The sequence below is a fragment of the Bos grunniens genome, chromosome X, assembly GCF_055505025.1.
Source record: "Bos grunniens cultivar Pamir isolate PY7600 chromosome X, Bosgru_T2T1.0, whole genome shotgun sequence".
Classification (NCBI taxonomy): domain Eukaryota; kingdom Metazoa; phylum Chordata; class Mammalia; order Artiodactyla; family Bovidae; genus Bos; species Bos grunniens.
This window is the reverse complement of record NC_141194.1, coordinates 57,805,651-57,877,739: the sequence shown is the minus strand read 5'-3', so window position 1 is coordinate 57,877,739 and position 72,089 is coordinate 57,805,651. Positions and strand designations below refer to the sequence as shown.

At 43.7% G+C, this 72,089-nt stretch overlaps 2 protein-coding genes and 2 pseudogenes across 2 annotated transcripts; all 4 read right to left on the bottom strand.

Annotated features, from left to right (window-relative positions):
• Window positions 1-9,086: 9,086 nt before the first annotated feature.
• LOC147340500 (germ cell-less protein-like 1 pseudogene) lies at window positions 9,087-10,707 on the bottom strand (annotated as a pseudogene).
• A 14,708-nt stretch (window positions 10,708-25,415) lies between these two features.
• LOC147340499 (germ cell-less protein-like 1) lies at window positions 25,416-28,140 on the bottom strand. Its single transcript, XM_086387600.1, has one exon. The coding sequence runs from the start codon at window positions 27,347-27,349 to the stop codon at window positions 25,844-25,846; it is 1,506 nt and encodes a 501-aa protein (XP_086243726.1). The 5' UTR covers window positions 27,350-28,140; the 3' UTR covers window positions 25,416-25,843.
• A 13,546-nt stretch (window positions 28,141-41,686) lies between these two features.
• LOC147340498 (germ cell-less protein-like 1) lies at window positions 41,687-43,749 on the bottom strand. The gene has a single exon (XM_086387598.1). It carries the CDS (start codon window positions 43,618-43,620, stop codon window positions 42,115-42,117), a length of 1,506 nt encoding a protein of 501 aa, XP_086243724.1. The 5' UTR covers window positions 43,621-43,749; the 3' UTR covers window positions 41,687-42,114.
• A 14,131-nt stretch (window positions 43,750-57,880) lies between these two features.
• On the bottom strand, window positions 57,881-59,501 carry LOC147340497 (germ cell-less protein-like 1 pseudogene; annotated as a pseudogene).
• Between the last annotated feature and the right edge of the window lie 12,588 nt (window positions 59,502-72,089).

The following is a 72,089-nucleotide window of genomic DNA, read 5'->3' as shown; positions in this document are numbered from 1 at the left end:
TCAGGCACTCTTATCTATCAGATCTAGGCCCTTAAATCTGTTTCTCACTTCCACTGTATAATCATAAGGGATTTGATTTAGGTCATACCTGAATGGTCTAGAGGTTTTCCCTACTTTCTTCAATTAAAGTCTGATTTTGGCAATAAGGAGTTCATGATCTGAGCCACAGTCAGCTCCTGGTCTTGTTTTTGCTGACTGTGTAGAGCTTCTCCACCTTTGGCTGCAAAGAATATAATCAGTCTGATTTTGGTGTGGACCATCTGTTGATGTCCATGTGTAGAGTCTTCTCTTGTGTTATTGGAAGAGGGTATTTGTTATGACCAGTGCATTTTCTTGGCAAAACTCTATTAGTCTTTGTCCTGCTTCATTCCGTATTCCAAGGCCAAATTTGCCTGTTACTCCAGGTGTTTCTTGATTTCCTACTTTTGCATTCAGTCCCCTATAATGAAAAGGACATCTTTTTTGGGTGTTAGTTCTAAAAGGCCTGGTAGGTCTTCATAGAACCGTTCAACTTCAGCTTCTTCAGCCTTACTGGTTGGGCCATAGACTTGGATTACTGAGATGTTGAATGGTTTGCCTTGGAAACGAACAGAGATCATTCTGTCATTTTTGAGATTGCATCCAAGTACTGCATTTCAGACTCTTTTGTTGACCATGACGGCTACTCCATTTCTTCTGAGGGATTCCTGCCCACAGTAGTAGATATAATGGTCACCTGAGTTAAATTCACCCATTCCAGTCCATTTGAGTTCGCTGATTCCAAGAATGTTGACATTCACTCTTGCCATCTCTTGTTTGACTACGTCCAATTTGCCTTGATTCACGGACCTGACATTCCAGGTTCCTATGCAATATTGCTCTTTACAGCATCGGACCTTGCTTCTATCACCAGTCACATCCACAGCTGGGTATTGTTTTTGCTTTGGCTCCATTCCTTCATTCTTTCTGGAGTTATTTCTCCACTGATCTCCAGTAGCATATTGGGCACCTACTGACCTGGGGAGTTCCTCTTTCAGTATCCTCTCCTTTTGCCTTTTCATACTGCTCATGGGGTTGTCAAGGCAAGAATACTGAAGTGGTTTGCCATTCCCTTCTCCAGTGGACCACATTCTGTCAGACCTCTCCACCATGACCCACCCGTCTTGGGTTGTCCCATGGGCATGGCTTAGTTTCATTGAGTTAGACAAGGCTGTTGTCCTAGTGTGATTAGATTGACTAGTTTTCTGTGAGTACAGTTTCAGTGCGTCTGCCCTCTGATGCCCTCTTGCACCACCTACCGTCTTACTTGGGCTTCTCTTACCTTGGGCGTGGGTTATCTCTTCACGGCTGCTCCAGCAAAGCCCAGCCGCCGTTCCTTACCTTGGACAAGGGGTATCTCCTCACCGCCGCCCTTCCTGACCTTCAACGTGGGATAGCTCCTCTAGGCCTCCTGCGCCCAGGCAGCCACGGCTCCTTGGATGTGGGGTCGGTCCTCCCGGCCGCCGCCCCTGGCCTCGGGCTTGGGATTGCTCCTCCCGGCCACCGCCCCTTACCTGAGACGCGGGGTAGCTCCTCTCGGCCATTCCTGCGCCCTGTCGGTGAGTCCCACTCAGTCAAGAGTAGGCTCCATTATTGGAGCCACCCTGACCCTGAGAGTCAAATTTGCTCAAGATATTCCATTTGTTCATGATAGTCAGCCTGCTTGGTGAAACTGGTTGAAAGTGAAAGTCACTCAGTCGTGTTCGACTGTTTGCGGCCCCATGGACTATACAGTCCGTGGAATTCTCCAGGTCGGAATACTGGACTGGGTAGCCTTTCCCTTCTCCAGGGGATCTTCCCAACCCAGGGATCGAACCCAGGTCTCCTCCACCGCACGTGGATTCTTTACCAGCTGAGCCACACGAGGGAAATCCTGCTAAGTACATCACTTACCTTGGGGAACACAAAATCGGCTGTGTCTAGTTGTAACAAATGATGCTTATTCTCCTGATAGAGGCCGTGCCACAATGAGGTACTATTTGTTATGTAACATCTTATATAACACCCATATGGCATACGCTAACTTATCTTGTGTGTTCAGGATAATTGTTGAGACTCCGTGATATGTTAAACTACACATTCCAGCAGATCTTGTTTCCCAGAAACGGGTGGGGGAGGGGGGAGGGGTTAGAGAGAGGGGATTATCCAGTAACAGTCAAACCAATTTCTTTTAAAAACTCACCAGGAAGGGCTTCTCTGGTGGCTCAGATGGTAAAGAATCTGCCTGCAATGCAGGAGACCCGGGTTCGGTCCCTGGGTCGGGAAGATCCCCTGGAGAAGGGAATGGCAACCCACTCCAGTATTCTTGCCTGAAGAATACCATGGACAGAGGAGCCTCCTGGGCTATAGTCCATGGGGTTGCAAAGAGTCAGACATGACTGAGCGACTCTCTCTCTCTCTCTCTCTCTCTCACACACACACACACACACGAAGAATAACTGACTCCCTATTCATATAGGCTTTGTGACTTGCTATTCTCACATTAGGGAAAATGATAACTAGCAAGGGTGGTCCAAAACTTGTCTTTGATTCTAACAAAAGTCATGTGGTGCTCAAAGGTGAACCCAGCTGGATTCATTGCCTGGTTTTTATAATCCAAGCCCTTGACTTCAAGTCCTGTTTCAAGGACTAATAATCATTGTGTTTCGTTTGATTACTTGTTTTGCAGTTGGCCAATGCATCCTGTCTGGAGTCTTAAATGCTATTGCACAGCCCGTGTCACACCAGAGTATTCAATGATGCATTCTACTGCAAAAGGAGCAGGAGAGACCAATCCATGTCCTACTACAGACTACATTCTCTAAACAAATTCCTGATCATCAAAATCAGAGCAATGTTGATAATCTAGATAACATGGGTTAATGGCTTGTGGCCAGAAGGGGGTACTAAAAAGTATCTCTTGACATCCAGGCTAGGACATGTTATTCTCCCATTAGACATTGAAAAAAATCTCAGGGAATGCCAACTTCAGGTGAGATCATGAGATCTTGGCACTCTGAGATCATGATAAAGTGAGACAAAACAAAGGCCACTTCATGATTTTTTTGTTCCTTAGCACAGACAAAAGCAAAATCACTGTACAAATCACCGTATATCCCTCTCCTAGCTAGTATGAGTGACTGCTAGTTTGGGGGTTTTGTTTTCCCCTTTGCTTTGTTTCTTTGTTTGTTTTCAGCAATTGTAGCTTTAACCTCACTCTAATCTATTCTCTCTATAGAAAAGGTTTATTAAGATACTGTCATAGGAATTCCCTGTCTTTCTGACAGTATCCAATCCAGATCAGAGCTCTGCTTCTTTAAAAATTCACCCAAATCACCTAAAACAAGCCCACCTCTTTTTTTCTTTAATTTTTTTTTGAGGTGGTCCCTTTATTTAGTCTTTATTCAATTTGTTACCATATTGCTTCTGTTTTTGTTTGTTTGTTTGTTTTCTTTTATGTTTTGGTTTTTGGCCACAAGACATGTGGGACCTTAGTTTCCCCAACCAGGGAGCGAACCCACACCACCTACTTTGGAAGGCAAAGGCTCATCCACCGGACCAGCAGGGAAGTCCCAAGCCCAAATCTCTTAACATCCCTTTTCTATCACCCACGTACTTGTGTGGCCCACAGTTCCTTCACTGTGTATGTTCTCCTTCACTGCAAAGAATAATAAACTCAAATTGTTCAACTACAAATGTGTTCCTGCTGGTCTTAAGCTGGGAGGCATCGAAATATCATATCACGTTAAACCTGATGGCAAAGCAAAGCAGAAGACTCAAATGTATTTGATTTATGTATTTACGTATTTGTATCTAAATGTATTTACAATAACCCCACATGCTATTATTTCTAATGTAAGTTTCAGTTTACAAAGACATTTATTTTGTATCCTTTCAACCAGCGATTTCAAGGCCTAGCGACTGAGAAGAGGGCTAGTATACTGGTGGAGATATTAACAATATGAACAGTAAAAGACCAACCATAAAATATATTGAAAATAGATATTCGTGATCGTGGAATGGGAGAAAGAAAGCAAAGGTTGAGTTTTGGACAATGAGTTTGAGATGATGGCCTGACCACCAGGTCAGATGCTGTATGGGCCACAGAAGATTAGACCCAAATTCTTCACATTCCAAAGCACAGGGTTCCAGAACAAACGGTTCCTTTGGGTGGCTACCAACCTTCCTCAAGCCCTGTCCCCAGCCTCCATAACATCTCAGTAAGCACAGTGAGACAAATAAGACCCTGATGAGACCCTGTAAATCCAAATGTGACCATTCTGTATGTCCGTTTTTCTAACTCCTCCCCATCCCCACAAACATCACCCACCCCCACATAGGTTATCCAGGCGACCTATGTATTCAGAAGCAGAAAGAAATGTAAATTTTACTTGGAATGACTGATTATAGAACAGCACTATCTCACAGAATTCTCTGCGCTGATAGAGATGTTCCATATCTGCGCTGCGCACAGTATAGTAGCCACGGGTTTACATGTAGCCATCGAGCACTTCAAATGCTGCGAGTGAGACTGAGAGACTGAATTTTCCATTTTATTTAATTTTAATCAATTTAAATAATCACATACGACTAGGGGCTACCATCTTTAAGAATATACCTCTACAGCAAGTCTCCTCACCTGTGGTGGACCATACTCAGCCACTTGCCTTCACCCAAAACATGCTCTTCGTGACCGCTTGGATGATTTTAATTCACTTAGAGTCACCACTCTTCATAAAATCCCATGCACAGCAAACACGCTAATCAAAACCATCAGCTGCTTGTAGATTCCTATTTTTGCCATCACCATGTACTATTTTTATTTTTTAAAATAATTGACAGACATCACCAATGTAATGCAGTGTGTTTATGTGATGAATACTGCTCAGAGAATTAAGGATCTTTTGGGTATTCAAATCTTACCTCGAATCTGCCCAGATAGTTTTTGTTCCTTCCACTGCATCTTATTACCCTACTAGTCTTTAAACCAAGTTTGATAGTTGAAGTTTGCTACCATGTGGAGTGAAATTTATCCTTTGGTGTCTGATCTCAGAATCTAATCATAGCAACTGACATGGAAAACGTGTTCACAGACTAAACCAAACTTTCATCTGCACTGTTAGAACAAATCATTCCCGAAGACTGTTCATATATCAATTGGCTATTGTCTAAATAAATGAGGTAAATTTCAATTCTCTTACTACTAGAAAAAAAAAATTGCCACCTTTCTTTAGAATGTCATGAATAGACAAATTTTACTTCTGAAACACAAGCACTTGAAGAAGTATAAGTTTCAGCTAACATCCTGGTTATTTTCTCCTTACCAGAATCAGTGTCTTTCTATTTATTTACTCAAATGAGGAAGGAATCTACATTTAGATTAAAATTGGTTGCCTGGACTATACGTTCTATTTTGTTCCTTTGTAGATCGCACCACCTTTGAGATTTCCAAGTGGTGGGGCAGACTGCTGGCTATAGGTCTGGATTCAAAGAAGAGGTCTGTGCATGGGCTATGAATTTGAGAGTCTATGACATATAGATGGTGCCTGGAGTCAAGCAAGTAAACCTTAGAACAGGGGGCAGATGACACACCCCTTTCAAGAGATTTATCTTGAATAAAGGGAAGGGCATCAAGGCCCAGGTAGCTGAGTGGACAAGGAAAGGGTGGAACCTCATGAGGGCTCATAAAATATAAATGTGTGTGTGTGTGTATGAATGTCTTAGAAGTCATGTTACTAGCTGAACAGGTGATGACATAAAAACCTTGGATTCTGCTTCAATCCACTTATTTCCGTGTGTGTGTGTGTGTGTGTGTGTGTGTTTGCTGACCCCAATTCAAAAGTTTAAGTTTAATCGCATGATTAAACTGATGTGATGTGCTTATATAAAATAGGTGAATTTTGCTATTTTAACTCTCACCAGGCAGTTTCATGTCCAAATTCTGTGGCTGAGACTTGGCAAGTACCTTCCTGTAGACCTTGTGGCTGGACACTCCCTCTTCTTTTTATTTTCCTCTTAAAAAGATGGTTTTCTTTTTCCAGCACATGATTTATCTTTCATCGAAATTTCAGTGTCATCTTTGTGCTGTTTATATATAGACCCTTTCCACAGTAGCATAATTTACACTGGTCTGCTGTCTGTGTCCATCCCACTTCCATCCCTGGGGCACTGCTTTCTCCTTCATAAGTCATTGTTTATTTAAGTCTCTTGTGTCTTTGAACACGAATGCTAAGCTTTATCTTCTTACAGCATCTATCTCTAGGACACCACTGGAAGGGAAGATGACAGAAGAGGGTTTGTCTACCGAATTGTAATAACATTTCATTCCTGTCTCCTTAAGACAGGCAGAAGCAGAGATGGACTATCAAAAGATGCAACAGAACCAGATGTAGAAACAGCCAGAGACAGGACAGCCTGACAGAAAAACAGAGATAGCTGGTCAGGCAGGCTGAGAAAGCCCAACAGATGGACAGACTCAGAAATTGTACCTCCTCCCCCAAAAGAGACAGGTAGAAAGGCATACACAGAAAGGGGCAGACAGAGACAGGTAAAAATAGATGGAGACAGAGACAGGGAGGCAGAGGAAGCCAGGCACAGACAGGGACAAACAGACACCCATTCAAACTAAGGCAAAGAATGATGGTTGCAGACAGAGACAGGGAGACAGGCAGAGGCTGATTGACACAGATAGAAAGACAGAGACAGACAGACTGAGAGACAGAGAAAGACAGACGCACACTGAAAGAGAGCCAACAGACATAGAGATAGTGACGGGGAGAGAGAGAGTCAGAGAGAAACAAGGTTGGGGGTGGGGAGAAAGACAGAGACAGATCGGGACAGAAAGGGAAAGACAAAGACAGACGGATGGAGAAAGAGACACAGAGAGATGCAGAAACAGACGGATACAGAAGCACTGGAGAAATACAGAGACAGAGACAGAAACATAGAGACCCAGACACAAACAGATTGTCAGAAACAGAGAGAAACAGAAAGATACGGACAGTAAGACAGAGACAGAGAGTGACGAAGATAGGCAGTCTGAGACAGAGACTGAGGAAGACAAAGACAGAGGTAGATAGAAATTAGACAGGGATGCAGACAGACATCATGGAGACAGAGATAGGGGATGACAGAGAGAGCGGCAGACATACAGAGAGGGAAAAACAGAGACAGGGATAAATCCTCATCATTGTCAAGGACCACGTGGTATCCCATAGGGGTACATCTCCTTTAGTGTGGCGTTTACTTTGCTGTTATTTAGCTTGATGGTTTCCTATAGCGTTACCATGACTGTACTTCGCCCTGCCTCCCCATTTCCCCATGCCTTACGAAGAGGCTAACAAAATGAGTATCAACATGGGAAAAGGTTTCTTCCTCATCCTGAGCAGTCAAAAAGAAAAGAAAAAAAAAAAGAGAAAAAATAGAGACAGGTATTGGATAAATTGCCCAAACTGGCAAATGGCAACAGTCAGGGTTTGTGAGAGTTTAAATGTTTAAATGAGTGTATTTCAGCTGTCACTCTTTGTACATTATTGAACATCTTTCTATTGTAAGCGGCAACAAGCAATTTAAGGATTTAAAGCTCGTTGGGTAGGAAAACAAAAGCAGATCTTTCAGTCAAGGTACACTTGTAGCTAAGTAGTCTCTGAATTTCCCAACTGACGATACCTCTGTTTAGATGAAATGGCATCTTGGCATTCAGCTCAAGAAAAAGTGATTTCAAATTGCTTAGAGAGTTTATATAAAGAAAGTGAAATTCTTACCGAAAAAAAAAAAAATAACAATAATTTTTACGTTTCAACTGAATCATGACTTACTCTTCTCCCCAGTTATTTTTAAACACAAATAAAATGAAGTCTATTGTTTGTAGTTGGTTAGGTATATGGAATATAAGGGAACACGAGAAAGGGTAGGGGGCTGCAAAATTAAGGGCAAACATCGAAGGATGCAACAGCAGCTACCTGGTTGAACCATTTCATATAAGTAACTGTCACGTAAATATTACTCTAATACTAGTATGTGGGTTTGGGATAAGGAAGCCTTTCAAATCTCCTTAAAGAGTAAAAGGAATGAATGAATGGATAAAGTCAAAAGTAATTTGTTCACTGAATGACAATGGATAAAATCTGGGAAGAGAAACATAAACCACCAGTAAGGAAAATTCTGATTTCAACTAAGTAAAGCCTTAAATCTGGTGACTGTTTTTTTTTTTTTTTAATTTAAATGTACATTTATTTATTTTAATTGGAGGCTAATTACTTTACAATATTGTATTGGTTTTGCCATACATCAACATGAATCTGCCAAACACCAATAGAGTATACTATTTTTTTAATTTGTTCATCTTGTATTAATTTATCACACTCTTTCCAAGCATGTATTTATTATTTATATGGATTCTTAAATAGAGTTTTCCATTCTTTGACCTCAAAATGACTCAATGGAGGGAATGGGATGGTGACAATTTGTAAGTTAACAGTAATCAGAAACTAACAAATTCAAATCGTGACTAGTGTGCTTCTCCTTTTGTGACAAAAACACTTTTTATCTTACCCTTTTGATTACTAGTGTGGACTTCTCGTGATGCCACTTCCAGATGCCAAATAATTCCCATTATAATTCAAAAGCGTTCCTTTCCAGAGGTTACCAGACCTGTTTTTAAGTGGGAAAGAGTCTTTCCACGTACAATTCCAACGTCAAATGTTTCTGAAGGGCAAAGGCCATCAGCGTGCTTAGAGAGTGCATTCTGGTGCATAAATAATTCATGGCTGTATGCCACAGAAAAAGTCTGTCTAGTACCGAGATGTCCTCATAGCATCAATCTGCCGCCTTCCACTCCACCCCCAATATAGGGTTGTATAAGATTTGAGGCGTCTTTCTAGGGTTAAAATGCTAGGAAAGTCAAAATAAAGCCAAAGTAACATCAAGATACGATATGAAGTCAACTAACCTAAGAATGTTGAGGAACAACCAATAAAGAGAAGATCATCAGTGTAGCCTGGGTGCGTTCACAGAGTGAGAGATCATGGGAACCAAGTACTACACGCTCAGTGGCAGGGAATGGGGAAAGGGAAGCAATCCAAAGGAAGCTAGCGGTAGTAGTGGTAATGAGTGGGGCAGAGTGGCTCTAAACACGCAAACTGAAAGAGAAACCAAACGGTTTCTTTAACATTCCTTTAATCAAGCTAAAGGAAATGCATATTTTAAAAGAGTTTCCCCAACAGTAGTAGAGTAGGTAGGTTCACAGGTTCTCTCTAAAGTCAACTGGTCTTTGACTTTGCAGAAATGATGGGAGGGGGCATTGATGGATGGTAAACCAGGAGGACAGGTTGCCACTTTAACAGCACAAATGAGGTCTAAAGGTGTTGGGGGAGCAGGGCTTTAAAATTTCTCCTCTTCATAGGCTCAGGTAAACAATCTCAAGTATTATGAGCTACAGTTCAACAAAGACTCTGACAGAGGTGGGCCACCAGAGGTGGGCAAGTCCGGTTGGTCCCGCAGAAGGAGCTGGCATCTGGACAAAGCTGGTCGTCCCTGACCCCAGGAAAAGAGCTGCTCACCTCTCTGAGATTTTGTTTTCAGGAGTCCTCACTCAGGAAAACGCCCCTCTCTGGGGAGGTACAGGAAATTACAGGTCACATATATGGGGAAAACCACATCTTCGTTCTCCAGATTCACCACCTCTAGCTCTTCATCCTTTCCCAGGGAAAGCACCTGGAGTTCTGTCTCCTTCCGGAAAATGGCTCTTCCAGCCCTGTCCAAGGAGGCCAGGCGCAAGCGGAACGCGACCTTTCTCTGCCAGAGTAAGCTGACCCCGAGACCGCAGGACTTGTTCAGCGCGCTGCGCTTGAAAATGATGCGCCGGTTGGCATAGCACACCACCAAGTCCCAGCCGACGTTGAAGCCTGCCCACCGCCAGCTGCACTGCTTATCCCTGAGGAGCTGGCCCCCGCACCGCATGCTGGTCCTCTGGAGGTCGGACACGAAGACATCCACGGGCCCGAGGTCTCTGGTCTGCTCAGCCCGGAGGAGGGCAAGCCACTGCTCTTTGTACACTGGGGTCAGCCACGTGGCAGGGATCAGTGCATCCTGGTCGATGATGCGTGCTGACGGCAGGTCGCAGATCATGTAGGCAAGCCGCAGCTGCTGGAACGCTGGCACGAAGGCTCTGCCCTGCTCGGTCTCCAGGAAAGGGGTGCCCTCTGACTCCTGCCTGGACCTGGCAAACCACGAGTCGGCGTCAGGCAGCAGGTCTCTGCGGGGGCCTCTCCATGTCGGCTGCAGCTGCAGGAACACCCACTTTTTCAGCGTCGTGTACACATCCATCTCTACCTCCATCACGAAGAGCTCTGAAGAGGCAATGACCTCTTTCATGAGATCCAGGCTAACTTCTCTCAATAACTCCTCACTATGCTGGGTCATCAGGTTGTCCAGCAGCCACTGAAGACACATGGCCCTGATGTTCTGGAGTCCGAAGCTCTCAGCAGAGCAGTAGTAGCTGCACACGGTCTGATCACTGACCGTCTCCTTCATTATCTCTCCGCACTGCTGAATCAGCTTGTCCAGCTGCAGCATGCTGGCTGTGGCCAGCATGGGGACCACTCGACCGGGTGGGATGAGCACAGAGTTTCGGTACAGGGAACCTAAAGCCTCGTGCAGTGCCTCACAATCAATGTTCTCGTCAGGCATCTGCAACTCTACAGTATCCATGGTTGTCTCACGCCACGCACCACTGAACATGCTAGCAAAGTATCCTGACCGGCACAAGTAGACCTTGTGCAAGTTCCACTCCTTCCCCAGGGCACGGATCTGCACGTCACTCCCTTCTCCTCTCAGAAAAAGTGTCTTATAAACGGACTCTAAACTGTCTTTTGCTCGCTTCCTGTGAGGCGCTTTTGTGAGCTGCCCTTCTGGGCCTGTCTTCCGCTTGTGGCGCCCTTGGCTAGTGGTGGGTCTGGCCTCTTCGCTCTCCTCCCCTTCCTCTATCACTGCCACTGCTACCTCCTCGGCCTCCTCCTCCCCCTCAGGGGCACCTGGCTCCTCTGGGGCATGCCCCACTCTGTTCGAGGGCATCTGACTGTTTACTGCTCCCATGGCTTTTACCTCAGGGGTACAGAGGGCAAGCTTCCTCACCAGACGCAGCCGCCACTGGCACTAGCTCAGCCCACGGTGTCGTTGGATACGGCTGATGTTTGTGACGTCATCTTGGACGCCACGCAAAGCCACACCCACGAGGCTTTCCCCTACCCCTCCCACTCCCCATCACAGGATAAGTGCACTCTGTACCAGGAATTCCACTCTGTGTATCTTTCCCTCCAGGGATGATTTCTCTGCGGCTCCCTTCGTAGGATAATGGTGGAACAGAGGACTTTGTGTATGAATTTTCCCCATGAATCTTAAGAACATCATTTCCTCTTCCCCATTTGAAATAATTACTGATCACTCCTGTTTTTGGATAATTACGTCTTGGTTCCAGCTCTGTGCTCTATGCACCTTAATTTCTGTAATTATTTTCTTAGGTTATCCCATCATTTGCGGCTGTCAAAACATTTTCTGTGATAAAAGTGGCAATGTGTGCCCAGTCTTTGCTTTTGTCTCTATTTTAGACACCAGCTAAGCATGTAACAAACTTAAACACTGAAAGAAATGAGGAATGAATGAGATGGAGTTTGATTTTTGAGGAAATTAATAATATTAAATACTGACAAGTGTTATATGCTAAACAAAGTATACGGTGTAGAGAGAGTGTGGACCTTTCAATGACAAGGAAAGTACAATGCAAGGGAAGAAACTTTGAAAACGGTAAGTCTCTCAGGTCATTTGACCTTGCCTGAGTAGAATGTTTGGGGCTTCCCAAACATTCCCAGTGGTAAACAATCCACCTGCCAATGCAGGAGATGCATGAGGCATGGGTTGGGAAGACTTCCTCGAGGAGGAAACGACAACCCACTCCAGTATTCATGCCTGAAAAATTCCATGACTAGCAGAGACTTGCAAACTAGTGTCCATGGGGTCGCAAAGATTCTGCCCTATTCAAATCATGTGAGTAGAATGTTTACACACTTTGAATAGGACAGGATAACCTTAAATCACATTTTAAATATTCTCTGTTAGATGGCTATAGAAAGTTGATAAGAAGGTCTATATAATGCTTCAGGTTGAGTGGTGCTTGGCATGAGACAAACATGAATACTGACTCTAGAGTTGTGACAGCTAATGGTGAATGGTGAACAGTGCCGCCAGATTCATGGTCTCCGAAGGAGAAGATTTAACTCGGGACCAAAGACAGTCTCAGTCACTTGGAGCATTGTGTAGATTTTATCTAAAGTGAAAGTGACAGAAAAAGCTTCAGACATAGACGTCAGAAGGGAGCAGGAGAGAACCCACCTCACTACTTTAAGCAAGGCGTTATACACTTCTCAACTAGCTGCTGAGACTAGATAAAAGATACCTCAAGACTTCGAGAATTTTTCCAGACCCTTTCCTGTAACATACCTCCTGGGATGACATCAGCACGAGATTAGCCAGAAGGAACAGGTTAACCCAGAGCTACAGCTGTGGAAGTTTTTACCCAGACCTTCTCCCATAACATATATCCAAAGCTTAAAAAAAAAAAAAAAAAAAGACATGTCCTTGAATAAGAGATACTGCTGCCTACGAGGCCTACATATCTATAGCAAAGAATGTGAAAAAGAAAGAATGTTTATCTCCTCCTTAAAGGGGCCTTAGGCTTTGACTCCTTATCAACCTGCCTAAGTTAACTCTCTCATTTCCCCCTTTTTATTTTAGGAGAATATTGTTGCTGAGGGGAAAGGGGCAGAGAAATCTGTCAGTAACTGCTTCCTGCAGGTGAGGGGCACTGACCCTAAATGGTTGAAGCAACATATTCTCCTTACCCTTTTACTTAGGGTTTCTGATCCAAGGGCCCCAAGTAGTAAATACACAGTTATATATGTAAGGAGCAAACAGCAAAAAACAGAATGATTACAATGATTGTAGTCAAGATAGTTTTTCACAAAGGAGAGCTTGTAAACCAAGATTGTATCTGTAACCATGGTGGAACATCAGGGGAGTCCATTTTGAAGAGTGGCCAGAATCTCTGCATCACTGTTACTTTGTCTGGGAAGCCATTGTATCCTTTAGAAAGAACAAACTAGATAAGTAGATTAAAAGGCAGAGACCAAATATCAGTAGATGAATTACTGTAATCAGCAGTCCAAGAATAACCTGCAAGAATCAGGTTACATTTGATAGTAACTTTGATCCTGGTCTGGATAGAGTCAACACTTGGGCTGCCCTATTTATAAGAATGGAGCCATCTGGCATATTCATATACATTTTGAATGTAGGTATAAAAAACCCAGTTAGAAGTAGTTGAAAGAATGAAAACCTGAAATTTAACAGACAAAATAAATCTTATAATTTCTTTTCTGGTGAATGAGTCTGTAACCCAGCGTAGACAGGTGCTTGAGGTAGCCAGTTGTCAAAGTTTGTCCAGGTAGGCCTTGGCTTCTTACTGTGGTATTACTGTAAAAGCCAAAATAGTTGTCCCCATTAACAATTTAGGTGCTTTTCTAGGTATGAGAAGATGCAAGAATTTGGGCTCAAGAAAATCTTTACCTGAAAATCTCTAACTATCCAAAGGCCTGTTTTGTCCATTTTTCCAGAACACAGAGCGAGTGCCTAATTTCTGATTTTCACCCTGAACTCCTTTCAGGGGACGTTGAAGGTCAGCAGCTATAGTGTCCATGAGTTAATCTTTGTAGAGGCAGATAGCAAGTGCCAGTTGCCAGAGCAGGGCCCTTTTATGGCCATGAGTTTGACCATGGTTTGCAGAGCATTTCATTACCATCTTGTTCCATGGTGCTGGGAGGGTTCATTCGCAGGTCTGCCAAAGATCTCACTGATAGGCCACTCAGTGTGTTATTACTGGACTAGGCCCTGTGAGTAACAAAAGTCTCTGGACCACACCTGTCTTACTAGTCTCTTGGTCCAGGAAAATATTCTGTCTTGTTGCTTCTTATATACAGAGTCACACCATTATACTTATGGATTTCATATGGAGCTGCACACCATCATTATATCAGTGGCTCAGTCACACACTTGATAATGTAAGGAACAACACTTCTTGAAGCAGGCAGTATAGAAAACAATATCGTTAGAAGTAATAGTAGAATCATCAGGAAGAACTTCAATCAAGAACTTCTATTAAGTATAGCCCAGTGACATATCCATGTCATCTGATTTCGTTTGCTAAATGACTTTCAGATCAGATCAGATCAGATCAATCGCTCAGTCGTGTCCAACTCTTTGCAACCCCACGAATCGCAGCACGCCAGGCCTCCCTGTCCATCACCAACTCCCGGAGTTCACCCAGACTCACGTCCATCGAGTCAGTGATGCCATCCAGCCATCTCATCCTCTGTCGTCCCCTTCTCCTCCTGCCCCCAATCCCTCCCAGCCTCAGAGTCTTTTCCAATGAGTCAACTCTTCGCATGAGGTGGCCAAAGTACTGGAGTTTCAGCTTTAGCATCATTCCTTCCAAAGAAATCCCAGGGCTGATCTCCTTCAGAATGGACTGGTTGGATCTCCTTGCAGTCCAAGGGACTCTCAAGAGGCTTCTCCAACACCACAGTTCAAAAGCATCAATTCTTCGGCACTCAGCCTTCTTCACAGTCCAACTCTCACATCCATACATGACCACAGGAAAAACTATAGCCTTGACTAGACGAACCTCTGTTGGCAAAGTAGTGTCTCTGCTTTTGAATCTGCTATCTAGGTTGGTCATAGCTTTCCTGTCAAGGAGCAAGCGTCTTTTAGTTTCATGGCTTCAGTCACCATCTGCAGTGATTTTCGAGCCCAAAAAGATAAAGTCTGACACTGTTCCACTGTTTCCCCATCGATTTCCCATGAAGCGATGGGACCGGACGCCATGATCTTCGTTTTCTGAATGTTGAGCTTTAAGCCAACTTTTTCACTCTCCACTTTCTCTTTCATCAAGAGGCTTTTTAGTTCCTCTTCACTGTCTGCCATAAGGGTGGTGTCATCTACATATCTGAGGTTATTGATATTTCTCCCAGCAATCTTGATTCCAGCTTGTGTTCTTCCAGTCCAGCGTTTCTCATGATGTACTCTGCATAGAAGGTAAATAAGCAGGGTGGCAATAAACAGCCTTGACGTACTCCTTTTCATCTTTGGAACCAGTCTGTTGTTCCATGTCCAGTTCGAACTGTTGCTTCCTGACCTGCATACAGATTTCTCCAGAGGCAGGTCAGGTGGTCTGCTATTCCCATCTCTTTCAGAATTTTCCACAGTTTATTGTGATCCACACAGTCAAAGGCTTTGGCATAGTCAATAAAGCAGAAATAGATGTTTTTCTGGAACTCTCTTGCTTTTTCCATGATCCAGCGGATGTTGGCAATTTGATCTCTGGTTCCTCTGCCTTTTCTAAAACCAGCTTGAACATCTGGAAGTTCACGGTTTACGTATTGCTGAAGCCTGGCTTGGAGAGTGTTGAGCATTACTTTACTAGCATGTGAGATGAGTGCACTTGTGTGGTAGTTTGAGCATTCTTTGGCATTGTCTTTCTTTGGGATTGGAATGAAAACTGACCTTTTCCAGTCCTGTGGCCACTGCTGAGTTTTCCAAATCTGCTGGCATATTGAGCCCAGCACTTTCACAGCATCATCTTTCAGGATTTGAGATAGCTCCACTGGAGTTCCATCACCTCCACTAGCTTTGTTCGTAGTGATGCTTTCTAAGGCCCACTTGGCTTCACATTCCAGGATGTCTGGCTCTAGGTCAGTGATCACACCATCGTGATTATCTGGCTCGTGAAGATCTTTTTTGTACAGTTCTTCCGTGTATACTTGCCACCTCTCCTGAATATCTTCTGCTTCTGTTAGGCCCATACCATTTCTGTCCTTTCTCGAGCCCATCTTTGCATGAAATGTTCCCTTGGTATCTCTTGTTTTCTTGAAGAGATCTCTACTCTTTCCCATTCTGTTGTTTTCCTCTATTTCTTTGCATTGATCGCTGAGGAAGGCTTTCTTATCTCTTCTTGCTATTCTTTGGAACTCTGCATTCAGATGCTTATATCTTTCCTTTTCTCCTTTGCTTTTCCCTTCTCTTCTTTTCACAGCTATTTGTAAGGCCTCCCCAGACAGCCAGTTTGCTTTTGTGCATTTCTTTTCCATGGGGATGGTTTGATCCCTGTCTCCCGTACAATGTCACGAACCTCATTCCATAGTTCATCAGGCACTCTTATCTATCAGATCTAGGCCCTTAAATCTGTTTCTCACTTCCACTGTATAATCATAAGGGATTTGATTTAGGTCATACCTGAATGGTCTAGAGGTTTTCCCTACTTTCTTCAATTAAAGTCTGATTTTGGCAATAAGGAGTTCATGATCTGAGCCACAGTCAGCTCCTGGTCTTGTTTTTGCTGACTGTGTAGAGCTTCTCCACCTTTGGCTGCAAAGAATATAATCAGTCTGATTTTGGTGTGGACCATCTGTTGATGTCCATGTGTAGAGTCTTCTCTTGTGTTATTGGAAGAGGGTATTTGTTATGACCAGTGCATTTTCTTGGCAAAACTCTATTAGTCTTAGTCCTGCTTCATTCCGTATTCCAAGGCCAAATTTGCCTGTTACTCCAGGTGTTTCTTGATTTCCTACTTTTGCATTCAGTCCCCTATAATGAAAAGGACATCTTTTTTGGGTGTTAGTTCTAAAAGGCCTGGTAGGTCTTCATAGAACCGTTCAACTTCAGCTTCTTCAGCCTTACTGGTTGGGCCATAGACTTGGATTACTGAGATATTGAATGGTTTGCCTTGGAAACGAACAGAGATCATTCTGTCATTTTTGAGATTGCATCCAAGTACTGCATTTCAGACTCTTTTGTTGACCATGACGGCTACTCCATTTCTTCTGAGGGATTCCTGCCCACAGTAGTAGATATAATGGTCACCTGAGTTAAATTCACCCATTCCAGTCCATTTGAGTTCGCTGATTCCAAGAATGTCGACATTCACTCTTGCCATCTCTTGTTTGACTACGTCCAATTTGCCTTGATTCACGGACCTGACATTCCAGGTTCCTATGCAATATTGCTCTTTACAGCATCGGACCTTGCTTCTATCACCAGTCACATCCACAGCTGGGTATTGTTTTTGCTTTGGCTCCATTCCTTCATTCTTTCTGGAGTTATTTCTCCACTGATCTCCAGTAGCATATTGGGCACCTACTGACCTGGGGAGTTCCTCTTTCAGTATCCTCTCCTTTTGCCTTTTCATACTGCTCATGGGGTTGTCAAGGCAAGAATACTGAAGTGGTTTGCCATTCCCTTCTCCAGTGGACCACATTCTGTCAGACCTCTCCACCATGACCCACCCGTCTTGGGTTGTCCCATGGGCATGGCTTAGTTTCATTGAGTTAGACAAGGCTGTTGTCCTAGTGTGATTAGATTGACTAGTTTTCTGTGAGTACAGTTTCAGTGCGTCTGCCCTCTGATGCCCTCTTGCACCACCTACCGTCTTACTTGGGCTTCTCTTACCTTGGGCGTGGGTTATCTCTTCACGGCTGCTCCAGCAAAGCCCAGCCGCCGTTCCTTACCTTGGACGAGGGGTATCTCCTCACCGCCGCCCTTCCTGACCTTCAACGTGGGATAGCTCCTCTAGGCCTCCTGCGCCCAGGCAGCCACGGCTCCTTGGATGTGGGGTCGGTCCTCCCGGCCGCCGCCCCTGGCCTCGGGCTTGGGATTGCTCCTCCCGGCCACCGCCCCTTACCTGAGACGCGGGGTAGCTCCTCTCGGCCATTCCTGCGCCCTGTCGGTGAGTCCCACTCAGTCAAGAGTAGGCTCCATTATTGGAGCCACCCTGACCCTGAGAGTCAAATTTGCTCAAGATATTCCATTTGTTCATGATAGTCAGCCTGCTTGGTGAAACTGGTTGAAAGTGAAAGTCACTCAGTCGTGTTCGACTGTTTGCGGCCCCATGGACTATACAGTCCGTGGAATTCTCCAGGTCGGAATACTGGACTGGGTAGCCTTTCCCTTCTCCAGGGGATCTTCCCAACCCAGGGATCGAACCCAGGTCTCCTCCACCGCACGTGGATTCTTTACCAGCTGAGCCACACGAGGGAAGTCCTGCTAAGTACATCACTTACCTTGGGGAACACAAAATCGGCTGTGTCTAGTTGTAACAAATGATGCTTATTCTCCTGATAGAGGCCGTGCCACAATGAGGTACTATTTGTTATGTAACATCTTATATAACACCCATATGGCATACGCTAACTTATCTTGTGTGTTCAGGATAATTGTTGAGACTCCGTGATATGTTAAACTACACATTCCAGCAGATCTTGTTTCCCAGAAACGGGTGGGGGAGGGGGGAGGGGTTAGAGAGAGGGGATTATCCAGTAACAGTCAAACCAATTTCTTTTAAAAACTCACCAGGAAGGGCTTCTCTGGTGGCTCAGATGGTAAAGAATCTGCCTGCAATGCAGGAGACCCGGGTTCGGTCCCTGGGTCGGGAAGATCCCCTGGAGAAGGGAATGGCAACCCACTCCAGTATTCTTGCCTGAAGAATACCATGGACAGAGGAGCCTCCTGGGCTATAGTCCATGGGGTTGCAAAGAGTCAGACATGACTGAGCGACTCTCTCTCTCTCTCTCTCTCTCACACACACACACACGAAGAATAACTGACTCCCTATTCATATAGGCTTTGTGACTTGCTATTCTCACATTAGGGAAAATCATAACTAGCAAGGGTGGTCCAAAACTTGTCTTTGATTCTAACAAAAGTCATGTGGTGCTCAAAGGTGAACCCAGCTGGATTCATTGCCTGGTTTTTATAATCCAAGCCCTTGACTTCAAGTCCTGTTTCAAGGACTAATAATCATTGTGTTTCGTTTGATTACTTGTTTTGCAGTTGGCCAATGCATCCTGTCTGGAGTCTTAAATGCTATTGCACAGCTCGTGTCACACCAGAGTATTCAATGATGCATTCTACTGCAAAAGGAGCAGGAGAGACCAATCCATGTCCTACTACAGACTACATTCTCTAAACAAATTCCTGATCATCAAAATCAGAGCAATGTTGATAATCTAGATAACATGGGTTAATGGCTTGTGGCCAGAAGGGGGTACTAAAAAGTATCTCTTGACATCCAGGCTAGGACATGTTATTCTCCCATTAGACATTGAAAAAAATCTCAGGGAATGCCAACTTCAGGTGAGATCATGAGATCTTGTCACTCTGAGATCATGATAAAGTGAGACAAAACAAAGGCCACTTCATGATTTTTTTGTTCCTTAGCACAGACAAAAGCAAAATCACTGTACAAATCACCGTATATCCCTCTCCTAGCTAGTATGAGTGACTGCTAGTTTGGGGGTTTTGTTTTCCCCTTTGCTTTGTTTCTTTGCTTGTTTTCAGCAATTGTAGCTTTAACCTCACTCTAATCTATTCTCTCTATAGAAAAGGTTTATTAAGATACTGTCATAGGAATTCCCTGTCTTTCTGACAGTATCCAATCCAGATCAGAGCTCTGCTTCTTTAAAAATTCACCCAAATCACCTAAAACAAGCCCACCTCTTTTTTTCTTTAATTTTTTTTGAGGTGGTCCCTTTATTTAGTCTTTATTCAATTTGTTACCATATTGCTTCTGTTTTTGTTTGTTTGTTTGTTTGTTTGTTTTCTTTTATGTTTTGGTTTTTGGCCACAAGACATGTGGGACCTTAGTTTCCCCAACCAGGGAGCGAACCCACACCACCTACTTTGGAAGGCAAAGGCTCATCCACCGGACCAGCAGGGAAGTCCCAAGCCCAAATCTCTTAACATCCCTTTTCTATCACCCACGTACTTGTGTGGCCCACAGTTCCTTCACTGTGTATGTTCTCCTTCACTGCAAAGAATAATAAACTCAAATTGTTCAACTACAAATGTGTTCCTGCTGGTCTTAAGCTGGGAGGCATCGAAATATCATATCACGTTAAACCTGATGGCAAAGCAAAGCAGAAGACTCAAATGTATTTGATTTATGTATTTACGTATTTGTATCTAAATGTATTTACAATAACCCCACATGCTATTATTTCTAATGTAAGTTTCAGTTTACAAAGACATTTATTTTGTATCCTTTCAACCAGCGATTTCAAGGCCTAGCGACTGAGAAGAGGGCTAGTATACTGGTGGAGATATTAACAATATGAACAGTAAAAGACCAACCATAAAATATATTGAAAATAGATATTCATGATCGTGGAATGGGAGAAAGAAAGCAAAGGTTGAGTTTTGGACAATGAGTTTGAGATGATGGCCTGACCACCAGGTCAGATGCTGTATGGGCCACAGAAGATTAGACCCAAATTCTTCACATTCCAAAGCACAGGGTTCCAGAACAAACGGTTCCTTTGGGTGGCTGCCAACCTTCCTCAAGCCCTGTCCCCAGCCTCCATAACATCTCAGTAAGCACAGTGAGACAAATAAGACCCTGATGAGACCCTGTAAATCCAAATGTGACCATTCTGTATGTCCGTTTTTCTAACTCCTCCCCATCCCCACAAACATCACCCACCCCCACATAGGTTATCCAGGCGACCTATGTATTCAGAAGCAGAAAGAAATGTAAATTTTACTTGGAATGACTGATTATAGAACAGCACTATCTCACAGAATTCTCTGCGCTGATAGAGATGTTCCATATCTGCGCTGCGCACAGTATAGTAGCCACGGGTTTACATGTAGCCATCGAGCACTTCAAATGCTGCGAGTGAGACTGAGAGACTGAATTTTCCATTTTATTTAATTTTAATCAATTTAAATAATCACATACGACTAGGGGCTACCATCTTTAAGAATATACCTCTACAGCAAGTCTCCTCACCTGTGGTGGACCATACTCAGCCACTTGCCTTCACCCAAAACATGCTCTTCGTGACCGCTTGGATGATTTTAATTCACTTAGAGTCACCACTCTTCATAAAATCCCATGTACAGCAAACACGCTAATCAAAACCATCAGCTGCTTGTAGATTCCTATTTTTGCCATCACCATGTACTATTTTTATTTTTTAAAATAATTGACAGACATCACCAATGTAATGCAGTGTGTTTATGTGATGAATACTGCTCAGAGAATTAAGGATCTTTTGGGTATTCAAATCTTACCTTGAATCTGCCCAGATAGTTTTTGTTCCTTCCACTGCATCTTATTACCCTGCTAGTCTTTAAACCAAGTTTGATAGTTGAAGTTTGCTACAATGTGGAGTGAAATTTATCCTTTGGTGTCTGATCTCAGAATCTAATCATAGCAACTGACATGGAAAACGTGTTCACAGACTAAACCAAACTTTCATCTGCACTGTTAGAACAAATCATTCCCGAAGACTGTTCATATATCAATTGGCTATTGTCTAAATAAATGAGGTAAATTTCAATTCTCTTACTACTAGAAAAAAAAAATTGCCACCTTTCTTTAGAATGTCATGAATAGACAAATTTTACTTCTGAAACACAAGCACTTGAAGAAGTATAAGTTTCAGCTAACATCCTGGTTATTTTCTCCTTACCAGAATCAGTGTCTTTCTATTTATTTACTCAAATGAGGAAGGAATCTACATTTAGATTAAAATTGGTTGCCTGGACTATACGTTCTATTTTGTTCCTTTGTAGATCGCACCACCTTTGAGATTTCCAAGTGGTGGGGCAGACTGCTGGCTATAGGTCTGGATTCAAAGAAGAGGTCTGTGCATGGGCTATGAATTTGAGAGTCTATGACATATAGATGGTGCCTGGAGTCAAGCAAGTAAACCTTAGAACAGGGGGCAGATGACACACCCCTTTCAAGAGATTTATCTTGAATAAAGGGAAGGGCATCAAGGCCCAGGTAGCTGAGTGGACAAGGAAAGGGTGGAACCTCATGAGGGCTCATAAAATATAAATGTGTGTGTGTGTGTATGAATGTCTTAGAAGTCATGTTACTAGCTGAACAGGTGATGACATAAAAACCTTGGATTCTGCTTCAATCCACTTATTTCCGTGTGTGTGTGTGTGTGTGTGTGTGTGTGTGTTTGCTGACCCCAATTCAAAAGTTTAAGTTTAATCGCATGATTAAACTGATGTGATGTGCTTATATAAAATAGGTGAATTTTGCTATTTTAACTCTCACCAGGCAGTTTCATGTCCAAATTCTGTGGCTGAGACTTGGCAAGTACCTTCCTGTAGACCTTGTGGCTGGACACTCCCTCTTCTTTTTATTTTCCTCTTAAAAAGATGGTTTTCTTTTTCCAGCACATGATTTATCTTTCATCGAAATTTCAGTGTCATCTTTGTGCTGTTTATATATAGACCCTTTCCACAGTAGCATAATTTACACTGGTCTGCTGTCTGTGTCCATCCCACTTCCATCCCTGGGGCACTGCTTTCTCCTTCATAAGTCATTGTTTATTTAAGTCTCTTGTGTCTTTGAATACGAATGCTAAGCTTTATCTTCTTACAGCATCTATCTCTAGGACACCACTGGAAGGGAAGATGACAGAAGAGGGTTTGTCTACCGAATTGTAATAACATTTCATTCCTGTCTCCTTAAGACAGGCAGAAGCAGAGATGGACTATCAAAAGATGCAACAGAACCAGATGTAGAAACAGCCAGAGACAGGACAGCCTGACAGAAAAACAGAGATAGCTGGTCAGGCAGGCTGAGAAAGCCCAACAGATGGACAGACTCAGAAATTGTACCTCCTCCCCCAAAAGAGACAGGTAGAAAGGCATACACAGAAAGGGGCAGACAGAGACAGGTAGAAATAGATGGAGACAGAGACAGGGAGGCAGAGGAAGCCAGGCACAGACAGGGACAAACAGACACCCATTCAAACTAAGGCAAAGAATGATGGTTGCAGACAGAGACAGGGTGACAGGCAGAGGCTGATTGACACAGATAGAAAGACAGAGACAGACAGACCGAGAGACAGAGAAAGACAGACGCACACTGAAAGAGAGCCAACAGACATAGAGATAGTGATGGGGAGAGAGAGAGTCAGAGAGAAACAAGGTTGGGGGTGGGGAGAAAGACAGAGACAGATCGGGACAGAAAGGGAAAGACAAAGACAGACGGATGGAGAAAGAGACACAGAGAGATGCAGAAACAGACGGATACAGAAGCACTGGAGAAATACAGAGACAGAGACAGAAACATAGAGACCCAGACACAAACAGATTGTCAGAAACAGAGAGAAACAGAAAGATACGGACAGTAAGACAGAGACAGAGAGTGACGAAGATAGGCAGTCTGAGACAGAGACTGAGGAAGACAAAGACAGAGGTAGATAGAAATTAGACAGGGATGCAGACAGACATCATGGAGACAGAGATAGGGGATGACAGAGAGAGCGGCAGACATACAGAGAGGGAAAAACAGAGACAGGGATAAATCCTCATCATTGTCAAGGACCACGTGGTATCCCATAGGGGTACATCTCCTTTAGTGTGGCGTTTACTTTGCTGTTATTTAGCTTGATGGTTTCCTATAGCGTTACCATGACTGTACTTCGCCCTGCCTCCCCATTTCCCCATGCCTTACGAAGAGGCTAACAAAATGAGTATCAACATGGGAAAAGGTTTCTTCCTCATCCTGAGCAGTCAAAAAGAAAAGAAAAAAAAAAAGAGAAAAAATAGAGACAGGTATTGGATAAATTGCCCAAACTGGCAAATGGCAACAGTCAGGGTTTGTGAGAGTTTAAATGTTTAAATGAGTGTATTTCAGCTGTCACTCTTTGTACATTATTGAACATCTTTCTATTGTAAGCGGCAACAAGCAATTTAAGGATTTGAAGCTCGTTGGGTAGGAAAACAAAAGCAGATCTTTCAGTCAAGGTACACTTGTAGCTAAGTAGTCTCTGAATTTCCCAACTGACGATACCTCTGTTTAGATGAAATGGCATCTTGGCATTCAGCTCAAGAAAAAGTGATTTCAAATTGCTTAGAGAGTTTATATAAAGAAAGTGAAATTCTTACCGAAAAAAAAAAATAACAATAATTTTTACGTTTCAACTGAATCATGACTTACTCTTCTCCCCAGTTATTTTTAAACACAAATAAAATGAAGTCTATTGTTTGTAGTTGGTTAGGTATATGGAATATAAGGGAACACGAGAAAGGGTAGGGGGCTGCAAAATTAAGGGCAAACATCGAAGGATGCAACAGCAGCTTCCTGGTTGAACCATTTCATATAAGTAACTGTCACGTAAATATTACTCTAATACTAGTATGTGGGTTTGGGATAAGGAAGCCTTTCGAATCTCCTTAAAGAGTAAAAGGAATGAATGAATGGATAAAGTCAAAAGTAATTTGTTCACTGAATGACAATGGATAAAATCTAATTGGGAAGAGAAACATAAACCACCAGTAAGGAAAATTCTGATTTCAACTAAGTAAAGCCTTAAATCTGGTGACTGTTTTTTTTTTTTTTTTAATTTAAATGTACATTTATTTATTTTAATTGGAGGCTAATTACTTTACAATATTGTATTGGTTTTGCCATACATCAACATGAATCTGCCAAACACCAATAGAGTATACTATTTTTTTAATTTGTTCATCTTGTATTAATTTATCACACTCTTTCCAAGCATGTATTTATTATTTATATGGATTCTTAAATAGAGTTTTCCATTCTTTGACCTCAAAATGACTCAATGGAGGGAATGGGATGGTGACAATTTGTAAGTTAACAGTAATCAGAAACTAACAAATTCAAATCGTGACTAGTGTGCTTCTCCTTTTGTGACAAAAACACTTTTTATCTTACCCTTTTGATTACTAGTGTAGACTTCTCGTGATGCCACTTCCAGATGCCAAATAATTCCCATTATAATTCAAAAGCGTTCCTTTCCAGAGGTTACCAGACCTGTTTTTAAGCGGGAAAGAGTCTTTCCACGTACAATTCCAACGTCAAATGTTTCTGAAGGGCAAAGGCCATCAGCGTGCTTAGAGAGTGCATTCTGGTGCATAAATAATTCATGGCTGTATGCCACAGAAAAAGTCTGTCTAGTACCGAGATGTCCTCATAGCATCAATCTGCCGCCTTCCACTCCACCCCCAATATAGGGTTGTATAAGATTTGAGGCGTCTTTCTAGGGTTAAAATGCTAGGAAAGTCAAAATAAAGCCAAAGTAACATCAAGATACGATATGAAGTCAACTAACCTAAGAATGTTGAGGAACAACCAATAAAGAGAAGATCATCAGTGTAGCCTGGGTGCGTTCACAGAGTGAGAGATCATGGGAACCAAGTACTACACGCTCAGTGGCAGGGAATGGGGAAAGGGAAGCAATCCAAAGGAAGCTAGCGGTAGTAGTGGTAATGAGTGGGGCAGAGTGGCTCTAAACACGCGAACTGAAAGAGAAACCAAACGGTTTCTTTAACATTCCTTTAATCAAGCTAAAGGAAATGCATATTTTAAAAGAGTTTCCCCAACAGTAGTAGAGTAGGTAGGTTCACAGGTTCTCTCTAAAGTCAACTGGTCTTTGACTTTGCAGAAATGATGGGAGGGGGCATTGATGGATGGTAAACCAGGAGGACAGGTTGCCACTTTAACAGCACAAATGAGGTCTAAAGGTGTTGGGGGAGCAGGGCTTTAAAATTTCTCCTCTTCATAGGCTCAGGTAAACAATCTCAAGTATTATGAGCTACAGTTCAACAAAGACTCTGACAGAGGTGGGCCACCAGAGGTGGGCAAGTCCGGTTGGTCCCGCAGAAGGAGCTGGCATCTGGACAAAGCTGGTCGTCCCTGACCCCAGGAAAAGAGCTGCTCACCTCTCTGAGATTTTGTTTTCAGGAGTCCTCACTCAGGAAAACGCCCCTCTCTGGGGAGGTACAGGAAATTACAGGTCACATATATGGGGAAAACCACATCTTCGTTCTCCAGATTCACCACCTCTAGCTCTTCATCCTTTCCCAGGGAAAGCACCTGGAGTTCTGTCTCCTTCCGGAAAATGGCTCTTCCAGCCCTGTCCAAGGAGGCCAGGCGCAAGCGGAACGCGACCTTTCTCTGCCAGAGTAAGCTGACCCCGAGACCGCAGGACTTGTTCAGCGCGCTGCGCTTGAAAATGATGCGCCGGTTGGCATAGCACACCACCAAGTCCCAGCCGACGTTGAAGCCTGCCCACCGCCAGCTGCACTGCTTATCCCTGAGGAGCTGGCCCCCGCACCGCATGCTGGTCCTCTGGAGGTCGGACACGAAGACATCCACGGGCCCGAGGTCTCTGGTCTGCTCAGCCCGGAGGAGGGCAAGCCACTGCTCTTTGTACACTGGGGTCAGCCACGTGGCAGGGATCAGTGCATCCTGGTCGATGATGCGTGCTGACGGCAGGTCGCAGATCATGTAGGCAAGCCGCAGCTGCTGGAACGCTGGCACGAAGGCTCTGCCCTGCTCGGTCTCCAGGAAAGGGGTGCCCTCTGACTCCTGCCTGGACCTGGCAAACCACGAGTCGGCGTCAGGCAGCAGGTCTCTGCGGGGGCCTCTCCATGTCGGCTGCAGCTGCAGGAACATCCACTTTTTCAGCGTCGTGTACACATCCATCTCTACCTCCATCACGAAGAGCTCTGAAGAGGCAATGACCTCTTTCATGAGATCCAGGCTAACTTCTCTCAATAACTCCTCACTATGCTGGGTCATCAGGTTGTCCAGCAGCCACTGAAGACACATGGCCCTGATGTTCTGGAGTCCGTAGCTCTCAGCAGAGCAGTAGTAGCTGCACACGGTCTGATCACTGACCGTCTCCTTCATTATCTCTCCGCACTGCTGAATCAGCTTGTCCAGCTGCAGCATGCTGGCTGTGGCCAGCATGGGGACCACTCGACCCGGTGGGATGAGCACAGAGTTTCGGTACAGGGAACCTAAAGCCTCGTGCAGTGCCTCACAATCAATGTTCTCGTCAGGCATCTGCAACTCTACAGTATCCATGGTTGTCTCACGCCACGCACCACTGAACATGCTAGCAAAGTATCCTGACCGGCACAAGTAGACCTTGTGCAAGTTCCACTCCTTCCCCAGGGCACGGATCTGCACGTCACTCCCTTCTCCTCTCAGAAAAAGTGTCTTATAAACGGACTCTAAACTGTCTTTTGCTCGCTTCCTGTGAGGCGCTTTTGTGAGCTGCCCTTCTGGGCCTGTCTTCCGCTTGTGGCGCCCTTGGCTAGTGGTGGGTCTGGCCTCTTCGCTCTCCTCCCCTTCCTCTATCACTGCCACTGCTACCTCCTCGGCCTCCTCCTCCCCCTCAGGGGCACCTGGCTCCTCTGGGGCATGCCCCACTCTGTTCGAGGGCATCTGACTGTTTACTGCTCCCATGGCTTTTACCTCAGCGGTACAGAGGGCAAGCTTCCTCACCAGACGCAGCCGCCACTGGCACTAGCTCAGCCCACGGTGTCGTTGGATACGGCTGATGTTTGTGACGTCATCTTGGACGCCAGGCAAAGCCACACCCACGAGGCTTTCCCCTACCCCTCCCACTCCCCATCACAGGATAAGTGCACTCTGTACCAGGAATTCCACTCTGTGTATCTTTCCCTCCAGGGATGATTTCTCTGCGGCTCCCTTCGTAGGATAATGGTGGAACAGAGGACTTTGTGTATGAATTTTCCCCATGAATCTTAAGAACATCATTTCCTCTTCCCCATTTGAAATAATTACTGATCACTCCTGTTTTTGGATAATTACGTCTTGGTTCCAGCTCTGTGCTCTATGCACCTTAATTTCTGTAATTATTTTCTTAGGTTATCCCATCATTTGCGGCTGTCAAAACATTTTCTGTGATAAAAGTGGCAATGTGTGCCCAGTCTTTGCTTTTGTCTCTATTTTAGACACCAGCTAAGCATGTAACAAACTTAAACACTGAAAGAAATGAGGAATGAATGAGATGGATTTTGATTTTTGAGGAAATTAATAATATTAAATACTGACAAGTGTTATATGCTAAACAAAGTATACGGTGTAGAGAGAGTGTGGACCTTTCAATGACAAGGAAAGTACAATGCAAGGGAAAAAACTTTGAAAACGGTAAGTCTCTCAGGTCATTTGACCTTGCCTGAGTAGAATGTTTGGGGCTTCCCAAACATTCCCAGTGGTAAACAATCCACCTGCCAATGCAGGAGACGCATGAGGCATGGGTTGGGAAGACTTCCTCGAGGAGGAAACGACAACCCACTCCAGTATTCATGCCTGAAAAATTCCATGACTAGCAGAGACTTGCAAACTAGTGTCCATGGGGTCGCAAAGATTCTGCCCTATTCAAATCATGTGAGTAGAATGTTTACACACTTTGAATAGGACAGGATAACCTTAAATCTCATTTTAAATATTCTCTGTTAGATGGCTATAGAAAGTTGATAAGAAGGTCTATATAATGCTTCAGGTTGAGTGGTGCTTGGCATGAGACAAACATGAATACTGACTCTAGAGTTGTGACAGCTAATGGTGAATGGTGAACAGTGCCGCCAGATTCATGGTCTCCGAAGGAGAAGATTTAACTCGGGACCAAAGACAGTCTCAGTCACTTGGAGCATTGTGTAGATTTTATCTAAAGTGAAAGTGACAGAAAAAGCTTCAGACATAGACGTCAGAAGGGAGCAGGAGAGAACCCACCTCACTACTTTAAGCAAGGCGTTATACACTTCTCAACTAGCTGCTGAGACTAGATAAAAGATACCTCAAGACTTCGAGAATTTTTCCAGACCCTTTCCTGTAACATACCTCCTGGGATGACATCAGCACGAGATTAGCCAGAAGGAACAGGTTAACCCAGAGCTACAGCTGTGGAAGTTTTTACCCAGACCTTCTCCCATAACATATATCCAAAGCTTAAAAAAAAAAAAAAAAAGACATGTCCTTGAATAAGAGATACTGCTGCCTACGAGGCCTACATATCTATAGCAAAGAATGTGAAAAAGAAAGAATGTTTATCTCCTCCTTAAAGGGACCTTAGGCTTTGACTCCTTATCAACCTGCCTAAGTTAACTCTCTCATTTCCCCCTCTTTATTTTAGGAGAATATTGTTGCTGAGGGGAAAGGGGCAGAGAAATCTGTCAGTAACTGCTTCCTGCAGGTGAGGGGCACTGACCCTAAATGGTTGAAGCAACATATTCTCCTTACCCTTTTACTTAGGGTTTCTGATCCAAGGGCCCCAAGTAGTAAATACACAGTTATATATGTAAGGAGCAAACAGCAAAAAACAGAATGATTACAATGATTGTAGTCAAGATAGTTTTTCACAAAGGAGAGCTTGTAAACCAAGATTGTATCTGTAACCATGGTGGAACATCAGGGGAGTCCATTTTGAAGAGTGGCCAGAATCTCTGCATCACTGTTACTTTGTCTGGGAAGCCATTGTATCCTTTAGAAAGAACAAACTAGATAAGTAGATTAAAATGCAGAGACCAAATATCAGTAGATGAATTACTGTAATCAGCAGTCCAAGAATAACCTGCAAGAATCAGGTTACATTTGATAGTAACTTTGATCCTGGTCTGGATAGAGTCAACACTTGGGCTGCCCTATTTATAAGAATGGAGCCATCTGGCATATTCATATACATTTTGAATGTAGGTATAAAAAACCCAGTTAGAAGTAGTTGAAAGAATGAAAACCTGAAATTTAACAGACAAAATAAATCTTATAATTTCTTTTCTGGTGAATGAGTCTGTAACCCAGCGTAGACAGGTGCTTGAGGTAGCCAGTTGTCAAAGTTTGTCCAGGTAGGCCTTGGCTTCTTACTGTGGTATTACTGTAAAAGCCAAAATAGTTGTCCCCATTAACAATTTAGGTGCTTTTCTAGGTATGAGAAGATGCAAGAATTTGGGCTCAAGAAAATCTTTACCTGAAAATCTCTAACTATCCAAAGGCCTGTTTTGTCCATTTTTCCAGAACACAGAGCGAGTGCCTAATTTCTGATTTTCACCCTGAACTCCTTTCAGGGGACGTTGAAGGTCAGCAGCTGTAGTGTCCATGAGTTAATCTTTGTAGAGGCAGATAGCAAGTGCCAGTTGCCAGAGCAGGGCCCTTTTATGGCCATGAGTTTGACCATGGTTTGCAGAGCATTTCATTACCATCTTGTTCCATGGTGCTGGGAGGGTTCATTCGCAGGTCTGCCAAAGATCTCACTGATAGGCCACTCAGTGTGTTATTACTGGACTAGGCCCTGTGAGTAACAAAAGTCTCTGGACCACACCTGTCTTACTAGTCTCTTGGTCCAGGAAAATATTCTGTCTTGTTGCTTCTTATATACAGAGTCACACCATTATACTTATGGATTTCATATGGAGCTGCACACCATCATTATATCAGTGGCTCAGTCACACACTTGATAATGTAAGGAACAACACTTCTTGAAGCAGGCAGTATAGAAAACAATATCGTTAGAAGTAATAGTAGAATCATCAGGAAGAACTTCAATCAAGAACTTCTATTAAGTATAGCCCAGTGACATATCCATGTCATCTGATTTCGTTTGCTAAATGACTTTCAGATCAGATCAGATCAGATCAATCGCTCAGTCGTGTCCAACTCTTTGCAACCCCACGAATCGCAGCACGCCAGGCCTCCCTGTCCATCACCAACTCCCGGAGTTCACCCAGACTCACGTCCATCGAGTCAGTGATGCCATCCAGCCATCTCATCCTCTGTCGTCCCCTTCTCCTCCTGCCCCCAATCCCTCCCAGCCTCAGAGTCTTTTCCAATGAGTCAACTCTTCGCATGAGGTGGCCAAAGTACTGGAGTTTCAGCTTTAGCATCATTCCTTCCAAAGAAATCCCAGGGCTGATCTCCTTCAGAATGGACTGGTTGGATCTCCTTGCAGTCCAAGGGACTCTCAAGAGGCTTCTCCAACACCACAGTTCAAAAGCATCAATTCTTCGGCACTCAGCCTTCTTCACAGTCCAACTCTCACATCCATACACGACCACAGGAAAAACTATAGCCTTGACTAGACGAACCTCTGTTGGCAAAGTAGTGTCTCTGCTTTTGAATCTGCTATCTAGGTTGGTCATAGCTTTCCTGTCAAGAAGCAAGCGTCTTTTAGTTTCATGGCTTCAGTCACCATCTGCAGTGATTTTGGAGCCCAAAAAGATAAAGTCTGACACTGTTCCACTGTTTCCCCATCAATTTCCCATGAAGCGATGGGACTGGACGCCATGATCTTCGTTTTCTGAATGTTGAGCTTTAAGCCAACTTTTTCACTCTCCACTTTCTCTTTCATCAAGAGGCTTTTTAGTTCCTCTTCACTGTCTGCCATAAGGGTGGTGTCATCTACATATCTGAGGTTATTGATATTTCTCCCAGCAATCTTGATTCCAGCTTGTGTTCTTCCAGTCCAGCGTTTCTCATGATGTACTCTGCATAGAAGGTAAATAAGCAGGGTGGCAATAAACAGCCTTGACGTACTCCTTTTCATCTTTGGAACCAGTCTGTTGTTCCATGTCCAGTTCGAACTGTTGCTTCCTGACCTGCATACAGATTTCTCCAGAGGCAGGTCAGGTGGTCTGCTATTCCCATCTCTTTCAGAATTTTCCACAGTTTATTGTGATCCACACAGTCAAAGGCTTTGGCATAGTCAATAAAGCAGAAATAGATGTTTTTCTGGAACTCTCTTGCTTTTTCCATGATCCAGCGGATGTTGGCAATTTGATCTCTGGTTCCTCTGCCTTTTCTAAAACCAGCTTGAACATCTGGAAGTTCACGGTTTACGTATTGCTGAAGCCTGGCTTGGAGAGTGTTGAGCATTACTTTACTAGCATGTGAGATGAGTGCACTTGTGTGGTAGTTTGAGCATTCTTTGGCATTGTCTTTCTTTGGGATTGGAATGAAAACTGACCTTTTCCAGTCCTGTGGCCACTGCTGAGTTTTCCAAATCTGCTGGCATATTGAGCCCAGCACTTTCACAGCATCATCTTTCAGGATTTGAGATAGCTCCACTGGAGTTCCATCACCTCCACTAGCTTTGTTCGTAGTGATGCTTTCTAAGGCCCACTTGGCTTCACATTCCAGGATGTCTGGCTCTAGGTCAGTGATCACACCATCGTGATTATCTGGCTCGTGAAGATCTTTTTTGTACAGTTCTTCCGTGTATACTTGCCACCTCTCCTGAATATCTTCTGCTTCTGTTAGGCCCATACCATTTCTGTCCTTTCTCGAGCCCATCTTTGCATGAAATGTTCCCTTGGTATCTCTTGTTTTCTTGAAGCGATCTCTACTCTTTCCCATTCTGTTGTTTTCCTCTATTTCTTTGCATTGATCGCTGAGGAAGGCTTTCTTATCTCTTCTTGCTATTCTTTGGAACTCTGCATTCAGATGCTTATATCTTTCCTTTTCTCCTTTGCTTTTCCCTTCTCTTCTTTTCACAGCTATTTGTAAGGCCTCCCCAGACAGCCAGTTTGCTTTTGTGCATTTCTTTTCCATGGGGATGGTTTGATCCCTGTCTCCCGTACAATGTCACGAACCTCATTCCATAGTTCATCAGGCACTCTTATCTATCAGATCTAGGCCCTTAAATCTGTTTCTCACTTCCACTGTATAATCATAAGGGATTTGATTTAGGTCATACCTGAATGGTCTAGAGGTTTTCCCTACTTTCTTCAATTAAAGTCTGATTTTGGCAATAAGGAGTTCATGATCTGAGCCACAGTCAGCTCCTGGTCTTGTTTTTGCTGACTGTGTAGAGCTTCTCCACCTTTGGCTGCAAAGAATATAATCAGTCTGATTTTGGTGTGGACCATCTGTTGATGTCCATGTGTAGAGTCTTCTCTTGTGTTATTGGAAGAGGGTATTTGTTATGACCAGTGCATTTTCTTGGCAAAACTCTATTAGTCTTAGTCCTGCTTCATTCCGTATTCCAAGGCCAAATTTGCCTGTTACTCCAGGTGTTTCTTGATTTCCTACTTTTGCATTCAGTCCCCTATAATGAAAAGGACATCTTTTTTGGGTGTTAGTTCTAAAAGGCCTGGTAGGTCTTCATAGAACCGTTCAACTTCAGCTTCTTCAGCCTTACTGGTTGGGCCATAGACTTGGATTACTGAGATATTGAATGGTTTGCCTTGGAAACGAACAGAGATCATTCTGTCATTTTTGAGATTGCATCCAAGTACTGCATTTCAGACTCTTTTGTTGACCATGACGGCTACTCCATTTCTTCTGAGGGATTCCTGCCCACAGTAGTAGATATAATGGTCACCTGAGTTAAATTCACCCATTCCAGTCCATTTGAGTTCGCTGATTCCAAGAATGTCGACATTCACTCTTGCCATCTCTTGTTTGACTACGTCCAATTTGCCTTGATTCACGGACCTGACATTCCAGGTTCCTATGCAATATTGCTCTTTACAGCATCGGACCTTGCTTCTATCACCAGTCACATCCACAGCTGGGTATTGTTTTTGCTTTGGCTCCATTCCTTCATTCTTTCTGGAGTTATTTCTCCACTGATCTCCAGTAGCATATTGGGCACCTACTGACCTGGGGAGTTCCTCTTTCAGTATCCTCTCCTTTTGCCTTTTCATACTGCTCATGGGGTTGTCAAGGCAAGAATACTGAAGTGGTTTGCCATTCCCTTCTCCAGTGGACCACATTCTGTCAGACCTCTCCACCATGACCCACCCGTCTTGGGTTGTCCCATGGGCATGGCTTAGTTTCATTGAGTTAGACAAGGCTGTTGTCCTAGTGTGATTAGATTGACTAGTTTTCTGTGAGTACAGTTTCAGTGCGTCTGCCCTCTGATGCCCTCTTGCACCACCTACCGTCTTACTTGGGCTTCTCTTACCTTGGGCGTGGGTTATCTCTTCACGGCTGCTCCAGCAAAGCCCAGCCGCCGTTCCTTACCTTGGACGAGGGGTATCTCCTCACCGCCGCCCTTCCTGACCTTCAACGTGGGATAGCTCCTCTAGGCCTCCTGCGCCCAGGCAGCCACGGCTCCTTGGATGTGGGGTCGGTCCTCCCGGCCGCCGCCCCTGGCCTCGGGCTTGGGATTGCTCCTCCCGGCCACCGCCCCTTACCTGAGACGCGGGGTAGCTCCTCTCGGCCATTCCTGCGCCCTGTCGGTGAGTCCCACTCAATCAAGAGTAGGCTCCATTATTGGAGCCACCCTGACCCTGAGAGTCAAATTTGCTCAAGATATTCCATTTGTTCATGATAGTCAGCCTGCTTTGTGAAACTGGTTGAAAGTGAAAGTCACTCAGTCGTGTTCGACTGTTTGCGACCCCATGGACTATACAGTCCGTGGAATTCTCCAGGTCGGAATACTGGACTGGGTAGCCTTTCCCTTCTCCAGGGGATCTTCCCAACCCAGGGATCGAACCCAGGTCTCCTCCACCGCACGTGGATTCTTTACCAGCTGAGCCACACGAGGGAAGTTCTGCTAAGTACATCACTTACCTTGGGGAACACAAAATCGGCTGTGTCTAGTTGTAACAAATGATGCTTATTCTCCTGATAGAGGCCGTGCCACAATGAGGTACTATTTGTTATGTAACATCTTATATAACACCCATATGGCATACGCTAACTTATCTTGTGTGTTCAGGATAATTGTTGAGACTCCGTGATATGTTAAACTACACATTCCAGCAGATCTTGTTTCCCAGAAACGGGTGGGGGAGGGGGGAGGGGTTAGAGAGAGGGGATTATCCAGTAACAGTCAAACCAATTTCTTTTAAAAACTCACCAGGAAGGGCTTCTCTGGTGGCTCAGATGGTAAAGAATCTGCCTGCAATGCAGGAGACCCGGGTTCGGTCCCTGGGTCGGGAAGATCCCCTGGAGAAGGGAATGGCAACCCACTCCAGTATTCTTGCCTGAAGAATACCATGGACAGAGGAGCCTCCTGGGCTATAGTCCATGGGGTTGCAAAGAGTCAGACATGACTGAGCGACTCTCTCTCTCTCTCTCTCTCTCTCTCACACACACACACACACGAAGAATAACTGACTCCCTATTCATATAGGCTTTGTGACTTGCTATTCTCACATTAGGGAAAATGATAACTAGCAAGGGTGGTCCAAAACTTGTCTTTGATTCTAACAAAAGTCATGTGGTGCTCAAAGGTGAACCCAGCTGGATTCATTGCCTGGTTTTTATAATCCAAGCCCTTGACTTCAAGTCCTGTTTCAAGGACTAATAATCATTGTGTTTCGTTTGATTACTTGTTTTGCAGTTGGCCAATGCATCCTGTCTGGAGTCTTAAATGCTATTGCACAGCCCGTGTCACACCAGAGTATTCAATGATGCATTCTACTGCAAAAGGAGCAGGAGAGACCAATCCATGTCCTACTACAGACTACATTCTCTAAACAAATTCCTGATCATCAAAATCAGAGCAATGTTGATAATCTAGATAACATGGGTTAATGGCTTGTGGCCAGAAGGGGGTACTAAAAAGTATCTCTTGACATCCAGGCTAGGACATGTTATTCTCCCATTAGACATTGAAAAAAATCTCAGGGAATGCCAACTTCAGGTGAGATCATGAGATCTTGGCACTCTGAGATCATGATAAAGTGAGACAAAACAAAGGCCACTTCATGATTTTTTTGTTCCTTAGCACAGACAAAAGCAAAATCACTGTACAAATCACCGTATATCCCTCTCCTAGCTAGTATGAGTGACTGCTAGTTTGGGGGTTTTGTTTTCCCCTTTGCTTTGTTTCTTTGCTTGTTTTCAGCAATTGTAGCTTTAACCTCACTCTAATCTATTCTCTCTATAGAAAAGGTTTATTAAGATACTGTCATAGGAATTCCCTGTCTTTCTGACAGTATCCAATCCAGATCAGAGCTCTGCTTCTTTAAAAATTCACCCAAATCACCTAAAACAAGCCCACCTCTTTTTTTCTTTAATTTTTTTTTGAGGTGGTCCCTTTATTTAGTCTTTATTCAATTTGTTACCATATTGCTTCTGTTTTTTTTGTTTGTTTGTTTGTTTGTTTTCTTTTATGTTTTGGTTTTTGGCCACAAGACATGTGGGACCTTAGTTTCCCCAACCAGGGAGCGAACCCACACCACCTACTTTGGAAGGCAAAGGCTCATCCACCGGACCAGCAGGGAAGTCCCAAGCCCAAATCTCTTAACATCCCTTTTCTATCACCCACGTACTTGTGTGGCCCACAGTTCCTTCACTGTGTATGTTCTCCTTCACTGCAAAGAATAATAAACTCAAATTGTTCAACTACAAATGTGTTCCTGCTGGTCTTAAGCTGGGAGGCATCGAAATATCATATCACGTTAAACCTGATGGCAAAGCAAAGCAGAAGACTCAAATGTATTTGATTTATGTATTTACGTATTTGTATCTAAATGTATTTACAATAACCCCACATGCTATTATTTCTAATGTAAGTTTCAGTTTACAAAGACATTTATTTTGTATCCTTTCAACCAGCGATTTCAAGGCCTAGCGACTGAGAAGAGGGCTAGTATACTGGTGGAGATATTAACAATATGAACAGTAAAAGACCAACCATAAAATATATTGAAAATAGATATTCATGATCGTGGAATGGGAGAAAGAAAGCAAAGGTTGAGTTTTGGACAATGAGTTTGAGATGATGGCCTGACCACCAGGTCAGATGCTGTATGGGCCACAGAAGATTAGACCCAAATTCTTCACATTCCAAAGCACAGGGTTCCAGAACAAACGGTTCCTTTGGGTGGCTGCCAACCTTCCTCAAGCCCTGTCCCCAGCCTCCATAACATCTCAGTAAGCACAGTGAGACAAATAAGACCCTGATGAGACCCTGTAAATCCAAATGTGACCATTCTGTATGTCCGTTTTTCTAACTCCTCCCCATCCCCACAAACATCACCCACCCCCACATAGGTTATCCAGGCGACCTATGTATTCAGAAGCAGAAAGAAATGTAAATTTTACTTGGAATGACTGATTATAGAACAGCACTATCTCACAGAATTCTCTGCGCTGATAGAGATGTTCCATATCTGCGCTGCGCACAGTATAGTAGCCACGGGTTTACATGTAGCCATCGAGCACTTCAAATGCTGCGAGTGAGACTGAGAGACTGAATTTTCCATTTTATTTAATTTTAATCAATTTAAATAATCACATACGACTAGGGGCTACCATCTTTAAGAATATACCTCTACAGCAAGTCTCCTCACCTGTGGTGGACCATACTCAGCCACTTGCCTTCACCCAAAACATGCTCTTCGTGACCGCTTGGATGATTTTAATTCACTTAGAGTCACCACTCTTCATAAAATCCCATGCACAGCAAACACGCTAATCAAAACCATCAGCTGCTTGTAGATTCCTATTTTTGCCATCACCATGTACTATTTTTATTTTTTAAAATAATTGACAGACATCACCAATGTAATGCAGTGTGTTTATGTGATGAATACTGCTCAGAGAATTAAGGATCTTTTGGGTATTCAAATCTTACCTCGAATCTGCCCAGATAGTTTTTGTTCCTTCCACTGCATCTTATTACCCTGCTAGTCTTTAAACCAAGTTTGATAGTTGAAGTTTGCTACAATGTGGAGTGAAATTTATCCTTTGGTGTCTGATCTCAGAATCTAATCATAGCAACTGACATGCTATGAAAACGTGTTCACAGACTAAACCAAACTTTCATCTGCACTGTTAGAACAAATCATTCCCGAAGACTGTTCATATATCAATTGGCTATTGTCTAAATAAATGAGGTAAATTTCAATTCTCTTACTACTAGAAAAAAAAAATTGCCACCTTTCTTTAGAATGTCATGAATAGACAAATTTTACTTCTGAAACACAAGCACTTGAAGAAGTATAAGTTTCAGCTAACATCCTGGTTATTTTCTCCTTACCAGCATCAGTGTCTTTCTATTTATTTACTCAAATGAGGAAGGAATCTACATTTAGATTAAAATTGGTTGCCTGGACTATACGTTCTATTTTGTTCCTTTGTAGATCGCACCACCTTTGAGATTTCCAAGTGGTGGGGCAGACTGCTGGCTATAGGTCTGGATTCAAAGAAGAGGTCTGTGCATGGGCTATGAATTTGAGAGTCTATGACATATAGATGGTGCCTGGAGTCAAGCAAGTAAACCTTAGAACAGGGGGCAGATGACACACCCCTTTCAAGAGATTTATCTTGAATAAAGGGAAGGGCATCAAGGCCCAGGTAGCTGAGTGGACAAGGAAAGGGTGGAACCTCATGAGGGCTCATAAAATATAAATGTGTGTGTGTGTGTATGAATGTCTTAGAAGTCATGTTACTAGCTGAACAGGTGATGACATAAAAACCTTGGATTCTGCTTCAATCCACTTATTTCCGTGTGTGTGTGTGTGCGTGTGCGTGTGTGTGTGTGTTTGCTGACCCCAATTCAAAAGTTTAAGTTTAATCGCATGATTAAACTGATGTGATGTGCTTATATAAAATAGGTGAATTTTGCTATTTTAACTCTCACCAGGCAGTTTCATGTCCAAATTCTGTGGCTGAGACTTGGCAAGTACCTTCCTGTAGACCTTGTGGCTGGACACTCCCTCTTCTTTTTATTTTCCTCTTAAAAAGATGGTTTTCTTTTTCCAGCACATGATTTATCTTTCATCGAAATTTCAGTGTCATCTTTGTGCTGTTTATATATAGACCCTTTCCACAGTAGCATAATTTACACTGGTCTGCTGTCTGTGTCCATCCCACTTCCATCCCTGGGGCACTGCTTTCTCCTTCATAAGTCATTGTTTATTTAAGTCTCTTGTGTCTTTGAACACGAATGCTAAGCTTTATCTTCTTACAGCATCTATCTCTAGGACACCACTGGAAGGGAAGATGACAGAAGAGGGTTTGTCTACCGAATTGTAATAACATTTCATTCCTGTCTCCTTAAGACAGGCAGAAGCAGAGATGGACTATCAAAAGATGCAACAGAACCAGATGTAGAAACAGCCAGAGACAGGACAGCCTGACAGAAAAACAGAGATAGCTGGTCAGGCAGGCTGAGAAAGCCCAACAGATGGACAGACTCAGAAATTGTACCTCCTCCCCCAAAAGAGACAGGTAGAAAGGCATACACAGAAAGGGGCAGACAGAGACAGGTAGAAATAGATGGAGACAGAGACAGGGAGGCAGAGGAAGCCAGGCACAGACAGGGACAAACAGACACCCATTCAAACTAAGGCAAAGAATGATGGTTGCAGACAGAGACAGGGAGACAGGCAGAGGCTGATTGACACAGATAGAAAGACAGAGACAGACAGACCGAGAGACAGAGAAAGACAGACGCACACTGAAAGAGAGCCAACAGACATAGAGATAGTGATGGGGAGAGAGAGAGTCAGAGAGAAACAAGGTTGGGGGTGGGGAGAAAGACAGAGACAGATCGGGACAGAAAGGGAAAGACAAAGACAGACGGATGGAGAAAGAGACACAGAGAGATGCAGATACAGACGGATACAGAAGCACTGGAGAAATACAGAGACAGAGACAGAAACATAGAGACCCAGACACAAACAGATTGTCAGAAACAGAGAGAAACAGAAAGATACGGACAGTAAGACAGAGACAGAGAGTGACGAAGATAGGCAGTCTGAGACAGAGACTGAGGAAGACAAAGACAGAGGTAGATAGAAATTAGACAGGGATGCAGACAGACATCATGGAGACAGAGATAGGGGATGACAGAGAGAGCGGCAGACATACAGAGAGGGAAAAACAGAGACAGGGATAAATCCTCATCATTGTCAAGGACCACGTGGTATCCCATAGGGGTACATCTCCTTTAGTGTGGCGTTTACTTTGCTGTTATTTAGCTTGATGGTTTCCTATAGCGTTACCATGACTGTACTTCGCCCTGCCTCCCCATTTCCCCATGCCTTACGAAGAGGCTAACAAAATGAGTATCAACATGGGAAAAGGTTTCTTCCTCATCCTGAGCAGTCAAAAAGAAAAGAAAAAAAAAAAGAGAAAAAATAGAGACAGGTATTGGATAAATTGCCCAAACTGGCAAATGGCAACAGTCAGGGTTTGTGAGAGTTTAAATGTTTAAATGAGTGTATTTCAGCTGTCACTCTTTGTACATTATTGAACATCTTTCTATTGTAAGCGGCAACAAGCAATTTAAGGATTTAAAGCTCGTTGGGTAGGAAAACAAAAGCAGATCTTTCAGTCAAGGTACACTTGTAGCTAAGTAGTCTCTGAATTTCCCAACTGACGATACCTCTGTTTAGATGAAATGGCATCTTGGCATTCAGCTCAAGAAAAAGTGATTTCAAATTGCTTAGAGAGTTTATATAAAGAAAGTGAAATTCTTACCGAAAAAAAAAAATAACAATAATTTTTACGTTTCAACTGAATCATGACTTACTCTTCTCCCCAGTTATTTTTAAACACAAATAAAATGAAGTCTATTGTTTGTAGTTGGTTAGGTATATGGAATATAAGGGAACACGAGAAAGGGTAGGGGGCTGCAAAATTAAGGGCAAACATCGAAGGATGCAACAGCAGCTTCCTGGTTGAACCATTTCATATAAGTAACTGTCACGTAAATATTACTCTAATACTAGTATGTGGGTTTGGGATAAGGAAGCCTTTCAAATCTCCTTAAAGAGTAAAAGGAATGAATGAATGGATAAAGTCAAAAGTAATTTGTTCACTGAATGACAATGGATAAAATCTAATTGGGAAGAGAAACATAAATCACCAGTAAGGAAAATTCTGATTTCAACTAAGTAAAGCCTTAAATCTGGTGACTGTTGTTTTTTTTTTTTTTAATTTAAATGTACATTTATTTATTTTAATTGGAGGCTAATTACTTTACAATATTGTATTGGTTTTGCCATACATCAACATGAATCTGCCAAACACCAATAGAGTATACTATTTTTTTAATTTGTTCATCTTGTATTAATTTATCACACTCTTTCCAAGCATGTATTTATTATTTATATGGATTCTTAAATAGAGTTTTCCATTCTTTGACCTCAAAATGACTCAATGGAGGGAATGGGATGGTGACAATTTGTAAGTTAACAGTAATCAGAAACTAACAAATTCAAATCGTGACTAGTGTGCTTCTCCTTTTGTGACAAAAACACTTTTTATCTTACCCTTTTGATTACTAGTGTGGACTTCTCATGATGCCACTTCCAGATGCCAAATAATTCCCATTATAATTCAAAAGCGTTCCTTTCCAGAGGTTACCAGACCTGTTTTTAAGCGGGAAAGAGTCTTTCCACGTACAATTCCAACGTCAAATGTTTCTGAAGGGCAAAGGCCATCAGCGTGCTTAGAGAGTGCATTCTGGTGCATAAATAATTCATGGCTGTATGCCACAGAAAAAGTCTGTCTAGTACCGAGATGTCCTCATAGCATCAATCTGCCGCCTTCCACTCCACCCCCAATATAGGGTTGTATAAGATTTGAGGCGTCTTTCTAGGGTTAAAATGCTAGGAAAGTCAAAATAAAGCCAAAGTAACATCAAGATACGATATGAAGTCAACTAACCTAAGAATGTTGAGGAACAACCAATAAAGAGAAGATCATCAGTGTAGCCTGGGTGCGTTCACAGAGTGAGAGATCATGGGAACCAAGTACTACACGCTCAGTGGCAGGGAATGGGGAAAGGGAAGCAATCCAAAGGAAGCTAGCGGTAGTAGTGGTAATGAGTGGGGCAGAGTGGCTCTAAACACGCGAACTGAAAGAGAAACCAAACGGTTTCTTTAACATTCCTTTAATCAAGCTAAAGGAAATGCATATTTTAAAAGAGTTTCCCCAACAGTAGTAGAGTAGGTAGGTTCACAGGTTCTCTCTAAAGTCAACTGGTCTTTGACTTTGCAGAAATGATGGGAGGGGGCATTGATGGATGGTAAACCAGGAGGACAGGTTGCCACTTTAACAGCACAAATGAGGTCTAAAGGTGTTGGGGGAGCAGGGCTTTAAAATTTCTCCTCTTCATAGGCTCAGGTAAACAATCTCAAGTATTATGAGCTACAGTTCAACAAAGACTCTGACAGAGGTGGGCCACCAGAGGTGGGCAAGTCCGGTTGGTCCCGCAGAAGGAGCTGGCATCTGGACAAAGCTGGTCGTCCCTGACCCCAGGAAAAGAGCTGCTCACCTCTCTGAGATTTTGTTTTCAGGAGTCCTCACTCAGGAAAACGCCCCTCTCTGGGGAGGTACAGGAAATTACAGGTCACATATATGGGGAAAACCACATCTTCGTTCTCCAGATTCACCACCTCTAGCTCTTCATCCTTTCCCAGGGAAAGCACCTGGAGTTCTGTCTCCTTCCGGAAAATGGCTCTTCCAGCCCTGTCCAAGGAGGCCAGGCGCAAGCGGAACGCGACCTTTCTCTGCCAGAGTAAGCTGACCCCGAGACCGCAGGACTTGTTCAGCGCGCTGCGCTTGAAAATGATGCGCCGGTTGGCATAGCACACCACCAAGTCCCAGCCGACGTTGAAGCCTGCCCACCGCCAGCTGCACTGCTTATCCCTGAGGAGCTGGCCCCCGCACCGCATGCTGGTCCTCTGGAGGTCGGACACGAAGACATCCACGGGCCCGAGGTCTCTGGTCTGCTCAGCCCGGAGGAGGGCAAGCCACTGCTCTTTGTACACTGGGGTCAGCCACGTGGCAGGGATCAGTGCATCCTGGTCGATGATGCGTGCTGACGGCAGGTCGCAGATCATGTAGGCAAGCCGCAGCTGCTGGAACGCTGGCACGAAGGCTCTGCCCTGCTCGGTCTCCAGGAAAGGGGTGCCCTCTGACTCCTGCCTGGACCTGGCAAACCACGAGTCGGCGTCAGGCAGCAGGTCTCTGCGGGGGCCTCTCCATGTCGGCTGCAGCTGCAGGAACACCCACTTTTTCAGCGTCGTGTACACATCCATCTCTACCTCCATCACGAAGAGCTCTGAAGAGGCAATGACCTCTTTCATGAGATCCAGGCTAACTTCTCTCAATAACTCCTCACTATGCTGGGTCATCAGGTTGTCCAGCAGCCACTGAAGACACATGGCCCTGATGTTCTGGAGTCCGTAGCTCTCAGCAGAGCAGTAGTAGCTGCACACGGTCTGATCACTGACCGTCTCCTTCATTATCTCTCCGCACTGCTGAATCAGCTTGTCCAGCTGCAGCATGCTGGCTGTGGCCAGCATGGGGACCACTCGACCGGGTGGGATGAGCACAGAGTTTCGGTACAGGGAACCTAAAGCCTCGTGCAGTGCCTCACAATCAATGTTCTCGTCAGGCATCTGCAACTCTACAGTATCCATGGTTGTCTCACGCCACGCACCACTGAACATGCTAGCAAAGTATCCTGACCGGCACAAGTAGACCTTGTGCAAGTTCCACTCCTTCCCCAGGGCACGGATCTGCACGTCACTCCCTTCTCCTCTCAGAAAAAGTGTCTTATAAACGGACTCTAAACTGTCTTTTGCTCGCTTCCTGTGAGGCGCTTTTGTGAGCTGCCCTTCTGGGCCTGTCTTCCGCTTGTGGCGCCCTTGGCTGGTGGTGGGTCTGGCCTCTTCGCTCTCCTCCCCTTCCTCTATCACTGCCACTGCTACCTCCTCGGCCTCCTCCTCCCCCTCAGGGGCACCTGGCTCCTCTGGGGCATGCCCCACTCTGTTCGAGGGCATCTGACTGTTTACTGCTCCCATGGCTTTTACCTCAGGGGTACAGAGGGCAAGCTTCCTCACCAGACGCAGCCGCCACTGGCACTAGCTCAGCCCACGGTGTCGTTGGATACGGCTGATGTTTGTGACGTCATCTTGGACGCCAGGCAAAGCCACACCCACGAGGCTTTCCCCTACCCCTCCCACTCCCCATCACAGGATAAGTGCACTCTGTACCAGGAATTCCACTCTGTGTATCTTTCCCTCCAGGGATGATTTCTCTGCGGCTCCCTTCGTAGGATAATGGTGGAACAGAGGACTTTGTGTATGAATTTTCCCCATGAATCTTAAGAACATCATTTCCTCTTCCCCATTTGAAATAATTACTGATCACTCCTGTTTTTGGATAATTACGTCTTGGTTCCAGCTCTGTGCTCTATGCACCTTAATTTCTGTAATTATTTTCTTAGGTTATCCCATCATTTGCGGCTGTCAAAACATTTTCTGTGATAAAAGTGGCAATGTGTGCCCAGTCTTTGCTTTTGTCTCTATTTTAGACACCAGCTAAGCATGTAACAAACTTAAACACTGAAAGAAATGAGGAATGAATGAGATGGAGTTTGATTTTTGAGGAAATTAATAATATTAAATACTGACAAGTGTTATATGCTAAACAAAGTATACGGTGTAGAGAGAGTGTGGACCTTTCCATGACAAGGAAAGTACAATGCAAGGGAAAAAACTTTGAAAACGGTAAGTCTCTCAGGTCATTTGACCTTGCCTGAGTAGAATGTTTGGGGCTTCCCAAACATTCCCAGTGGTAAACAATCCACCTGCCAATGCAGGAGACGCATGAGGCATGGGTTGGGAAGACTTCCTCGAGGAGGAAACGACAACCCACTCCAGTATTCATGCCTGAAAAATTCCATGACTAGCAGAGACTTGCAAACTAGTGTCCATGGGGTCGCAAAGATTCTGCCCTATTCAAATCATGTGAGTAGAATGTTTACACACTTTGAATAGGACAGGATAACCTTAAATCTCATTTTAAATATTCTCTATTAGATGGCTATAGAAAGTTGATAAGAAGGTCTATATAATGCTTCAGGTTGAGTGGTGCTTGGCATGAGACAAACATGAATACTGACTCTAGAGTTGTGACAGCTTATGGTGAAGGTGAACAGTGCCGCCAGATTCATGGTCTCCGAAGGAGAAGATTTAACTCGGGACCAAAGACAGTCTCAGTCACTTGGAGCATTGTGTAGATTTTATCTAAAGTGAAAGTGACAGAAAAAGCTTCAGACATAGACGTCAGAAGGGAGCAGGAGAGAACCCACCTCACTACTTTAAGCAAGGCGTTATACACTTCTCAACTAGCTGCTGAGACTAGATAAAAGATACCTCAAGACTTCGAGAATTTTTCCAGACCCTTTCCTGTAACATACCTCCTGGGATGACATCAGCACGAGATTAGCCAGAAGGAACAGGTTAACCCAGAGCTACAGCTGTGGAAGTTTTTACCCAGACCTTCTCCCATAACATATATCCAAAGCTTAAAAAAAAAAAAAAAAAAGACATGTCCTTGAATAAGAGATACTGCTGCCTACGAGGCCTACATATCTATAGCAAAGAATGTGAAAAAGAAAGAATGTTTATCTCCTCCTTAAAGGGACCTTAGGCTTTGACTCCTTATCAACCTGCCTAAGTTAACTCTCTCATTTCCCCCTTTTTATTTTAGGAGAATATTGTTGCTGAGGGGAAAGGGGCAGAGAAATCTGTCAGTAACTGCTTCCTGCAGGTGAGGGGCACTGACCCTAAATGGTTGAAGCAACATATTCTCCTTACCCTTTTACTTAGGGTTTCTGATCCAAGGGCCCCAAGTAGTAAATACACAGTTATATATGTAAGGAGCAAACAGCAAAAAACAGAATGATTACAATGATTGTAGTCAAGATAGTTTTTCACAAAGGAGAGCTTGTAAACCAAGATTGTATCTGTAACCATGGTGGAACATCAGGGGAGTCCATTTTGAAGAGTGGCCAGAATCTCTGCATCACTGTTACTTTGTCTGGGAAGCCATTGTATCCTTTAGAAAGAACAAACTAGATAAGTAGATTAAAATGCAGAGACCAAATATCAGTAGATGAATTACTGTAATCAGCAGTCCAAGAATAACCTGCAAGAATCAGGTTACATTTGATAGTAACTTTGATCCTGGTCTGGATAGAGTCAACACTTGGGCTGCCCTATTTATAAGAATGGAGCCATCTGGCATATTCATATACATTTTGAATGTAGGTATAAAAAACCCAGTTAGAAGTAGTTGAAAGAATGAAAACCTGAAATTTAACAGACAAAATAAATCTTATAATTTCTTTTCTGGTGAATGAGTCTGTAACCCAGCGTAGACAGGTGCTTGAGGTAGCCAGTTGTCAAAGTTTGTCCAGGTAGGCCTTGGCTTCTTACTGTGGTATTACTGTAAAAGCCAAAATAGTTGTCCCCATTAACAATTTAGGTGCTTTTCTAGGTATGAGAAGATGCAAGAATTTGGGCTCAAGAAAATCTTTACCTGAAAATCTCTAACTATCCAAAGGCCTGTTTTGTCCATTTTTCCAGAACACAGAGCGAGTGCCTAATTTCTGATTTTCACCCTGAACTCCTTTCAGGGGACGTTGAAGGTCAGCAGCTGTAGTGTCCATGAGTTAATCTTTGTAGAGGCAGATAGCAAGTGCCAGTTGCCAGAGCAGGGCCCTTTTATGGCCATGAGTTTGACCATGGTTTGCAGAGCATTTCATTACCATCTTGTTCCATGGTGCTGGGAGGGTTCATTCGCAGGTCTGCCAAAGATCTCACTGATAGGCCACTCAGTGTGTTATTACTGGACTAGGCCCTGTGAGTAACAAAAGTCTCTGGACCACACCTGTCTTACTAGTCTCTTGGTCCAGGAAAATATTCTGTCTTGTTGCTTCTTATATACAGAGTCACACCATTATACTTATGGATTTCATATGGAGCTGCACACCATCATTATATCAGTGGCTCAGTCACACACTTGATAATGTAAGGAACAACACTTCTTGAAGCAGGCAGTATAGAAAACAATATCGTTAGAAGTAATAGTAGAATCATCAGGAAGAACTTCAATCAAGAACTTCTATTAAGTATAGCCCAGTGACATATCCATGTCATCTGATTTCGTTTGCTAAATGACTTTCAGATCAGATCAGATCAGATCAATCGCTCAGTCGTGTCCAACTCTTTGCAACCCCACGAATCGCAGCACGCCAGGCCTCCCTGTCCATCACCAACTCCCGGAGTTCACCCAGACTCACGTCCATCGAGTCAGTGATGCCATCCAGCCATCTCATCCTCTGTCGTCCCCTTCTCCTCCTGCCCCCAATCCCTCCCAGCCTCAGAGTCTTTTCCAATGAGTCAACTCTTCGCATGAGGTGGCCAAAGTACTGGAGTTTCAGCTTTAGCATCATTCCTTCCAAAGAAATCCCAGGGCTGATCTCCTTCAGAATGGACTGGTTGGATCTCCTTGCAGTCCAAGGGACTCTCAAGAGGCTTCTCCAACACCACAGTTCAAAAGCATCAATTCTTCGGCACTCAGCCTTCTTCACAGTCCAACTCTCACATCCATACATGACCACAGGAAAAACTATAGCCTTGACTAGACGAACCTCTGTTGGCAAAGTAGTGTCTCTGCTTTTGAATCTGCTATCTAGGTTGGTCATAGCTTTCCTGTCAAGGAGCAAGCGTCTTTTAGTTTCATGGCTTCAGTCACCATCTGCAGTGATTTTCGAGCCCAAAAAGATAAAGTCTGACACTGTTCCACTGTTTCCCCATCGATTTCCCATGAAGCGATGGGACCGGACGCCATGATCTTTGTTTTCTGAATGTTGAGCTTTAAGCCAACTTTTTCACTCTCCACTTTCTCTTTCATCAAGAGGCTTTTTAGTTCCTCTTCACTGTCTGCCATAAGGGTGGTGTCATCTACATATCTGAGGTTATTGATATTTCTCCCAGCAATCTTGATTCCAGCTTGTGTTCTTCCAGTCCAGCGTTTCTCATGATGTACTCTGCATAGAAGGTAAATAAGCAGGGTGGCAATAAACAGCCTTGACGTACTCCTTTTCATCTTTGGAACCAGTCTGTTGTTCCATGTCCAGTTCGAACTGTTGCTTCCTGACCTGCATACAGATTTCTCCAGAGGCAGGTCAGGTGGTCTGCTATTCCCATCTCTTTCAGAATTTTCCACAGTTTATTGTGATCCACACAGTCAAAGGCTTTGGCATAGTCAATAAAGCAGAAATAGATGTTTTTCTGGAACTCTCTTGCTTTTTCCATGATCCAGCGGATGTTGGCAATTTGATCTCTGGTTCCTCTGCCTTTTCTAAAACCAGCTTGAACATCTGGAAGTTCACGGTTTACGTATTGCTGAAGCCTGGCTTGGAGAGTGTTGAGCATTACTTTACTAGCATGTGAGATGAGTGCACTTGTGTGGTAGTTTGAGCATTCTTTGGCATTGTCTTTCTTTGGGATTGGAATGAAAACTGACCTTTTCCAGTCCTGTGGCCACTGCTGAGTTTTCCAAATCTGCTGGCATATTGAGCCCAGCACTTTCACAGCATCATCTTTCAGGATTTGAGATAGCTCCACTGGAGTTCCATCACCTCCACTAGCTTTGTTCGTAGTGATGCTTTCTAAGGCCCACTTGGCTTCACATTCCAGGATGTCTGGCTCTAGGTCAGTGATCACACCATCGTGATTATCTGGCTCGTGAAGATCTTTTTTGTACAGTTCTTCCGTGTATACTTGCCACCTCTCCTGAATATCTTCTGCTTCTGTTAGGCCCATACCATTTCTGTCCTTTCTCGAGCCCATCTTTGCATGAAATGTTCCCTTGGTATCTCTTGTTTTCTTGAAGAGATCTCTACTCTTTCCCATTCTGTTGTTTTCCTCTATTTCTTTGCATTGATCGCTGAGGAAGGCTTTCTTATCTCTTCTTGCTATTCTTTGGAACTCTGCATTCAGATGCTTATATCTTTCCTTTTCTCCTTTGCTTTTCCCTTCTCTTCTTTTCACAGCTATTTGTAAGGCCTCCCCAGACAGCCAGTTTGCTTTTGTGCATTTCTTTTCCATGGGGATGGTTTGATCCCTGTCTCCCGTACAATGTCACGAACCTCATTCCATAGTTCATCAGGCACTCTTATCTATCAGATCTAGGCCCTTAAATCTGTTTCTCACTTCCACTGTATAATCATAAGGGATTTGATTTAGGTCATACCTGAATGGTCTAGAGGTTTTCCCTACTTTCTTCAATTAAAGTCTGATTTTGGCAATAAGGAGTTCATGATCTGAGCCACAGTCAGCTCCTGGTCTTGTTTTTGCTGACTGTGTAGAGCTTCTCCACCTTTGGCTGCACAGAATATAATCAGTCTGATTTTGGTGTGGACCATCTGTTGATGTCCATGTGTAGAGTCTTCTCTTGTGTTATTGGAAGAGGGTATTTGTTATGACCAGTGCATTTTCTTGGCAAAACTCTATTAGTCTTAGTCCTGCTTCATTCCGTATTCCAAGGCCAAATTTGCCTGTTACTCCAGGTGTTTCTTGATTTCCTACTTTTGCATTCAGTCCCCTATAATGAAAAGGACATCTTTTTTGGGTGTTAGTTCTAAAAGGCCTGGTAGGTCTTCATAGAACCGTTCAACTTCAGCTTCTTCAGCCTTACTGGTTGGGCCATAGACTTGGATTACTGAGATATTGAATGGTTTGCCTTGGAAACGAACAGAGATCATTCTGTCATTTTTGAGATTGCATCCAAGTACTGCATTTCAGACTCTTTTGTTGACCATGACGGCTACTCCATTTCTTCTGAGGGATTCCTGCCCACAGTAGTAGATATAATGGTCACCTGAGTTAAATTCACCCATTCCAGTCCATTTGAGTTCGCTGATTCCAAGAATGTCGACATTCACTCTTGCCATCTCTTGTTTGACTACGTCCAATTTGCCTTGATTCACGGACCTGACATTCCAGGTTCCTATGCAATATTGCTCTTTACAGCATCGGACCTTGCTTCTATCACCAGTCACATCCACAGCTGGGTATTGTTTTTGCTTTGGCTCCATTCCTTCATTCTTTCTGGAGTTATTTCTCCACTGATCTCCAGTAGCATATTGGGCACCTACTGACCTGGGGAGTTCCTCTTTCAGTATCCTCTCCTTTTGCCTTTTCATACTGCTCATGGGGTTGTCAAGGCAAGAATACTGAAGTGGTTTGCCATTCCCTTCTCCAGTGGACCACATTCTGTCAGACCTCTCCACCATGACCCACCCGTCTTGGGTTGTCCCATGGGCATGGCTTAGTTTCATTGAGTTAGACAAGGCTGTTGTCCTAGTGTGATTAGGTTGACTAGTTTTCTGTGAGTACAGTTTCAGTGCGTCTGCCCTCTGATGCCCTCTTGCACCACCTACCGTCTTACTTGGGCTTCTCTTACCTTGGGCGTGGGTTATCTCTTCACGGCTGCTCCAGCAAAGCCCAGCCGCCGTTCCTTACCTTGGACGAGGGGTATCTCCTCACCGCCGCCCTTCATGACCTTCAACGTGGGATAGCTCCTCTAGGCCTCCTGCGCCCAGGCAGCCACGGCTCCTTGGATGTGGGGTCGGTCCTCCCGGCCGCCGCCCCTGGCCTCGGGCTTGGGATTGCTCCTCCCGGCCACCGCCCCTTACCTGAGACGCGGGGTAGCTCCTCTCGGCCATTCCTGCGCCCTGTCGGTGAGTCCCACTCAATCAAGAGTAGGCTCCATTATTGGAGCCACCCTGACCCTGAGAGTCAAATTTGCTCAAGATATTCCATTTGTTCATGATAGTCAGCCTGCTTTGTGAAACTGGTTGAAAGTGAAAGTCACTCAGTCGTGTTCGACTGTTTGCGACCCCATGGACTATACAGTCCGTGGAATTCTCCAGGTCGGAATACTGGACTGGGTAGCCTTTCCCTTCTCCAGGGGATCTTCCCAACCCAGGGATCGAACCCAGGTCTCCTCCACCGCACGTGGATTCTTTACCAGCTGAGCCACACGAGGGAAGTTCTGCTAAGTACATCACTTACCTTGGGGAACACAAAATCGGCTGTGTCTAGTTGTAACAAATGATGCTTATTCTCCTGATAGAGGCCATGCCACAATGAGGTACTATTTGTTATGTAACATCTTATATAACACCCATATGGCATACGCTAACTTATCTTGTGTGTTCAGGATAATTGTTGAGACTCCGTGATATGTTAAACTACACATTCCAGCAGATCTTGTTTCCCAGAAACGGGTGGGGGAGGGGGGAGGGGTTAGAGAGAGGGGATTATCCAGTAACAGTCAAACCAATTTCTTTTAAAAACTCACCAGGAAGGGCTTCTCTGGTGGCTCAGATGGTGAAGAATCTGCCTGCAATGCAGGAGACCCGGGTTCGGTCCCTGGGTCGGGAAGATCCCCTGGAGAAGGGAATGGCAACCCACTCCAGTATTCTTGCCTGAAGAATACCATGGACAGAGGAGCCTCCTGGGCTATAGTCCATGGGGTTGCAAAGAGTCAGACATGACTGAGCGTCTCTCTCTCTCTCTCTCTCTCTCACACACACACACACACACGAAGAATAACTGACTCCCTATTCATATAGGCTTTGTGACTTGCTATTCTCACATTAGGGAAAATGATAACTAGCAAGGGTGGTCCAAAACTTGTCTTTGATTCTAACAAAAGTCATGTGGTGCTCAAAGGTGAACCCAGCTGGATTCATTGCCTGGTTTTTATAATCCAAGCCCTTGACTTCAAGTCCTGTTTCAAGGACTAATAATCATTGTGTTTCGTTTGATTACTTGTTTTGCAGTTGGCCAATGCATCCTGTCTGGAGTCTTAAATGCTATTGCACAGCCCGTGTCACACCAGAGTATTCAATGATGCATTCTACTGCAAAAGGAGCAGGAGAGACCAATCCATGTCCTACTACAGACTACATTCTCTAAACAAATTCCTGATCATCAAAATCAGAGCAATGTTGATAATCTAGATAACATGGGTTAATGGCTTGTGGCCAGAAGGGGGTACTAAAAAGTATCTCTTGACATCCAGGCTAGGACATGTTATTCTCCCATTAGACATTGAAAAAAATCTCAGGGAATGCCAACTTCAGGTGAGATCATGAGATCTTGTCACTCTGAGATCATGATAAAGTGAGACAAAACAAAGGCCACTTCATGATTTTTTTGTTCCTTAGCACAGACAAAAGCAAAATCACTGTACAAATCACCGTATATCCCTCTCCTAGCTAGTATGAGTGACTGCTAGTTTGGGGGTTTTGTTTTCCCCTTTGCTTTGTTTCTTTGCTTGTTTTCAGCAATTGTAGCTTTAACCTCACTCTAATCTATTCTCTCTATAGAAAAGGTTTATTAAGATACTGTCATAGGAATTCCCTGTCTTTCTGACAGTATCCAATCCAGATCAGAGCTCTGCTTCTTTAAAAATTCACCCAAATCACCTAAAACAAGCCCACCTCTTTTTTTCTTTAATTTTTTTTTGAGGTGGTCCCTTTATTTAGTCTTTATTCAATTTGTTACCATATTGCTTCTGTTTTTTTTTTTGTTTGTTTGTTTGTTTGTTTTCTTTTATGTTTTGGTTTTTGGCCACAAGACATGTGGGACCTTAGTTTCCCCAACCAGGGAGCGAACCCACACCACCTACTTTGGAAGGCAAAGGCTCATCCACCGGACCAGCAGGGAAGTCCCAAGCCCAAATCTCTTAACATCCCTTTTCTATCACCCACGTACTTGTGTGGCCCACAGTTCCTTCACTGTGTATGTTCTCCTTCACTGCAAAGAATAATAAACTCAAATTGTTCAACTACAAATGTGTTCCTGCTGGTCTTAAGCTGGGAGGCATCGAAATATCATATCACGTTAAACCTGATGGCAAAGCAAAGCAGAAGACTCAAATGTATTTGATTTATGTATTTACGTATTTGTATCTAAATGTATTTACAATAACCCCACATGCTATTATTTCTAATGTAAGTTTCAGTTTACAAAGACATTTATTTTGTATCCTTTCAACCAGCGATTTCAAGGCCTAGCGACTGAGAAGAGGGCTAGTATACTGGTGGAGATATTAACAATATGAACAGTAAAAGACCAACCATAAAATATATTGAAAATAGATATTCATGATCGTGGAATGGGAGAAAGAAAGCAAAGGTTGAGTTTTGGACAATGAGTTTGAGATGATGGCCTGACCACCAGGTCAGATGCTGTATGGGCCACAGAAGATTAGACCCAAATTCTTCACATTCCAAAGCACAGGGTTCCAGAACAAACGGTTCCTTTGGGTGGCTGCCAACCTTCCTCAAGCCCTGTCCCCAGCCTCCATAACATCTCAGTAAGCACAGTGAGACAAATAAGACCCTGATGAGACCCTGTAAATCCAAATGTGACCATTCTGTATGTCCGTTTTTCTAACTCCTCCCCATCCCCACAAACATCACCCACCCCCACATAGGTTATCCAGGCGACCTATGTATTCAGAAGCAGAAAGAAATGTAAATTTTACTTGGAATGACTGATTATAGAACAGCACTATCTCACAGAATTCTCTGCGCTGATAGAGATGTTCCATATCTGCGCTGCGCACAGTATAGTAGCCACGGGTTTACATGTAGCCATCGAGCACTTCAAATGCTGCGAGTGAGACTGAGAGACTGAATTTTCCATTTTATTTAATTTTAATCAATTTAAATAATCACATACGACTAGGGGCTACCATCTTTAAGAATATACCTCTACAGCAAGTCTCCTCACCTGTGGTGGACCATACTCAGCCACTTGCCTTCACCCAAAACATGCTCTTCGTGACCGCTTGGATGATTTTAATTCACTTAGAGTCACCACTCTTCATAAAATCCCATGTACAGCAAACACGCTAATCAAAACCATCAGCTGCTTGTAGATTCCTATTTTTGCCATCACCATGTACTATTTTTATTTTTTAAAATAATTGACAGACATCACCAATGTAATGCAGTGTGTTTATGTGATGAATACTGCTCAGAGAATTAAGGATCTTTTGGGTATTCAAATCTTACCTTGAATCTGCCCAGATAGTTTTTGTTCCTTCCACTGCATCTTATTACCCTGCTAGTCTTTAAACCAAGTTTGATAGTTGAAGTTTGCTACCATGTGGAGTGAAATTTATCCTTTGGTGTCTGATCTCAGAATCTAATCATAGCAACTGACATGCTATGAAAACGTGTTCACAGACTAAACCAAACTTTCATCTGCACTGTTAGAACAAATCATTCCCGAAGACTGTTCATATATCAATTGGCTATTGTCTAAATAAATGAGGTAAATTTCAATTCTCTTACTACTAGAAAAAAAAAATTGCCACCTTTCTTTAGAATGTCATGAATAGACAAATTTTACTTCTGAAACACAAGCACTTGAAGAAGTATAAGTTTCAGCTAACATCCTGGTTATTTTCTCCTTACCAGCATCAGTGTCTTTCTATTTATTTACTCAAATGAGGAAGGAATCTACATTTAGATTAAAATTGGTTGCCTGGACTATACGTTCTATTTTGTTCCTTTGTAGATCGCACCACCTTTGAGATTTCCAAGTGGTGGGGCAGACTGCTGGCTATAGGTCTGGATTCAAAGAAGAGGTCTGTGCATGGGCTATGAATTTGAGAGTCTATGACATATAGATGGTGCCTGGAGTCAAGCAAGTAAACCTTAGAACAGGGGGCAGATGACACACCCCTTTCAAGAGATTTATCTTGAATAAAGGGAAGGGCATCAAGGCCCAGGTAGCTGAGTGGACAAGGAAAGGGTGGAACCTCATGAGGGCTCATAAAATATAAATGTGTGTGTGTGTGTATGAATGTCTTAGAAGTCATGTTACTAGCTGAACAGGTGATGACATAAAAACCTTGGATTCTGCTTCAATCCACTTATTTCCGTGTGTGTGTGTGTGTGTCTGTGTGTGTGTTTGCTGACCCCAATTCAAAAGTTTAAGTTTAATCGCATGATTAAACTGATGTGATGTGCTTATATAAAATAGGTGAATTTTGCTATTTTAACTCTCACCAGGCAGTTTCATGTCCAAATTCTGTGGCTGAGACTTGGCAAGTACCTTCCTGTAGACCTTGTGGCTGGACACTCCCTCTTCTTTTTATTTTCCTCTTAAAAAGATGGTTTTCTTTTTCCAGCACATGATTTATCTTTCATCGAAATTTCAGTGTCATCTTTGTGCTGTTTATATATAGACCCTTTCCACAGTAGCATAATTTACACTGGTCTGCTGTCTGTGTCCATCCCACTTCCATCCCTGGGGCACTGCTTTCTCCTTCATAAGTCATTGTTTATTTAAGTCTCTTGTGTCTTTGAATACGAATGCTAAGCTTTATCTTCTTACAGCATCTATCTCTAGGACACCACTGGAAGGGAAGATGACAGAAGAGGGTTTGTCTACCGAATTGTAATAACATTTCATTCCTGTCTCCTTAAGACAGGCAGAAGCAGAGATGGACTATCAAAAGATGCAACAGAACCAGATGTAGAAACAGCCAGAGACAGGACAGCCTGACAGAAAAACAGAGATAGCTGGTCAGGCAGGCTGAGAAAGCCCAACAGATGGACAGACTCAGAAATTGTACCTCCTCCCCCAAAAGAGACAGGTAGAAAGGCATACACAGAAAGGGGCAGACAGAGACAGGTAGAAATAGATGGAGACAGAGACAGGGAGGCAGAGGAAGCCAGGCACAGACAGGGACAAACAGACACCCATTCAAACTAAGGCAAAGAATGATGGTTGCAGACAGAGACAGGGAGACAGGCAGAGGCTGATTGACACAGATAGAAAGACAGAGACAGACAGACCGAGAGACAGAGAAAGACAGACGCACACTGAAAGAGAGCCAACAGACATAGAGATAGTGATGGGGAGAGAGAGAGTCAGAGAGAAACAAGGTTGGGGGTGGGGAGAAAGACAGAGACAGATCGGGACAGAAAGGGAAAGACAAAGACAGACGGATGGAGAAAGAGACACAGAGAGATGCAGATACAGACGGATACAGAAGCACTGGAGAAATACAGAGACAGAGACAGAAACATAGAGACCCAGACACAAACAGATTGTCAGAAACAGAGAGAAACAGAAAGATACGGACAGTAAGACAGAGACAGAGAGTGACGAAGATAGGCAGTCTGAGACAGAGACTGAGGAAGACAAAGACAGAGGTAGATAGAAATTAGACAGGGATGCAGACAGACATCATGGAGACAGAGATAGGGGATGACAGAGAGAGCGGCAGACATACAGAGAGGGAAAAACAGAGACAGGGATAAATCCTCATCATTGTCAAGGACCACGTGGTATCCCATAGGGGTACATCTCCTTTAGTGTGGCGTTTACTTTGCTGTTATTTAGCTTGATGGTTTCCTATAGCGTTACCATGACTGTACTTCGCCCTGCCTCCCCATTTCCCCATGCCTTACGAAGAGGCTAACAAAATGAGTATCAACATGGGAAAAGGTTTCTTCCTCATCCTGAGCAGTCAAAAAGAAAAGAAAAAAAAAAAGAGAAAAAATAGAGACAGGTATTGGATAAATTGCCCAAACTGGCAAATGGCAACAGTCAGGGTTTGTGAGAGTTTAAATGTTTAAATGAGTGTATTTCAGCTGTCACTCTTTGTACATTATTGAACATCTTTCTATTGTAAGCGGCAACAAGCAATTTAAGGATTTAAAGCTCGTTGGGTAGGAAAACAAAAGCAGATCTTTCAGTCAAGGTACACTTGTAGCTAAGTAGTCTCTGAATTTCCCAACTGACGATACCTCTGTTTAGATGAAATGGCATCTTGGCATTCAGCTCAAGAAAAAGTGATTTCAAATTGCTTAGAGAGTTTATATAAAGAAAGTGAAATTCTTACCGAAAAAAAAAAATAACAATAATTTTTACGTTTCAACTGAATCATGACTTACTCTTCTCCCCAGTTATTTTTAAACACAAATAAAATGAAGTCTATTGTTTGTAGTTGGTTAGGTATATGGAATATAAGGGAACACGAGAAAGGGTAGGGGGCTGCAAAATTAAGGGCAAACATCGAAGGATGCAACAGCAGCTTCCTGGTTGAACCATTTCATATAAGTAACTGTCACGTAAATATTACTCTAATACTAGTATGTGGGTTTGGGATAAGGAAGCCTTTCAAATCTCCTTAAAGAGTAAAAGGAATGAATGAATGGATAAAGTCAAAAGTAATTTGTTCACTGAATGACAATGGATAAAATCTAATTGGGAAGAGAAACATAAACCACCAGTAAGGAAAATTCTGATTTCAACTAAGTAAAGCCTTAAATCTGGTGACTGTTTTTTTTTTTTTTTTAATTTAAATGTACATTTATTTATTTTAATTGGAGGCTAATTACTTTACAATATTGTATTGGTTTTGCCATACATCAACATGAATCTGCCAAACACCAATAGAGTATACTATTTTTTTAATTTGTTCATCTTGTATTAATTTATCACACTCTTTCCAAGCATGTATTTATTATTTATATGGATTCTTAAATAGAGTTTTCCATTCTTTGACCTCAAAATGACTCAATGGAGGGAATGGGATGGTGACAATTTGTAAGTTAACAGTAATCAGAAACTAACAAATTCAAATCGTGACTAGTGTGCTTCTCCTTTTGTGACAAAAACACTTTTTATCTTACCCTTTTGATTACTAGTGTGGACTTCTCGTGATGCCACTTCCAGATGCCAAATAATTCCCATTATAATTCAAAAGCGTTCCTTTCCAGAGGTTACCAGACCTGTTTTTAAGCGGGAAAGAGTCTTTCCACGTACAATTCCAACGTCAAATGTTTCTGAAGGGCAAAGGCCATCAGCGTGCTTAGAGAGTGCATTCTGGTGCATAAATAATTCATGGCTGTATGCCACAGAAAAAGTCTGTCTAGTACCGAGATGTCCTCATAGCATCAATCTGCCGCCTTCCACTCCACCCCCAATATAGGGTTGTATAAGATTTGAGGCGTCTTTCTAGGGTTAAAATGCTAGGAAAGTCAAAATAAAGCCAAAGTAACATCAAGATACGATATGAAGTCAACTAACCTAAGAATGTTGAGGAACAACCAATAAAGAGAAGATCATCAGTGTAGCCTGGGTGTGTTCACAGAGTGAGAGATCATGGGAACCAAGTACTACACGCTCAGTGGCAGGGAATGGGGAAAGGGAAGCAATCCAAAGGAAGCTAGCGGTAGTAGTGGTAATGAGTGGGGCAGAGTGGCTCTAAACACGCGAACTGAAAGAGAAACCAAACGGTTTCTTTAACATTCCTTTAATCAAGCTAAAGGAAATGCATATTTTAAAAGAGTTTCCCCAACAGTAGTAGAGTAGGTAGGTTCACAGGTTCTCTCTAAAGTCAACTGGTCTTTGACTTTGCAGAAATGATGGGAGGGGGCATTGATGGATGGTAAACCAGGAGGACAGGTTGCCACTTTAACAGCACAAATGAGGTCTAAAGGTGTTGGGGGAGCAGGGCTTTAAAATTTCTCCTCTTCATAGGCTCAGGTAAACAATCTCAAGTATTATGAGCTACAGTTCAACAAAGACTCTGACAGAGGTGGGCCACCAGAGGTGGGCAAGTCCGGTTGGTCCCGCAGAAGGAGCTGGCATCTGGACAAAGCTGGTCGTCCCTGACCCCAGGAAAAGAGCTGCTCACCTCTCTGAGATTTTGTTTTCAGGAGTCCTCACTCAGGAAAACGCCCCTCTCTGGGGAGGTACAGGAAATTACAGGTCACATATATGGGGAAAACCACATCTTCGTTCTCCAGATTCACCACCTCTAGCTCTTCATCCTTTCCCAGGGAAAGCACCTGGAGTTCTGTCTCCTTCCGGAAAATGGCTCTTCCAGCCCTGTCCAAGGAGGCCAGGCGCAAGCGGAACGCGACCTTTCTCTGCCAGAGTAAGCTGACCCCGAGACCGCAGGACTTGTTCAGCGCGCTGCGCTTGAAAATGATGCGCCGGTTGGCATAGCACACCACCAAGTCCCAGCCGACGTTGAAGCCTGCCCACCGCCAGCTGCACTGCTTATCCCTGAGGAGCTGGCCCCCGCACCGCATGCTGGTCCTCTGGAGGTCGGACACGAAGACATCCACGGGCCCGAGGTCTCTGGTCTGCTCAGCCCGGAGGAGGGCAAGCCACTGCTCTTTGTACACTGGGGTCAGCCACGTGGCAGGGATCAGTGCATCCTGGTCGATGATGCGTGCTGACGGCAGGTCGCAGATCATGTAGGCAAGCCGCAGCTGCTGGAACGCTGGCACGAAGGCTCTGCCCTGCTCGGTCTCCAGGAAAGGGGTGCCCTCTGACTCCTGCCTGGACCTGGCAAACCACGAGTCGGCGTCAGGCAGCAGGTCTCTGCGGGGGCCTCTCCATGTCGGCTGCAGCTGCAGGAACATCCACTTTTTCAGCGTCGTGTACACATCCATCTCTACCTCCATCACGAAGAGCTCTGAAGAGGCAATGACCTCTTTCATGAGATCCAGGCTAACTTCTCTCAATAACTCCTCACTATGCTGGGTCATCAGGTTGTCCAGCAGCCACTGAAGACACATGGCCCTGATGTTCTGGAGTCCGTAGCTCTCAGCAGAGCAGTAGTAGCTGCACACGGTCTGATCACTGACCGTCTCCTTCATTATCTCTCCGCACTGCTGAATCAGCTTGTCCAGCTGCAGCATGCTGGCTGTGGCCAGCATGGGGACCACTCGACCGGGTGGGATGAGCACAGAGTTTCGGTACAGGGAACCTAAAGCCTCGTGCAGTGCCTCACAATCAATGTTCTCGTCAGGCATCTGCAACTCTACAGTATCCATGGTTGTCTCACGCCACGCACCACTGAACATGCTAGCAAAGTATCCTGACCGGCACAAGTAGACCTTGTGCAAGTTCCACTCCTTCCCCAGGGCACGGATCTGCACGTCACTCCCTTCTCCTCTCAGAAAAAGTGTCTTATAAACGGACTCTAAACTGTCTTTTGCTCGCTTCCTGTGAGGCGCTTTTGTGAGCTGCCCTTCTGGGCCTGTCTTCCGCTTGTGGCGCCCTTGGCTAGTGATGGGTCTGGCCTCTTCGCTCTCCTCCCCTTCCTCTATCACTGCCACTGCTACCTCCTCGGCCTCCTCCTCCCCCTCAGGGGCACCTGGCTCCTCTGGGGCATGCCCCACTCTGTTCGAGGGCATCTGACTGTTTACTGCTCCCATGGCTTTTACCTCAGGGGTACAGAGGGCAAGCTTCCTCACCAGACGCAGCCGCCACTGGCACTAGCTCAGCCCACGGTGTCGTTGGATACGGCTGATGTTTGTGACGTCATCTTGGACGCCACGCAAAGCCACACCCACGAGGCTTTCCCCTACCCCTCCCACTCCCCATCACAGGATAAGTGCACTCTGTACCAGGAATTCCACTCTGTGTATCTTTCCCTCCAGGGATGATTTCTCTGCGGCTCCCTTCGTAGGATAATGGTGGAACAGAGGACTTTGTGTATGAATTTTCCCCATGAATCTTAAGAACATCATTTCCTCTTCCCCATTTGAAATAATTACTGATCACTCCTGTTTTTGGATAATTACGTCTTGGTTCCAGCTCTGTGCTCTATGCACCTTAATTTCTGTAATTATTTTCTTAGGTTATCCCATCATTTGCGGCTGTCAAAACATTTTCTGTGATAAAAGTGGCAATGTGTGCCCAGTCTTTGCTTTTGTCTCTATTTTAGACACCAGCTAAGCATGTAACAAACTTAAACACTGAAAGAAATGAGGAATGAATGAGATGGAGTTTGATTTTTGAGGAAATTAATAATATTAAATACTGACAAGTGTTATATGCTAAACAAAGTATACGGTGTAGAGAGAGTGTGGACCTTTCCATGACAAGGAAAGTACAATGCAAGGGAAAAAACTTTGAAAACGGTAAGTCTCTCAGGTCATTTGACCTTGCCTGAGTAGAATGTTTGGGGCTTCCCAAACATTCCCAGTGGTAAACAATCCACCTGCCAATGCAGGAGACGCATGAGGCATGGGTTGGGAAGACTTCCTCGAGGAGGAAACGACAACCCACTCCAGTATTCATGCCTGAAAAATTCCATGAATAGCAGAGACTTGCAAACTAGTGTCCATGGGGTCGCAAAGATTCTGCCCTATTCAAATCATGTGAGTAGAATGTTTACACACTTTGAATAGGACAGGATAACCTTAAATCACATTTTAAATATTCTCTGTTAGATGGCTATAGAAAGTTGATAAGAAGGTCTATATAATGCTTCAGGTTGAGTGGTGCTTGGCATGAGACAAACATGAATACTGACTCTAGAGTTGTGACAGCTAATGGTGAATGGTGAACAGTGCCGCCAGATTCATGGTCTCCGAAGGAGAAGATTTAACTCGGGACCAAAGACAGTCTCAGTCACTTGGAGCATTGTGTAGATTTTATCTAAAGTGAAAGTGACAGAAAAAGCTTCAGACATAGACGTCAGAAGGGAGCAGGAGAGAACCCACCTCACTACTTTAAGCAAGGCGTTATACACTTCTCAACTAGCTGCTGAGACTAGATAAAAGATACCTCAAGACTTCGAGAATTTTTCCAGACCCTTTCCTGTAACATACCTCCTGGGATGACATCAGCACGAGATTAGCCAGAAGGAACAGGTTAACCCAGAGCTACAGCTGTGGAAGTTTTTACCCAGACCTTCTCCCATAACATATATCCAAACCTTAAAAAAAAAAAAAAAAAAAAGACATGTCCTTGAATAAGAGATACTGCTGCCTACGAGGCCTACATATCTATAGCAAAGAATGTGAAAAAGAAAGAATGTTTATCTCCTCCTTAAAGGGGCCTTAGGCTTTGACTCCTTATCAACCTGCCTAAGTTAACTCTCTCATTTCCCCCTTTTTATTTTAGGAGAATATTGTTGCTGAGGGGAAAGGGGCAGAGAAATCTGTCAGTAACTGCTTCCTGCAGGTGAGGGGCACTGACCCTAAGTGGTTGAAGCAACATATTCTCCTTACCCTTTTACTTAGGGTTTCTGATCCAAGGGCCCCAAGTAGTAAATACACAGTTATATATGTAAGGAGCAAACAGCAAAAAACAGAATGATTACAATGATTGTAGTCAAGATAGTTTTTCACAAAGGAGAGCTTGTAAACCAAGATTGTATCTGTAACCATGGTGGAACATCAGGGGAGTCCATTTTGAAGAGTGGCCAGAATCTCTGCATCACTGTTACTTTGTCTGGGAAGCCATTGTATCCTTTAGAAAGAACAAACTAGATAAGTAGATTAAAAGGCAGAGACCAAATATCAGTAGATGAATTACTGTAATCAGCAGTCCAAGAATAACCTGCAAGAATCAGGTTACATTTGATAGTAACTTTGATCCTGGTCTGGATAGAGTCAACACTTGGGCTGCCCTATTTATAAGAATGGAGCCATCTGGCATATTCATATACATTTTGAATGTAGGTATAAAAAACCCAGTTAGAAGTAGTTGAAAGAATGAAAACCTGAAATTTAACAGACAAAATAAATCTTATAATTTCTTTTCAGGTGAATGAGTCTATAACCCAGCGTAGACAGGTGCTTGAGGTAGCCAGTTGTCAAAGTTTGTCCAGGTAGGCCTTGGCTTCTTACTGTGGTATTACTGTAAAAGCCAAAATAGTTGTCCCCATTAACAATTTAGGTGCTTTTCTAGGTATGAGAAGATGCAAGAATTTGGGCTCAAGAAAATCTTTACCTGAAAATCTCTAACTATCCAAAGGCCTGTTTTGTCCATTTTTCCAGAACACAGAGCGAGTGCCTAATTTCTGATTTTCACCCTGAACTCCTTTCAGGGGACGTTGAAGGTCAGCAGCTGTAGTGTCCATGAGTTAATCTTTGTAGAGGCAGATAGCAAGTGCCAGTTGCCAGAGCAGGGCCCTTTTATGGCCATGAGTTTGACCATGGTTTGCAGAGCATTTCATTACCATCTTGTTCCATGGTGCTGGGAGGGTTCATTCGCAGGTCTGCCAAAGATCTCACTGATAGGCCACTCAGTGTGTTATTACTGGACTAGGCCCTGTGAGTAACAAAAGTCTCTGGACCACACCTGTCTTACTAGTCTCTTGGTCCAGGAAAATATTCTGTCTTGTTGCTTCTTATATACAGAGTCACACCATTATACTTATGGATTTCATATGGAGCTGCACACCATCATTATATCAGTGGCTCAGTCACACACTTGATAATGTAAGGAACAACACTTCTTGAAGCAGGCAGTATAGAAAACAATATCGTTAGAAGTAATAGTAGAATCATCAGGAAGAACTTCAATCAAGAACTTCTATTAAGTATAGCCCAGTGACATATCCATGTCATCTGATTTCGTTTGCTAAATGACTTTCAGATCAGATCAGATCAGATCAATCGCTCAGTCGTGTCCAACTCTTTGCAACCCCACGAATCGCAGCACGCCAGGCCTCCCTGTCCATCACCAACTCCCGGAGTTCACCCAGACTCACGTCCATCGAGTCAGTGATGCCATCCAGCCATCTCATCCTCTGTCGTCCCCTTCTCCTCCTGCCCCCAATCCCTCCCAGCCTCAGAGTCTTTTCCAATGAGTCAACTCTTCGCATGAGGTGGCCAAAGTACTGGAGTTTCAGCTTTAGCATCATTCCTTCCAAAGAAATCCCAGGGCTGATCTCCTTCAGAATGGACTGGTTGGATCTCCTTGCAGTCCAAGGGACTCTCAAGAGGCTTCTCCAACACCACAGTTCAAAAGCATCAATTCTTCGGCACTCAGCCTTCTTCACAGTCCAACTCTCACATCCATACATGACCACAGGAAAAACTATAGCCTTGACTAGACGAACCTCTGTTGGCAAAGTAGTGTCTCTGCTTTTGAATCTGCTATCTAGGTTGGTCATAGCTTTCCTGTCAAGGAGCAAGCGTCTTTTAGTTTCATGGCTTCAGTCACCATCTGCAGTGATTTTCGAGCCCAAAAAGATAAAGTCTGACACTGTTCCACTGTTTCCCCATCGATTTCCCATGAAGCGATGGGACTGGACGCCATGATCTTTGTTTTCTGAATGTTGAGCTTTAAGCCAACTTTTTCACTCTCCACTTTCTCTTTCATCAAGAGGCTTTTTAGTTCCTCTTCACTGTCTGCCATAAGGGTGGTGTCATCTACATATCTGAGGTTATTGATATTTCTCCCGGCAATCTTGATTCCAGCTTGTGTTCTTCCAGTCCAGCGTTTCTCATGATGTACTCTGCATAGAAGGTAAATAAGCAGGGTGGCAATAAACAGCCTTGACGTACTCCTTTTCATCTTTGGAACCAGTCTGTTGTTCCATGTCCAGTTCGAACTGTTGCTTCCTGACCTGCATACAGATTTCTCCAGAGGCAGGTCAGGTGGTCTGCTATTCCCATCTCTTTCAGAATTTTCCACAGTTTATTGTGATCCACACAGTCAAAGGCTTTGGCATAGTCAATAAAGCAGAAATAGATGTTTTTCTGGAACTCTCTTGCTTTTTCCATGATCCAGCGGATGTTGGCAATTTGATCTCTGGTTCCTCTGCCTTTTCTAAAACCAGCTTGAACATCTGGAAGTTCACGGTTTACGTATTGCTGAAGCCTGGCTTGGAGAGTGTTGAGCATTACTTTACTAGCATGTGAGATGAGTGCACTTGTGTGGTAGTTTGAGCATTCTTTGGCATTGTCTTTCTTTGGGATTGGAATGAAAACTGACCTTTTCCAGTCCTGTGGCCACTGCTGAGTTTCCAAATCTGCTGGCATATTGAGCCCAGCACTTTCACAGCATCATCTTTCAGGATTTGAGATAGCTCCACTGGAGTTCCATCACCTCCACTAGCTTTGTTCGTAGTGATGCTTTCTAAGGCCCACTTGGCTTCACATTCCAGGATGTCTGGCTCTAGGTCAGTGATCACACCATCGTGATTATCTGGCTCGTGAAGATCTTTTTTGTACAGTTCTTCCGTGTATACTTGCCACCTCTCCTGAATATCTTCTGCTTCTGTTAGGCCCATACCATTTCTGTCCTTTCTCGAGCCCATCTTTGCATGAAATGTTCCCTTGGTATCTCTTGTTTTCTTGAAGAGATCTCTACTCTTTCCCATTCTGTTGTTTTCCTCTATTTCTTTGCATTGATCGCTGAGGAAGGCTTTCTTATCTCTTCTTGCTGTTCTTTGGAACTCTGCATTCAGATGCTTATATCCTTCCTTTTCTCCTTTGCTTTTCCCTTCTCTTCTTTTCACAGCTATTTGTAAGGCCTCCCCAGACAGCCATTTTGCTTTTTTGCATTTCTTTTCCATGGGGATGGTTTGATCCCTGTCTCCCGTACAATGTCACGAACCTCATTCCATAGTTCATCAGGCACTCTTATCTATCAGATCTAGGCCCTTAAATCTGTTTCTCACTTCCACTGTATAATCATAAGGGATTTGATTTAGGTCATACCTGAATGGTCTAGAGGTTTTCCCTACTTTCTTCAATTAAAGTCTGATTTTGGCAATAAGGAGTTCATGATCTGAGCCACAGTCAGCTCCTGGTCTTGTTTTTGCTGACTGTGTAGAGCTTCTCCATCTTTGGCTGCAAAGAATATAATCAGTCTGATTTTGGTGTGGACCATCTGTTGATGTCCATGTGTAGAGTCTTCTCTTGTGTTATTGGAAGAGGGTATTTGTTATGACCAGTGCATTTTCTTGGCAAAACTCTATTAGTCTTTGTCCTGCTTCATTCCGTATTCCAAGGCCAAATTTGCCTGTTACTCCAGGTGTTTCTTGATTTCCTACTTTTGCATTCAGTCCCCTATAATGAAAAGGACATCTTTTTTTGGGTGTTAGTTCTAAAAGGCCTGGTAGGTCTTCATAGAACCGTTCAACTTCAGCTTCTTCAGCCTTACTGGTTGGGCCATAGACTTGGATTACTGAGATATTGAATGGTTTGCCTTGGAAACGAACAGAGATCATTCTGTCATTTTTGAGATTGCATCCAAGTACTGCATTTCAGACTCTTTTGTTGACCATGACGGCTACTCCATTTCTTCTGAGGGATTCCTGCCCACAGTAGTAGATATAATGGTCACCTGAGTTAAATTCACCCATTCCAGTCCATTTGAGTTCGCTGATTCCAAGAATGTCGACATTCACTCTTGCCATCTCTTGTTTGACTACGTCCAATTTGCCTTGATTCACGGACCTGACATTCCAGGTTCCTATGCAATATTGCTCTTTACAGCATCGGACCTTGCTTCTATCACCAGTCACATCCACAGCTGGGTATTGTTTTTGCTTTGGCTCCATTCCTTCATTCTTTCTGGAGTTATTTCTCCACTGATCTCCAGTAGCATATTGGGCACCTACTGACCTGGGGAGTTCCTCTTTCAGTATCCTCTCCTTTTGCCTTTTCATACTGCTCATGGGGTTGTCAAGGCAAGAATACTGAAGTGGTTTGCCATTCCCTTCTCCAGTGGACCACATTCTGTCAGACCTCTCCACCATGACCCACCCGTCTTGGGTTGTCCCATGGGCATGGCTTAGTTTCATTGAGTTAGACAAGGCTGTTGTCCTAGTGTGATTAGGTTGACTAGTTTTCTGTGAGTACAGTTTCAGTGCGTCTGCCCTCTGATGCCCTCTTGCACCACCTACCGTCTTACTTGGGCTTCTCTTACCTTGGGCGTGGGTTATCTCTTCACGGCTGCTCCAGCAAAGCCCAGCCGCCGTTCCTTACCTTGGACGAGGGGTATCTCCTCACCGCCGCCCTTCCTGACCTTCAACGTGGGATAGCTCCTCTAGGCCTCCTGCGCCCAGGCAGCCACGGCTCCTTGGATGTGGGGTCGGTCCTCCCGGCCGCCGCCCCTGGCCTCGGGCTTGGGATTGCTCCTCCCGGCCACCGCCCCTTACCTGAGACGCGGGGTAGCTCCTCTCGGCCATTCCTGCGCCCTGTCGGTGAGTCCCACTCAATCAAGAGTAGGCTCCATTATTGGAGCCACCCTGACCCTGAGAGTCAAATTTGCTCAAGATATTCCATTTGTTCATGATAGTCAGCCTGCTTTGTGAAACTGGTTGAAAGTGAAAGTCACTCAGTCGTGTTCGACTGTTTGCGGCCCCATGGACTATACAGTCCGTGGAATTCTCCAGGTCGGAATACTGGACTGGGTAGCCTTTCCCTTCTCCAGGGGATATTCCCAACCCAGGGATCGAACCCAGGTCTCCTCCACCGCACGTGGATTCTTTACCAGCTGAGCCACACGAGGGAAGTCCTGCTAAGTACATCACTTACCTTGAGGAACACAAAATCGGCTGTGTCTAGTTGTAACAAATGATGCTTATTCTCCTGATAGAGGCCGTGCCACAATGAGGTACTATTTGTTATGTAACATCTTATATAACACCCATATGGCATACGCTAACTTATCTTGTGTGTTCAGGATAATTGTTGAGACTCTGTGATATGTTAAACTACACATTCCAGCAGATCTTGTTTCCCAGAAACAGGTGGGGGAGGGGGGAGGGGTTAGAGAGAGGGGATTATCCAGTAACAGTCAAACCAATTTCTTTTAAAAACTCACCAGGAAGGGCTTCTCTGGTGGCTCAGATGGTAAAGAATCTGCCTGCAATGCAGGAGACCCGGGTTCGGTCCCTGGGTCGGGAAGATCCCCTGGAGAAGGGAATGGCAACCCACTCCAGTATTCTTGCCTGAAGAATACCATGGACAGAGGAGCCTCCTGGGCTATAGTCCATGGGGTTGCAAAGAGTCAGACATGACTGAGCGACTCTCTCTCTCTCTCTCTCTCTCTCTCACACACACACACACGAAGAATAACTGACTCCCTATTCATATAGGCTTTGTGACTTGCTATTCTCACATTAGGGAAAATCATAACTAGCAAGGGTGGTCCAAAACTTGTCTTTGATTCTAACAAAAGTCATGTGGTGCTCAAAGGTGAACCCAGCTGGATTCATTGCCTGGTTTTTATAATCCAAGCCCTTGACTTCAAGTCCTGTTTCAAGGACTAATAATCATTGTGTTTCGTTTGATTACTTGTTTTGCAGTTGGCCAATGCATCCTGTCTGGAGTCTTAAATGCTATTGCACAGCCCGTGTCACACCAGAGTATTCAATGATGCATTCTACTGCAAAAGGAGCAGGAGAGACCAATCCATGTCCTACTACAGACTACATTCTCTAAACAAATTCCTGATCATCAAAATCAGAGCAATGTTGATAATCTAGATAACATGGGTTAATGGCTTGTGGCCAGAAGGGGGTACTAAAAAGTATCTCTTGACATCCAGGCTAGGACATGTTATTCTCCCATTAGACATTGAAAAAAATCTCAGGGAATGCCAACTTCAGGTGAGATCATGAGATCTTGGCACTCTGAGATCATGATAAAGTGAGACAAAACAAAGGCCACTTCATGATTTTTTTGTTCCTTAGCACAGACAAAAGCAAAATCACTGTACAAATCACCGTATATCCCTCTCCTAGCTAGTATGAGTGACTGCTAGTTTGGGGGTTTTGTTTCCCCCTTTGCTTTGTTTCTTTGCTTGTTTTCAGCAATTGTAGCTTTAACCTCACTCTAATCTATTCTCTCTATAGAAAAGGTTTATTAAGATACTGTCATAGGAATTCCCTGTCTTTCTGACAGTATCCAATCCAGATCAGAGCTCTGCTTCTTTAAAAATTCACCCAAATCACCTAAAACAAGCCCACCTCTTTTTTTCTTTAATTTTTTTTTGAGGTGGTCCCTTTATTTAGTCTTTATTCAATTTGTTACCATATTGCTTCTGTTTTTGTTTGTTTGTTTGTTTGTTTGTTTTCTTTTATGTTTTGGTTTTTGGCCACAAGACATGTGGGACCTTAGTTTCCCCAACCAGGGAGCGAACCCACACCACCTACTTTGGAAGGCAAAGGCTCATCCACCGGACCAGCAGGGAAGTCCCAAGCCCAAATCTCTTAACATCCCTTTTCTATCACCCACGTACTTGTGTGGCCCACAGTTCCTTCACTGTGTATGTTCTCCTTCACTGCAAAGAATAATAAACTCAAATTGTTCAACTACAAATGTGTTCCTGCTGGTCTTAAGCTGGGAGGCATCGAAATATCATATCACGTTAAACCTGATGGCAAAGCAAAGCAGAAGACTCAAATGTATTTGATTTATGTATTTACGTATTTGTATCTAAATGTATTTACAATAACCCCACATGCTATTATTTCTAATGTAAGTTTCAGTTTACAAAGACATTTATTTTGTATCCTTTCAACCAGCGATTTCAAGGCCTAGCGACTGAGAAGAGGGCTAGTATACTGGTGGAGATATTAACAATATGAACAGTAAAAGACCAACCATAAAATATATTGAAAATAGATATTCATGATCGTGGAATGGGAGAAAGAAAGCAAAGGTTGAGTTTTGGACAATGAGTTTGAGATGATGGCCTGACCACCAGGTCAGATGCTGTATGGGCCACAGAAGATTAGACCCAAATTCTTCACATTCCAAAGCACAGGGTTCCAGAACAAACGGTTCCTTTGGGTGGCTGCCAACCTTCCTCAAGCCCTGTCCCCAGCCTCCATAACATCTCAGTAAGCACAGTGAGACAAATAAGACCCTGATGAGACCCTGTAAATCCAAATGTGACCATTCTGTATGTCCGTTTTTCTAACTCCTCCCCATCCCCACAAACATCACCCACCCCCACATAGGTTATCCAGGCGACCTATGTATTCAGAAGCAGAAAGAAATGTAAATTTTACTTGGAATGACTGATTATAGAACAGCACTATCTCACAGAATTCTCTGCGCTGATAGAGATGTTCCATATCTGCGCTGCGCACAGTATAGTAGCCACGGGTTTACATGTAGCCATCGAGCACTTCAAATGCTGCGAGTGAGACTGAGAGACTGAATTTTCCATTTTATTTAATTTTAATCAATTTAAATAATCACATACGACTAGGGGCTACCATCTTTAAGAATATACCTCTACAGCAAGTCTCCTCACCTGTGGTGGACCATACTCAGCCACTTGCCTTCACCCAAAACATGCTCTTCGTGACCGCTTGGATGATTTTAATTCACTTAGAGTCACCACTCTTCATAAAATCCCATGCACAGCAAACACGCTAATCAAAACCATCAGCTGCTTGTAGATTCCTATTTTTGCCATCACCATGTACTATTTTTATTTTTTAAAATAATTGACAGACATCACCAATGTAATGCAGTGTGTTTATGTGATGAATACTGCTCAGAGAATTAAGGATCTTTTGGGTATTCAAATCTTACCTTGAATCTGCCCAGATAGTTTTTGTTCCTTCCACTGCATCTTATTACCCTGCTAGTCTTTAAACCAAGTTTGATAGTTGAAGTTTGCTACAATGTGGAGTGAAATTTATCCTTTGGTGTCTGATCTCAGAATCTAATCATAGCAACTGACATGCTATGAAAACGTGTTCACAGACTAAACCAAACTTTCATCTGCACTGTTAGAACAAATCATTCCCGAAGACTGTTCATATATCAATTGGCTATTGTCTAAATAAATGAGGTAAATTTCAATTCTCTTACTACTAGAAAAAAAAAATTGCCACCTTTCTTTAGAATGTCATGAATAGACAAATTTTACTTCTGAAACACAAGCACTTGAAGAAGTATAAGTTTCAGCTAACATCCTGGTTATTTTCTCCTTACCAGCATCAGTGTCTTTCTATTTATTTACTCAAATGAGGAAGGAATCTACATTTAGATTAAAATTGGTTGCCTGGACTATACGTTCTATTTTGTTCCTTTGTAGATCGCACCACCTTTGAGATTTCCAAGTGGTGGGGCAGACTGCTGGCTATAGGTCTGGATTCAAAGAAGAGGTCTGTGCATGGGCTATGAATTTGAGAGTCTATGACATATAGATGGTGCCTGGAGTCAAGCAAGTAAACCTTAGAACAGGGGGCAGATGACACACCCCTTTCAAGAGATTTATCTTGAATAAAGGGAAGGGCATCAAGGCCCAGGTAGCTGAGTGGACAAGGAAAGGGTGGAACCTCATGAGGGCTCATAAAATATAAATGTGTGTGTGTGTGTATGAATGTCTTAGAAGTCATGTTACTAGCTGAACAGGTGATGACATAAAAACCTTGGATTCTGCTTCAATCCACTTATTTCCGTGTGTGTGTGTGTGCGTGTGCGTGTGTGTGTGTGTTTGCTGACCCCAATTCAAAAGTTTAAGTTTAATCGCATGATTAAACTGATGTGATGTGCTTATATAAAATAGGTGAATTTTGCTATTTTAACTCTCACCAGGCAGTTTCATGTCCAAATTCTGTGGCTGAGACTTGGCAAGTACCTTCCTGTAGACCTTGTGGCTGGACACTCCCTCTTCTTTTTATTTTCCTCTTAAAAAGATGGTTTTCTTTTTCCAGCACATGATTTATCTTTCATCGAAATTTCAGTGTCATCTTTGTGCTGTTTATATATAGACCCTTTCCACAGTAGCATAATTTACACTGGTCTGCTGTCTGTGTCCATCCCACTTCCATCCCTGGGGCACTGCTTTCTCCTTCATAAGTCATTGTTTATTTAAGTCTCTTGTGTCTTTGAACACGAATGCTAAGCTTTATCTTCTTACAGCATCTATCTCTAGGACACCACTGGAAGGGAAGATGACAGAAGAGGGTTTGTCTACCGAATTGTAATAACATTTCATTCCTGTCTCCTTAAGACAGGCAGAAGCAGAGATGGACTATCAAAAGATGCAACAGAACCAGATGTAGAAACAGCCAGAGACAGGACAGCCTGACAGAAAAACAGAGATAGCTGGTCAGGCAGGCTGAGAAAGCCCAACAGATGGACAGACTCAGAAATTGTACCTCCTCCCCCAAAAGAGACAGGTAGAAAGGCATACACAGAAAGGGGCAGACAGAGACAGGTAGAAATAGATGGAGACAGAGACAGGGAGGCAGAGGAAGCCAGGCACAGACAGGGACAAACAGACACCCATTCAAACTAAGGCAAAGAATGATGGTTGCAGACAGAGACAGGGAGACAGGCAGAGGCTGATTGACACAGATAGAAAGACAGAGACAGACAGACCGAGAGACAGAGAAAGACAGACGCACACTGAAAGAGAGCCAACAGACATAGAGATAGTGATGGGGAGAGAGAGAGTCAGAGAGAAACAAGGTTGGGGGTGGGGAGAAAGACAGAGACAGATCGGGACAGAAAGGGAAAGACAAAGACAGACGGATGGAGAAAGAGACACAGAGAGATGCAGATACAGACGGATACAGAAGCACTGGAGAAATACAGAGACAGAGACAGAAACATAGAGACCCAGACACAAACAGATTGTCAGAAACAGAGAGAAACAGAAAGATACGGACAGTAAGACAGAGACAGAGAGTGACGAAG

Excerpts from the sequence above, each read along its gene's own strand:
- LOC147340499 (XM_086387600.1), bottom strand. The coding sequence starts at position 27,349 with ATGGGAGCAGTAAACAGTCAGATGCCCTCGAACAGAGTGGGGCATGCC.
- LOC147340498 (XM_086387598.1), bottom strand. The coding sequence starts at position 43,620 with ATGGGAGCAGTAAACAGTCAGATGCCCTCGAACAGAGTGGGGCATGCC.